General features: G+C 39.8%; 2 protein-coding genes across 3 annotated transcripts; both read left to right on the top strand.

The window, feature by feature from the left end:
• The first annotated feature begins 17,598 nt into the window (after positions 1-17,598).
• LOC137274637 (TBC1 domain family member 19-like) lies at positions 17,599-47,404 on the top strand. Of its 2 annotated transcripts, none has more exons than XM_067807943.1 (18): positions 17,599-17,685; positions 18,451-18,598; positions 19,062-19,134; positions 21,286-21,407; positions 21,932-22,006; positions 22,712-22,775; positions 26,343-26,439; positions 28,181-28,241; positions 34,748-34,859; positions 35,164-35,276; positions 37,075-37,149; positions 38,778-38,840; positions 40,749-40,911; positions 41,530-41,639; positions 42,471-42,562; positions 43,132-43,247; positions 44,689-44,759; positions 45,880-47,404. In XM_067807943.1, exons 2-18 carry the CDS (start codon positions 18,506-18,508, stop codon positions 45,946-45,948), a joined length of 1,569 nt encoding a protein of 522 aa, XP_067664044.1. In that variant the 5' UTR covers positions 17,599-17,685; positions 18,451-18,505; the 3' UTR covers positions 45,949-47,404. The 2 variants fall into 2 exon arrangements, with proteins under 2 accessions (XP_067664044.1, XP_067664043.1); XM_067807942.1 differs by having other exon boundaries at positions 17,612-17,685; positions 22,712-22,784; positions 45,880-47,398.
• An 11,730-nt stretch (positions 47,405-59,134) lies between these two features.
• Positions 59,135-60,193, top strand: LOC137272124 (uncharacterized). The gene has a single exon (XM_067804480.1). The coding sequence runs from the start codon at positions 59,135-59,137 to the stop codon at positions 60,191-60,193; it is 1,059 nt and encodes a 352-aa protein (XP_067660581.1).
• The last annotated feature ends 11,896 nt before the right edge of the window (positions 60,194-72,089 follow it).

Below are 72,089 nucleotides of genomic sequence, written 5' to 3'. Positions count from 1 at the left end.
TCGAGACTCGACCTCTGCAGCTGAGGAAGGGCGTGTACCCCTACGAATACGAATGATTGGATTCGATTCAGGGAAAGAAAATGACTTTCTATCGACTGCTTCTATAGTCGCTTAACTGACTCCAACATCTCCCAGGACTTGTACGAGCATGCCCTCAATGTGTGAGAAACTCAGATGTCAACATTTAAGCGATTATCACCATCTCTACTTGAAAACGGACGTGTTCATGCTCGCCGATGACTTAGAATTTTTTTAGAAATTCATGTTTGAAACAGTATCAACTCGACCCTGCCTGGTACTACACCAGCATTGGTCTTTCTTGGGATCCTCTGCTTAAGAAAACGGATAAACCTAGAACTCCTAACGGATTATGACATGAAACTGTTCGTCGAAAAAGATATGTGCTGCCGGATTTCCATGATCTCCAAATAGTATGCAAAGGCCAACATCAAATACCGGGAAGTCCATAATCCGAATCACCCCTCCAACCACATCCCCTCTCTCCATGCCAACAATCGCTATGGTTGGGCTGTGAGTGAGTATCTACCAACAGGAAGTTTCAAATGGTTTGAAGATGAGATCGATATTGTGGCGGATATGAACATCGGCTGCATACGTGAAGTCGACTTGGCAGAACTCCACGCTGCCCTCAACAGGTATCCGATAGCCGTGGAACGGTCGATGGTCGATCGGGAATGGTTGTTGAACTATCAGCGGGAATTGTTCGGAAACAAGCAAATTAATAGCGTCCGTGGTAAAACTCGTACCCAACTTGATGGATAACGACTCTACACATGAACAAGAGAGCTTGAAGTTCCATCGACCGGTCTGTATGGGGATGTTCATCCTGGAGTTGTCCAAACACCCCATGTATGACTTCTACTACAAGGAATTATAACAACAGTATGGTGACAATCCGAAGTGCTGAGCATGGATTCGCTGCTGATGAAAATCTGTACCGAAGACATGTACAAGGACATAGCTCATAATAGCCATTTGTACGACACCAGTGACAACCCAAAACACCGTCTTTTTTCGCAGTCAAATTAACTAACATGAAGGACGAATGTGCGGACACTCCGATTGCAGAATACACCGTATTATTTGATTGAAAAAGCTCACAACGACGAAATTAAAAACGTCAACGGGGTTTAAGGAATACGTCGTGAAACCACCACAAACAAGTTCCCTTGAAGAATAAAACGCTCAGTCATCAAATGTGTCATAATGATTATATCCATGGCATCACCGTCACCAACACCTCCTAGTCACCCATGGACAGCAAACGATGGTCGCCACTTACGGTGCCACGACGGAGTCCTCTCACTGTCCAAACAGGTCTCTCACATAGCCAGGCAGGGTTTTGACTGACTGGGCTCAGTGTTTTGATAACACTTAGTCCGGTTGAGCCATCGTCTGTTTCAGTAAATGCTAAATGAGTGAGACTGACGACATTTGAAAAATGATTTAGTTTATAAATGTATACAGCTATTATCATCTGAAAATATTAATACTCGACGCTCTTTAAGGAGGTATAGTCTGGTTCATAATTATTGAGAATTTTTCTTCTTACTTTGAGCTATCCTAACACCTCAACTGATTCACTGATACTTAAAACTAAGTAATGGTATACGGGAGGTAACTCATCTTGGCCTACTGAGTATAGTACAATTAGAGTTACCTCCCCTGAATTTGTAGCAGACGTCATTTTCCTCAGCACTGTCAACATTGTCTGCTAAAGATAAAAGAAGGTTGATTTTTGAGTTGTGTAATCAAGGAATTGATGATGTAAATACGTTGGCAGAGAGAACAGGAACTCCTCTTTCTACTGTGTATAGGATTAGGAAGAATTTTAAAGAGGGAAAGGATTTTGGGCACCAGAAAGGAGCAGGGAGACCCAGAAAATTGGACTTCTCAGATCGCGTCCGGCTGGGAATTTTAGCGTCTAAAAAGCAAAGGGCAAGCATCTCCAACATCAGGTATGAAATGATAGAAAGGGCATCAACAGTTGTATCAAAATGTACAGTTAGAAGAAATTTGATTGATCTTGGATGGGAGAAAAAGACTGGAATTCCTTCTCCTCTCATGAAACAAGAACATAAAGACAGGTGTGTTGAGTGGTGTTTGGCACATGAAAACTTTGACTGGGAAAATGTGATTTTTACTGATGAAAGCTCAATATGGGTATATCCCAATAATGTGAAAATATGGACAAAGTCTGCGTCAGCACCGTTGTATCGACGACCTAAATACAGCCCAAAGTTTCATGTATGGGGAGGGATATCCTTATTAGGAACGACCCCGCTGTGTGTGTTTGAGGGAAATCTGACAAGTCAACGCTACACTAACATATTAGATAATTTTCTCCTTCCAAGTGCACATGTGTTTTATGGAAATGACTGGATTTTGCAGCAAGATAATGATCCTAAACACATCGCAAAACATGCCAAGCAGTGGTTTCAGGAGAAAAATGTGACTGCATTACCATTTCCTGCATATAGTCCTGACTTAATCCCATTGAGAACATTTGGGGGATGACGAAGGAATGTGTGAATCAAAAGGGGTTGACAGAAATTGAAGACATGAAGAGAGAAGTGGTCCGATACTGTGACAGCATAACTCACGAAACACTAACCTCTCTGATAGGAAGTATGCCTACCCGTCTTAGACTGTGCCGTGAAGCTCAAGGAGACTTGATAAAATATTAAATTGTTACCTACACAACATGAAAAGGTCAGTTCACTTTCACAATACATTCAATTTTATCTGATTTGTTCTCGTTTAATAATATGAAATGCTTTAGCTATTCTCAATAATTTTGAACCATACTGTATGTGTATGAAGCATTCCTTATAAGAAACAACCATTAACTTAATAAAAATGTTATCATCACCATCCAACATAAATATTATCTACATTGTATAGTATGTATGTCCAGAGGCCCGTGGGGCTTGCGTAAATAAAACCTGTCTGTCTTGTTAAATTATAAAACCATATTATGTCATCGCCATGTGAAGACTCAACGAGAAACGTTTGGTCTATTATAGCCTTCAAATACGAGAACGCACTGCGATGCACACAACCTGCTCCTTGTAGATGAGTTTATGGCCGACTCCATAGATGACATTTTCGCTCAGTGTCCCCAAGGTATACCCGATATTCCTACCCCCACCTCCACCACAAACATATACATATCCCCAAATGTAGACAGCCATACACTGACCCCGACACAGACAGACACACACACAAACCCAAACAAAGACAGACAGACACACACCACCCAAGTACAGACAGAGTGACAGCCATAGACATTCCAACAGGCATACACATACCCAACACAGACATATGGACAGACAGACACATACCCAAACACAGACATATGGACAGACATACACATACCCAAAGACAGACATATGGACAGATATACACATACCCAAACACAGACATATGGACGGACACACGCATACTCAAACACAGACATATGGACAGATATAGTCATACCCAAACACAGACATATGGACAGACATACACATACTCAAACACAGATGTATGGTCAGACAGACGCATATCAAGATACAGACATATGGACAGACACACACATACCCAAAAACAGCCATATGGACAGACATACACATACCAAAATACAAACATATGGACAGACATACACATACCCAAACACAGACATATGGACAGACATACACATACAGAAACACAGACATATGGACAGACATACACATACCCAAACACAGACATATGGGCAGACAGACGCATACCAAAATACAGACATATGGACAAACATAGTCTTACCCAAACAAAAACATATGGACAGACAGACACACACAGAAACACAGACATATGGACAGACAAACACATACCCAAACACAGATATATGGACAGACACACGCATACTCAAACACAGATATATGGACAGACATAGTCATACCCAAACACAGACATATGGACAGACATACACATACCCAAACACAGACATATCGACAGACATACACATACCCAAACACAGATATAAGGACAGACATACACATACAGAAACACAAACATTTGGACAGACATGCACATACAGAAACACAGACATATGGACAGACACACACATACCCAAACACAGACATATGGACAGACATACACATACCTAACACAGTCATATGGACAGAGAGACGCATTCCAAAATACAGACATATGGACAGACATACACATACTCAAACACAGACATATGGACATATATACACATACAGAAACACAGACATATGGACAGACATACACATACTCAAACACAGACATATGGACAGACATACACATATTCAAACACAGATATATGGGCAGACAGACGTATGCCAAAATACAGACATATGGACAGACACACACACACACTCAAACGCAGACATGTGGACAGACATACACATACCCAAACACAGACATATGGACAGACATACACATACCCAAACACAGACATATGGTCAGACAGACGCATACCAAAATAAAGACATATGGACAGACAGACACATACCAAAATGCAGACACAGTTACAGACACAAAAATACCCAAACACAGACATAGGCATAGCCATTTCAATACCCAGTTATGAAAGCATAATAGTGCCACAGTCTATTAAGCGTCATAGAAGATATTTTTATTCACGTTGACGGTACTTTGAGGTGTTGGAACATTCTTTCTTCAACTTATGAAGAATAAATTTATCATAGTTTTATGTACTAGATATCATCTACGTAAAAGTAAGGTATCATCTTCGCACAAATGGGTTTCTATGCATGATTATGAGGGGGAAGCTAAGAAGCCCTTGGGTAATAAATGAATTACGGCATTTACGATATTTATCATACTGATTTAAAAAAAATCGTGGAGAAGATCTTCCTCTAAACATCCTTTGTAAAATCAGCATAAACACATGCTCGGAAATAAAATTGTTCATTTCTTAACACAGATAATACCATCGAGTCCGGTAGTTCCGTGCGTCCGGTAATATCACCGTTAAGATGAATCTGTTGCTTTCAGTTTCTAGATGAATAAACAAACCTACCTGACAACAACAGGAGAAGCAGCACGAGGGACCGCATCTGAAAATTGTAGTGAAGGAACGAGATGTTTACACAGTGTTTATACTTACTATGATATACATATCTTAACATGCAAACAACAGGCCCCGATTTCTCGAAACAAACTAAAGTCTGAATTTTGACCTAAGTTCAAGTTTTTGCTCAATTTTGAGATAACACAGAACATCATTTTCCAGAATGAACGGAAATCAGTATTAAACTCAAACGTAGTAGACAATCTAAGTTTGGTGGACATATTTCTTAGGTGTTTGAACTTTCTTGAGTCTTGCAGTTGAGTTAAAAATTCAGCTGTTTCAAATTGCCAAACTCACTTTGAGATTTGAGTGAAAGCTGAAGCTTGTTTCGAGAAATCAGGGCCTGGTGTACATCGCACGCGCCTTTCACGTTGATGAAGCGTCTGTAAATGACATATTAGTTGTAATCTGTTATAATTGTTGAGGCATAGCTTACTTTGGTCAGGACCTTGCATCCTGCCGTCTGGGCAATGGTATAGACATGCATATGTATTTAAGGACGGACTTATAAAATATGTCAGAAACTTGCTTCGCTCTTTTTTTAACACAGTCTCTGATGATAAGTCAGATTAGTAAATTTATTTTTATGTATTTCCTATAATTTACATTTGGTAAATACATACACATTTACCCAAAAGATGTTCGTAAACAGGTATGTTTTTTTTAATTTTGAATAAATTAATTAACAAATATAATCAAATTTACAGAATTATTGATTCTCTCAGAAATAATAACTCCACACTGATTGTTATGACATATGAATGGACATATAAAATGGTAATTTTACATTACTTGATAATTATAATCCACCAATGTACCATATTTATACCTTTATGGCATGGAGAATATGTCATATTGGCCTAGTTTCAAGTGATGGAGAACATTTACATGAATCAATAAAAAATACGTATGATACAAAAGTACCATACCAATAAGAAATTAAATATTCTTCAAACAAACATTAGGTCAAAAGCTCTGTCCACTGACAATTCCTAATTACCTATTAACAACTCGATGATAAGGAACTGGCCATATGTCTCCCATTTATGCCCTCACCTTGACAGTAACCTGCTGTGGGACAGCTGAGCACGTTACGTCCTGCTCTTGCATGTAAGTACCTCTTGCCTCTCTTGCATGACTAGAATGAACAAGTCGATGCAGCATACAGCTTGCCTATGATTTCTGAAAGCCTGTCAGAATCACATTAAAATTGTTTATCCCGTTCACTCACAACAATCAGGTCAGTAGGACTGACCAATGAGTTCTTTATGTGTACCCATCATCCGTCGAAGACGCCCCACCCCTTCTCGTGATTAGACTACAGGACCACCCACTACTGTAGTTGACATTTAAGAGAATCGAATAAGCAAGTGAGATATACTACCGATATCTAATAATGGCTATGGACGCCATACTTCAGTTTTGTTAAGCTTGCATTCACTTTAAAACCTTACACTATACCATTTGTCAGACTTGTATCGAAGGCAGCAGCGACTGGGTGGGTAAGATACATGACATATGCATGCTGTATGTTAGATCGTCAGTACTTTAGGTGCCTCAGTCTATGTGGTTCTCACCGTGAGTGGTAAGAACACAATTTCTACCTGCCAAGGCCAGAACTGTGACAAAGTGCGCATTTGAACTCTAGCATAAGAAACTTGATTCATGACAATGTGGATAAAGCATTTCAATGAAAACTTTCGTAGGGCGATGATTCTCATTTGGTACTTGAACTAAATCGACCAATGGTTTAACTGAATGCCAATGCATCTATTTAGTTCCGCCAATAACCCATCAGAAATGTTTGAAATATGCGAATATCATCAGACTTTTTTGTCACTAACTGGTACAGTCTGGAAGAGATTAGTACAACTTTCGGAAAAATTAAGTAGATAAAAACGGCAAAACCTTTTATACACACCAGCGTTCTCCACTCAGATCTTCGTTCGATTCCGAGGTCGATGGGGTAGCCGAGTGGTTTAAGCGTTCATTCGTCACGCCGAAGATCCGGGTTCCCCACACGAGTACAATGTGTGAAGTCCACTTCTGGTTTCGCGATGATAATGCAATATTGATAAAGGAGGTGCAAAACGCAACTCACTCACTCGTAAAATTAGTCGGTTATGTCTTGAACTTGTGAGCATACATTTTTGATGTCTGATAGAAAACACTGTCCTTATGTGTGATGTATAGTCTGGTTCATAATTATTGAGAATTTTTCTTCTTACTTTGAGCTATCCTAACACCTCAACTGATTCACTGATACTTAAAACTAAGTAATGGTATAAGGGAGGTAACTCATCTTGGCCTACTGAGTATAGTACAATTAGAGTTACCTCCCCTGAATTTGTAGCAGACGTCATTTTCCTCAGCACTGTCAACAATGTCTGCTGAAGATAAAAGAAGGTTGATTTTTGAGTTGTGTAATCAAGGAATTGATGATGTAAATACATTGGCAGAGAGAACAGGAACTCCTCTTTCTACTGTGTATAGGATTAGGAAGAATTTTAAAGAGGGAAAGGATTTTGGGCACCAGAAAGGAGCAGGGAGACCCAGAAAATTGGACTTCTCAGATCGCGTCCGGCTGGGAATTTTAGCGTCTAAAAAGCAAAGGGCAAGCATCTCCAACATCAGGTATGAAATGATAGAAAGGGCATCAACAGTTGTATCAAAATGTACAGTTAGAAGAAATTTGATTGATCTTGGATGGGAGAAAAAGACTGGAATTCCTTCTCCTCTCATGAAACAAGAACATAAAGACAGGTGTGTTGAGTGGTGTTTGGCACATGAAAACTTTGACTGGGAAAATGTGATTTTTACTGATGAAAGCTCAATATGGGTATATCCCAATAATGTGAAAATATGGACAAAGTCTGCGTCAGCACCGTTGTATCGACGACCTAAATACAGCCCAAAGTTTCATGTATGGGGAGGGATATCCTTATTAGGAACGACCCCGCTGTGTGTGTTTGAGGGAAATCTGACAAGTCAACGCTACACTAACATATTAGATAATTTTCTCCTTCCAAGTGCACATGTGTTTTATGGAAATGACTGGATTTTGCAGCAAGATAATGATCCTAAACACATCGCAAAACATGCCAAGCAGTGGTTTCAGGAGAAAAATGTGACTGCATTACCATTTCCTGCATATAGTCCTGACTTAATCCCATTGAGAACATTTGGGGGATGACGAAGGAATGTGTGAATCAAAAGGGGTTGACAGAAATTGAAGACATGAAGAGAGAAGTGGTCCGATACTGTGACAGCATAACTCACGAAACACTAACCTCTCTGATAGGAAGTATGCCTACCCGTCTTAGACTGTGCCGTGAAGCTCAAGGAGACTTGATAAAATATTAAATTGTTACCTACACAACATGAAAAGGTCAGTTCACTTTCACAATACATTCAATTTTATCTGATTTGTTCTCGTTTAATAATATGAAATGCTTTAGCTATTCTCAATAATTTTGAACCATACTGTAGTATGCCGTCCTTGTGTATATTATGGCATAACCCACTGTTCTTACGCAATATACAACACATGTACAATTTGTAACTGTCTCATAACTATGTGCCATTATGTGCGGCATCACACATTGTCCTTAAGTGTGGCAAGTAACATATCTACATTTGTACATCATATGTGGGATAGCATAGTTTCCTTGTGTGTGACAAAACCTACTGTTGTAATGGACAGGTTTTCGTAGTGTCTGTATAACATATTTCCCTCGTGCGTGACAAAACCTACTGTTGTAATGGATAGGTTTACGCTACTGTGTCTGTATAGCATAGTTTCCTTGTGTGTCACAAAACCTACTGATGCAATGGATGAGTTTACGTACTGTGTCTGTAGCATAGTTTCCTTGTGTGTGCCATTTTGTGGCACTGCATATTGCTCCTATGTGTAATATCAAATAACATTCATACGTGTCTACATTTGTACATCATATGTGGGATAGCATAGTTTCCTTGTGTGTGACAAAACCTACTGTTGTAATGGATGGGTTTAGGTACTGTCTCTGTAGCATAGTTTCCTTGTGTGTGACAAAACCTACTGTTGTAATGGATGGGTTTAGGTACTGTCTCTGTAGCATAGTTTCCTTGTGTGTGTCAAAACCTACTGTTGTAATGGATGGGATTAGGTACTGTCTCTGTAGTATAGTTTCCTTGTGTGTGACAAAACCTACTGTTGTAATGGATGGGTTTAGGTACTGTCTCTGTAGCATAGTTTCCTTGTGTGTGACAAAACCTTCTGTTGTAATGGATGGGTTTAGGTACTGTCTCTGTAGCATAGTTTCCTTGTGTGTGACAAAACCTACTGTTGTAATGCATGGGTTTAGGTACTGTCTCTGTAGCATAGTTTCCTTGTGTGTGACAAAACCTACTTTTGTAATGGATGGGTTTAGGTACTGTCTCTGTAGCATAGTTTCCTTGTGTGTGACAAAACCTACTGTTGTAATGGATGGGTTTAGGTACTGTCTCTGTAGCATAGTTTCCTTGTGTGTGACAAAACCTACTTTTGTAATGGATGGCTTTAGGTACTGTCTCTGTAGCATAGTTTCCTTGTGTGTGACAAAACCTACTGTTGTAATGGATGGGTTTAGGCACTGTCTCTGTAGCATAGTTTCCTTGTGTGTGTCAAAACCTACTGTTGTAATGGATGGGTTTAGGTACTGTCTCTAGATCTGTAGCATAGTTTCCTTGTGTGTGACAAAACTTACTGTTGTGATGGATGGGTTTAGGTACTGTCTCTGTAGCATAGTTTCCTTGTGTGGGACAAAACCTTCTGTTGTAATGGATGGGTTTAGGTACTGTCTCTGTAGTATAGTTTCCTTGTGTGTGACAAAACCTACTGTTGTAATGCATGGGTTTAGGTACTGTCTCTGTAGCATAGTTTCCTTGTGTGTGACAAAACCTACTGCTGTAATGGATGGGTTTAGGTACTGTCTCTAGATCTGTAGCATAGTCTCCTTGTGTGTGACAAAACTTACTGTTGTGATGGATGGGTTTAGGTACTGTCTCTGTAGCATAGTTTCCTTGTGTGTGACAAAACCTACTGTTGTAATGGATGGGTTTAGGTACTGTCTCTGTAGCATAGTTTCCTTGTGTGTGACAAAGGCTACTGTTGTAATGGATGGGTTTAGGTACTGTCTCTGTAGCATAGTTTCCTTGTGTGTGACAAAACCTTCTGTTGTAATGGATGGGTTTAGGTACTGTCTCTGTAGCATAGTTTCATTGTGTGTGCCATTGTGTGGCACTGCATATTGTTCCTATGTGTCATATCAAATAACATTCATACGTGTCGCATACCAGTCTCTCTGGAACAATGACAAAAGATACTTGATGAGCGATATAAAATATTGCCCTTATGGATGAATTGACGTTCTGTTTATGTGACATAGCATTTTCTCCTTCTGTGTATCACGATGTCCCTATAACCTTATGGCCGTATGTGAGGCATAGTGTACTTTACATATATGTGGCATAGCATGCAATCATGTGTGTGTGTTTGTGTGTAACTTATGTGCGGCATAACCTTCAGTCCTTTTGCGTGTGTGGCAAAGCATATCTTACGTAAGGAAGGGTGACAACATATGGATGAACAACTTCTTTATTGCTATTGGTCTCATTGCAATAATGAAGTTGTTCTTCCATAAACTGTCATCCTCCCTTACTACTCCAACTTCTAATTGCCTTTCAAACAAATCATATGTTACGAGCGTGGCTTGACATGCAATCCTTTTATCTGTAGCACAGCATGCGCACACGTCCTTGTGTGTGGCATAACATGCAATCATTTTTGTTGCATAACAGACAGTCCTTAATTTGGTTTAAGTTGCCCTTGCCTTGTGTGTTGCACAGCATACATTTCCTATGTGAGGCATAAACACTGTCCTAAGACATGCTACCATTGCTAACATCCTATAACTATTCCATTAAAAACCTTGTAATTAGGAACTACGGCAAATTAAGAATGCACCTTTCAGCTGGTCGATCGATGGCACAACCACAACGACTACTACCATGACTATATGAAACTGATGGTGTCACTTCAGCCAACTGGTACATCGACTACCCGCACATGGGTAGATGTAAATCTTACAAAACATTACACAGACTACAATACGTTTGAAACGATATCCATAACATAGTGGGTGAGTAAGTGTAGTTTCACATAGCTATCCAACACTATTCCAACAATATCATGGCTGGGGACGCCAGAAATGGGCATCATGCTTTGTGACCATGTGGGGAATCGAAAGCGGGTCACAGAACACAGATACAAATAAATCCTCTTGTTATTTATTTCGCTGGTGGTGTCTTAACAACGTATGGTATGGATTTACAACACCTTTAATATTTACAACACGACATTTCCCGACTGCTTCTTAATTGCCCTTTCACAAGGTGAATGACTTCCTGTACTTAGTCTATATTTTGCTGAATCTGAAGCTATATATTTTGCGTGCAATCAGATGGTCATCTCTGTCCATCACGCTGCTCATACTCGGGTATTGTCATGCAACATACGCATCCAGCCTGAAACTGTACATGTGTTTAGATCAAGTTGTTAAACCTTTTGAGCCAAGCAAATGAGCATCACACATACGGTTTGGATTTGTGAAATCTCCAGGTAACATGAGATGACATGTTATCCTTGATGTGTAATGAACAGGATGTGTATTTCATGAATAATCTAAGATGCAGTTACAGGAAAGCCAGCTACTAGGGAATGACACTGACACTGAGTCACAGGGGTATATCAGATGACAATACCATGCACATAGATTACAAAGCATCACGGAAATCAGCATAGTCATAAGATACCGTCAGTTGCAATGGAGTGAGACCAGCAATATGTTTTGCGTGATATCAATACCTTATTATTTTGATCGTGCAAAACGCCAAACAGTTCCACACATTGTGTTTGTCGGTACACTTTAAAATTAAACTGAAATATGAAGTTGTGAAAATAATACACATCATTATCCAAGCCTGATAAATTACTGAACCGCAAGGACACAGCATTTTGTTCAAACAAGTACAATTGAAAAAGGGTCGGTCTGAAATGAATTTGCTCCCACTGATACCAAGACAAAAATGGGAACAGAGGCGATCGTGTGCAGCTGAATGCATTGTAACGATAATTTACACGATGTTCTGAGAACAGCAATCTAGTTCCAGTAATGGCAAATGTTAGGTAAGGCTAGGCAATACTACTTGTAAGCACAGAAGTCTGGTCGCTTCTGGTCGATCAATTAAAACTCAAATCTTTGGTCTTTTTTTCACATATTATTCATAAACAGACATGTGTTTGGAAAGGAAGTTGATTTCGATTCCCGTGGTAATGCCATGTTCGACGGGTGTCCCAAACTCCATGCTCATTGTGAGGATCAGCCGAAAGACAACATGCGGATATTGCTATATTGTTGGTTGTTTGTCGCACTATAATATACCAACTATATGATGGTAGTCTTTAAATAATCGACTCTCGGCCAAACAGACCAGTCACTGACTTAATGAGCATTGATGTATGCAATTGTGATACGATGACGTGGGCCAATCAAACCAGTGAACCTGACTATCCAATCCTGTTAGTCGATTCTTGCGAGCATAGATTGCCCTTTCGTATGTACAAGAATTACAATACTAAAATAAAATATCTGTATAATATGTTCACGGGCCGAAAATACATAATTTTTGTCAACTGGAATAGTAATATCCTCAAATATAGTTCTTTGGAAATCACATGTCTTTGTTTCATTTTAACATTGAACTCTCTTCTGTATGGTACAGGATGGTGCATGAAAGCTGCTCACTTTTGAGAGAAACTGCTGGACTGAAATTTCCTCACCCTTGTACCCTGCCCACAACACAACACAGCCATTGAATGTTGTTGAAATTTCTGCTTGTTTTCAACACAAACACAACAACAGTGACGCTTTCCATGTTGTATTCAAAATCATCCGCACACGTCTCGCCCGGGTAAGTGTATAATCTGACATTATAAGAAAGTGGTATCACCATGTGAGTGAGGAATGTGGGAGGCGAAATATGATTTGAATTACAGATTACAACATCCCTTTCTCCTTAAACTTGAAACCTAACAACATGGAATGTGACAACGCGAAATAATGCGACAACGCGAAACAATGCGACAATGCGAAATATGTATCAGTCAGGTTCCAGGCCAGGTGATTACACATGGTCTTTAAAATACCCTGGACTCTTCCTGGTTAGGGTTGATCAGCGAAAACCTGGAGCAGGTTTCATACCCTTAGTCTCCCATAATGAAGCATCATTGTCACCAAAGTTTGGGTTGTTTTCCGCTGGAACTGACAGCGACGTTTGAACCAAACCATCGAGCGGCTCAAATGTTTCCTTTTGAACAGCAACAGGAGTTCCCGGAGTAACTTGATCCTTACTCGTGCCTGGCAAGTCCTGTAAATTCCCTTCATTTGGAAAGTTCTCAACAGCCTGGGGTTCATCACTATTGAAAGAAACAGATCTCATGACGATGTGGTCAATATGTCGTCGAGCAAGCTTATATCCATCCATGCAAATCACATAAGACAGGGATCCACTACACTAGGTACCTACTTTGGACCTGGTTCAAAATTTCAGACATAAACTAGATCACCTTCTGTAAATGAGTGAACTGCGATTCGGTGTCTCTTGCCTCTGTGCTTTACCCATTCGAGCCTTGAATTTTCATCGCGGTATCCTTGGTGCGGCAAGCTGGAGATCCGCTTGTTTTGCATTGTCCTTGTGATACACCGTGGTGGGTGGGGAGCTCGGATGATGAATCTTTTGGAAAGCAACTATGGCTTACGAAACCCCCATAAAGAATGCAAAACGTAAACTAGACATTGATGAAGATGATAATGAACTCACACCGACCCAATCAATTGACTACTGGTCACGCTTTATGTTGATCGAGACTCATGATAAGACACCACTAAAGTTGAACCCGTTTGCAGTATCGAAAGCTATTCAAGCCATTGCGGGTGATGTAAAAAATGTTAGGTGATTGCGTTCAGGAGCTCTTCTCAATGAATGTAGTAAACGACAGCAAGCTACAAACCTGATGACAACCGAATTGTTGCTAGGAATTCCTGTGTCAGTGTCAGCTCACAGAACGCTAAACACAAGCAAAGGCATAATTCGAGATCGTGATCAGTTGTTTGCGGACATGACGGAATTAGATATTGTGACCGAGATGAAAGATCAAGGTGTCATGTATGTCAAAAGGTTTACAACCCGAAAAAGTAAAGAAACTGTTCCAACAAACACATATTTGTTTTCTATTTCATCCCCAACTGCTCCAAAATCAGTGAAAGTTGGATAGTGTAACATCACTGTTGATACCTAACTTCCTAACCATTAAGGTGCTTCAAGTACCAAAAATTTGGACATGGGGTGAATAGTTGTACATTGTCTGTCACATGTGCTCACTGCTGTGAGCAGACACATACAACAGAAGATTGTACCAACAACTTTAAAAATTGCGTTAACTGCGCCGGGAGTCACTCGTCTTTCTCAAAAGAATGTCCAGTTTGGAAACGGAACATGGAAGTCAACAAAATTAAATATACTCAAAACATTAGTTTTGCAGATGCAAAAAAAACCAACACTGTCCAAACATCAGACTTAACAGAAACTTATGCTTCCGTTACTAGTACATCGCCTTTGCCAACCCTGAATGTCATGAAATCTTCTGCATGCTGTCATACTGACACTCCTCAGACTTTGCAACCCGAATCATCCACTCAAACTGCTGAAGTACTTCCGGAGGGAATATGTGTTTAGGATGCACCTTAGAGGATATGGATGTATCCGAAAACATCCAAACCAGGGCACATAGTCTGTCGCCCACAAGAAAAAGTCCGGGGTAGGTCCCCTATCATTCCACCAAAAAGATAATGCATTCTACAAATATAGTTCAGTGGAACTGTAGAGGTTTAAGGACTAATCTAAATGAGTTGCGGTTATTAGTCCAGGATCTAGCACCATCAGCTTTCTGTCTGCAGGAAACTTATCTTAAACAGACAGATATACTCTTAATCTATACCTACAACATGTATAGTCTCCCTGATACAATATTGACGGAAGGGGTCTTGCTGTGATACGCACTGGTTCCTTTGATGTTTAATGTCACTGTCTGTCCACAACACGTTTGTATGAGCCCCTTTCATGACCAGTACAATGCCGTGTCTTGTCGCGGTGCACTGATGCGGAGCGAATAATGTTTCTCGCCAGCGGTCTAATTATGAAACCAAACTGCAAATTGGTCAGCGCCCGCTCCCTCGACCGTGACGGACAAAGGGACTGGGCCCCGGTTCACATTAGCAGAATTTCTTCACCTGAACAGTCAGGAGGCCGGATGCCCATCATATGCCATTATTTAAAAATATCCATGGTATACCTTGTCTCATTGTAACAAAATATCCCAGCAGTGTAGTTTTGTTTTTCGGATGCTTGGATGGTATAGTGACAGATCCAATTTGATCCTATTTCTGTGGTTTTTACCTCGATATTTAATCATGTTACGTGAAAATATGATGTCTACAGCCACGTAGCAAGCCATTTGTTTCAGTCCGAAAGATTGAAAAGCTTTATATTTAGATAGTTTTGAGTGTTGGCCCAGCTGTGGTAGAAAATATCATACGTAAATTTTGGTAGCTATGGTAGCTACCCTGGTTTATTATCTATGATAATAAAAACACTCAGTTGATTTATTTGAATTCGTAAACTAAAAACGACGACATTGCCATTGGTAGAGAAATCTGAAAATTTCCTTACGTAAAAAGGACTGATTACACCTATTTACCAAAGTACACAGCAAATGCCTGTATGTATTCCTTATGTAACGAAGTTCCGTTCGTATCCTCAAAACAGTTTCGGCCCATAAATATAAGTGTTTTCAGGCTGCATGCGACACAGAGATTACATCTTCCTTGCTGTAACTTGCGTTTGACGGTGTAAACCTACACGTGTTATTCGTCATCATTCTCTTGACGGTCAGTTAATGAATTTATAACAGGTATAATTAGTGGTAACACCACTCAGGTTACTCAACAAAGGTTCCCATTTCGCATTTTTCCTGTCTAGGGTAAATACTCAACAATATAAATTAAGGTCTGTAAGGGCAAATGTATTGTATGTTATGTAATATGTGCATGTAAGTTATGCAAGAGGGTTTCTCAGCTGAGTTACAAAAACAAACATCGATCAAAGGATTAATCGATAACACACTGATTAATTAATTACTTTTATCTTCTACAGAGGATTTGTCAAAAGGCAGTGTGTGCAGATGTACTAATCTATACTGACTACACCCTGTGCGAGTGCGAGTGTAAAAACAACATCCTCCCTTCAAAGAGTTAACCATCATTGCGTTGATTGATTGCTCATTATTGGTTAACTAAATTACTTAGAATGGCGGACATCATGCAATTACGAATTCTGGGATATCATCCGGGTACTCACGGGATAAAAACAATAACAAAAGTTTAAACCAGTCCACGGAAATTGCTCCGGATCAGTGCCCTTTTAAGGGACAGCGTGTGACTATGGACACTGCTCTAGTTTTGTTTGTGTGTTTGTTTGTCAACGATTTACTCATCAATATATTTCAGGTTCATGGCTGAGATGTGCGGATAGTATGGAGTGTGGATCAGATAAATCAATGATTATAAGTCCTTGAATGGAATTTATAAGTGACATTAATATTCCTGTTAATCCGATGAATGACACCATAACATTCTTTATCACATTGTTGGGTAATGACAATACATATATTATTAACGAAATCAAATTTTAAGATGCATAACACTCGAATGCATGTTGTCACCTCTTACGACAAACATAGATCTATATAAATTCTTCAAAGGCATTTAGAAGTTGATGAGGTAATACAAGACACTATTATGGATGACAACTTCTTTAATTCTTTTAAACACGACGTTTCACGCCTTGAAACGTCGTGTTTAAAAGAATTAAAGAAGTTGTCATCCATAATCGTGTCTTGTATTAGATCTATATATATGCATGTTGTCACGTCTTACGACAAACATAGATCTATATAGTTTATTAAAGAACATGCTACGATGATCTTTGTGCACAATCTATTTCTCTAGAATGTTGTACTCAAGATAAACGATGAGAGGTTTTTAGCCAAAACTGTACATTAGGAATATAATAGGTCATACTATGCAACTGGAAAAAAATGGTCTGTTCGTCTAGCTGTTTCAGGACTCTTTGTATTTTACGCTGAAACGGAGCCATTCAAAGGGGAGCTGCCATTGTATATTATTATGATTTACTTATGAAAATATTATGACTATTCACAATGTCTAGCCCTTCCTCTTTGAATGAAACCATTACATTAAAATCAATGTTATTAGAACTGATTGATAATAACATTATTTGTATAACTGTTCTCTGGTGGATTGAAAATTTGAAGAAAGGAAAACTAATGCTCCCTCGCACCTACCGGAAGTTCGCCATTGCCAAGGAGATTGTACACAAGCTCATCGCTACGCATCTTTTTGTCATTTTGATTCAATACATTGGTATGATTTCTTGATATTTTGAAATTACGACATCTTCGTTTTCTGAAGTGCAGATATGTGAATTTGAATACGAATGCTTAATGACCGCTACCTTTGATCATAGGAGTATTCATATATGCATTAATTTTCTCACACGTCTTGGCAGTCCGTCTATCGGGCATATGTACATATTCAAGATATTGATTCATTAGGGTGATCAATTTCGGTGTCTGTATCGATGTGTATTTTTCGTTGACAACAATTTGAGTAACCTCGCGTAATCAATATTCGCGCACATAACACGTTTCGGCACGGTATATTGATATGTGTCACATTGTGTGCTTGAATGGAGAACGGAATTTCGTTTTCCAGCAAAACATGTCTTTTGGCATTTTGAATTAGAACAAATTGCCTGAAACATTAATTTCATTTTCATTAATTTCATCAGAGACCATATAACAGAGAACCTCTAGTTCTATCTCCAATGAAAATCTAAAACAAGAATTCTGAAATAGTTCCATGAAAGGGAGATAATCTTGATGATGTTACTTGGAAGGTTATTGGGGACCTTGTAATGAAAACAAACAGAAAAGCAAGATTTATGGATTTATGGATTCTTTATTGTGAACAACACAATGTTTCATCAGGTGAATGAAGGAGCAAGCTTCCATAAATCTTGCTTTTCGTTTGCATTCCACTTCTAAATGCGCTTCAAAGATTTGAAAGCAAACAGGTAAGCAGGAAGGCCTAGCTTTGTTTTTATGCTATGACTTGTTTTTGTTACAGCCAGTGTATCAGTGCCCACTGTAAGATGACATGACCATGAAGCAGCAGTGCCATCATGGTTGAACAATATCAAGAGCAATACATGCTGGATCTACTGCAGCACTTGAGGACCTCCAAACTCTACACAGATCTGCACAATGCAGCACAGGTTGGCAGTCTTACTTGTGTCAACAATAACTGTAACATATCTGATTATGCTTGTTGTGAGATGAAACAGAAATGCTTTTTTGAGTTTCCATGACCTGTTAATGCAGGTTAAGAAAATTATTCATTTTGATTTCTCTTGAATACATATGCTCAATGTAACATTTGTATAGTGCTTGTATACAGCTCAGCTACTCAAAGATGCTTTATTTCTTCTTGATTACTGGATGTCAGTCTCAACAGTACATCGTTTTATCAATCTCAACCCCCTGGGGATTATACCACTCTTGCTGCCACAAGGTGCACTGAGTTCATGTGGCTTTCTCTTCCTACCAAGGTAATCATTCACAACTGAGTGGACTGGGACACATAGTCACAGTACTTTGTCCATGTTCACTGCATGTTGCTGTACCCTCAACTAGGTGTTTTCACATATAGGTTTAGCAATATATTTATTCTTTTCACAGATAGAAGCAGCCAAGGCAAGTCTCCGTATCTCAGACTTGAAAAAGGGTGTGCAAACTGGACTTATACAGTCAGGTACTGAAAGGTTGTCCTCAGCTAGAGTATTTAGGACATTGCAGTTCTCTGGTAATGATACTGTATCAGTCAGTTATTATGCCAGAAAGTAGTGAGTAGTGATACAAATCTGAGAAAGCAGACTCATGTAAAACTGTGATAAAAGGTACAAGAAATCCCCCTTTAACCAGCAAAACATAACACAGACAAGTCTAACATATTCCATAATATACTGGACAAGTTACAATGAATCACAATACAGATTTCTAGTACATTGCACGAGTCACACTTCCAAGGTAATGGGTCACAAATATCGAATATTAACTCATCAGAATCTTGGCATCATACTGTGAGATCAACACAGCGTGTCAATCTTCTAGGTCAGAGGATTCAGATGATATTGGTGACAGTCGATGATAGCCAGAGGCACACACATGGCTTCAGTATTTCCGAGTGTAAGTCTGCATGTGTGTGTCTTAACTCAACAACCGGACCTTATATACACTGACAAACTGTCCAGAACCTTTGAGCACAGCGCGGCCACAACACCATTCACTTAAAACTTTCTCAAACAGAAAGTAAACAATAGATTGCCAAGGGCAGGCAACTGGGGTGCTATCAAGAAGGCCTGCTGCTAATATTACTATTGCCATTGACCATATATCATATAAAAAGTGACCCACAATTTTCACACACAAAACTCTAAACATTGTGACCCAAGGACAACTGTCACTAAACAATGATAATATCATTATATATCGATATAATTACAGTAAACACACTCTTGTAACTTAAGTCAATCAATGCTTGTCAGTAGGGCTGCAATGGTTCACCCAGATCTTCATTCGATTTTTGATATTGGTACCCACGATTCTATCATATTCAATTTGATTCTCCATACAAATGAAAATCTCAGATTGCATTTAACTCCCTGAGTTGGCCTTTGTAGTGTGAAGTCCTTTATCAACTTGGCAGTGTCTGGTGTCAACAATTCTCAATGCATTTTTAGCCCTGCGTCAACCAATCATCTTTCACCTTATTCCAGCGCTCAAAACTGCTCATGTTGGAATCTAAATTAAATACATCCTGGCTGCATGTAAATAATCTAAATTGGTATTTAAATATCAAATCGAAATATATGATAATGGTTATCGAAAATCAAAACTTAGGTGTCAGATTCAATTTCAAACTGAATCGTTTCAGTCCTACACATCAGAACTGTCAGCATTTGAAATCTCCTATGTCCGTATGTCGTAAGTGTATTTGAAGTAAGACCATGTGATATCACTATGGAAACATCTTTGTTTAGAGAAATCTGTTGCTCTTCATTAGCATTTATTGTACATGTTCTGCTGAACCATAGACATGTTTTTCAGAAACTTCTTTGAGAGGCATTTACAAGTTGGAGTAGTAAGGAAGGACGACAATTTATGGATGAACAACTTCTTTACTGCTATGAGAGCGATGTTTCAGTGTAGGTTCTAACACCGTTATCAAACAAGTGATGATTATCATCACCAAGTTGTTCATCCATATATTGTCATCTTCCATGTTTATCAGAATGTGTGTGATTCCTGATGGAATCATATTATAACAAGAGCAGGTAGGAGGGCAGACAAATGTATGTTCATCTGCTGACTAACCAAGAAACATGACCAGAGAGTAACATAATCTAGGATTCGTACACACGGTCAGGGTTACTCAATACCAAATGTTACTTCTATAGTAATGTTCCACACCAAATGTGATTTACTTGAAAATATCCGTGGACACATTTAAACATAAGTCATGGTGATAAATATAACAGCACTAAATACTCATAATGATGGTAATAATAGTTGCTGTACACATAAAAAATGTGTTTTTAAGAAAACATAAAAATCTTACTATTTCCTACAATCACAGCTGTCACGTGTCTTTTTCTCTTCACATGTTTACATTTGCTGCTTGCTCATGGAGTTTCTGATACTGATTTAGAGTTATGTAACCTCGTAGGTGGCTGGCTAAACCCATGGGAAACAACTCTGCACAGTTATTAGTCAGTTAGCTATACTTTTTTTGGAAAAGATAGTCTCAGAACTTTGTCTCATCCTACAGTCCTGAAAACAGTTTTCGCCAGTTTAATTAAAGTTGGAAAGAAATGAATCATTCTGTGTTTTTTGTTGCTCCCAGGCTGGGACAGACGACTGCGCAATGCTGTGTGTAAGTACATACAGACCCACCCCAAGGCCTCCCAGCCACACACACCCCCAGAACAGACCAAGGAACCCCTGGCTCACCTCAGGAAGGCACAGGTAGTTATCACAACTCAAAGTACTTAGAGATATTTGTATCAGGTTCTGTTATTGTATCAGGTCTTGTGTACCTGTGAAGATAATGGTTAGAATTTGTCTTCAGCAAAACATGGTTGTTGTGAAAGCGGATTAACAGGACTAGGTGGTCAGGCTTGCTGACTTCTTTGACACATGTCATTGTATCCCAATTGCTTAGTTCGATGCTGGTGCTGTTAATCATTGGATTGTCTAGTCCAGATTCTACTATTTGTAGGCAGCTGGAATATTGCTGAGTGCCTCATTCAACAACAAACCAACCATCCATCTAGATTTTTTGTGTTGCAATCTCTAGCTTCAAGTATTTTATCAGCAGGCACACATCATTGACACATCAAGCCCAATAGGATTTGTGGCATGTTACTTGGTTATTGTAACCATGTAATACACTGAAGCCAGACTCAAGATTTTCAGGTTTAGTCCTAGTGTAGGATGCAGTAAGATGTGACAGGAGAGGTGTTAACATGTGACTGTTATTTTCATAACAGCAAGGATGGGAGAAGAAGATTCTAAAGAGTCTGAACAGTATGTGCACAGAGCTGAATATTCCTCTTGCTAGAAGGGTAAGTGTGACTGCTGTTTATGATGACGATCATGATGACGACAACAATGATGATGATGATGATGTGTGCATAAATTTCTTGAATGAATAGTCATTCACAATGTTCATAGATGTGTACCCCCATATTTGAGTAATGCTAACAGTGATGCATAAAAAGACAACTAAATCACTGGTGACATGTTTTAATAACAAGAAAGCAATTAAGTGATTGATATGGGGCAAATGTAAATTGTGCTTTGTGCCATTATTAGTATATTTAAAGACAACTGCCCTTTGCAAAATTGTATCCTGCTTCACAAATTTGGGCATCCCACTTGTAAACACTAATGTACACTAAATCCCAACACCCTTCTACAAAATACTGTAATTGCACTGGGTTGGTATTTCTGCTCAAGCCACACCGCTTCTTGTATGCAGTCTCAAACTGATATCTAAGAAAACACCTTTTGAAGCTATTTATTTTTTCAATTTCTGTCATATTGTTAAAGTATACTGAACAATAAAAGGAGCGCAACTCTTTTTTTCTTTTTTCTCAAATTTTTGAATAGAAGACATAAACATGAATGCTTACTTTTATGAGATTTCATTTAATCGAATCTTGTGTTTGTTTTGCCGTTCAGTATATATTGTAACCCCAAATTAGAAAAATATTAAGGTTTCACTTGAGGAGTTGTAATTAGAATTGCTGATGTGTATTTTTGATTAGCGCCCAGAGCGAGAGCAGCGTGAGATGTCATCTCGCTGGACCGAACTTGGCACTGATGGTCCAGGTAATTACTGTGAGTAGACATCTTGGATCTCAGCATGCTGGTTGCTGTGACTGTGTGCCACAGGTTGAAGTGAAGCAGGTGTATGGATTGCCAAAGATAGACATAGTCAACTAGAGCTGAGTTGATGATGCGTATGGTGCATTTGGTAGTGAGTCAAGTATAGACCTAGGAGTGTGTAGCTACAGCATGTACAGATAGACACAGTAACTAGAGCTCAGTTGATGAAGCGTATGGTGCATCTGATAGTGAATCTAGTACAGACTTAGGGCTGTGTAGCTACACTATGGATAGTTTGTTTACTGCCCCAGCCCCCTACCTGCCAGAGGTAAATTCCCTACCATGCATGTGCAATTAGTCAGAAACACCCCTGTCTCAAGTCTGTATTGCTGTCACTCCTTCTGACACTCCTGTCTTGTTAAATCCTACCTGATACCCATCCATCAAGAGTATCTGATGTGCCTTTGCGGTGAGATAAACAGCTTTTGAGGTGAGGGTCTTATTTTTCTCTCACATACAGAAAGCTTTGGCAAGTCATTGGGTTCTTTCAGACCTTGAGAAGGTACTTGTTGTCCTAGAGTGATTAGTTCCTCCTCTTAGGGTGGACAGATAGTAATCACAACTCTGACTCAAACAGAATGTATCTTCAATAGCTGAACAGAAGTCCTGCAGCAGTTGCAGACACAATCATGGCCTTAAGGCCCCTGATATGACAGATTGTTCAGTGTGAGGATAGGTGGTCCCACTGTGTCTGCTTGTATACACACAGAGTGACTTCATATTCCTTTTCTGCGCAGTTCAGGTATAGTAGTGGTATTTCTTCAGTTCCATTTGGAAAAGGGTGTAGTGACCTTGACCATTTGGGGGGAAATCATTCAGTGGCACTATTCTCTGGCAACAGCCTATAGGGCTGCATTTCTTTTCTGGTACAGACAGCGTTCGACTTGCCCATACTCACATTGGTTCACCTTGGGAATTGGCTGATTTTTCTTGATTGGCTGTTTGGTCCTGCCTTTTCAAGTCTATCGGCTCTCTTACTTCAGTTGTTGACACTCTTTGTTGGCAGTAGCTTGCAGCAATAGGGCTAGGAACATTCATGTGATGTATACCTATTCTGGCACTGACAGTGTCAGTATTCACCACCCGGATATCATGGGAAAATCCAGCCTATCAAACTTCCTACCCATAGCTTGCCTTTCACAGTCCTTTGAGTGTTTACCTGTTGGATGTCTGCATTACCCTAAAAGTTTCTACCAAACAAACCAATGGGAAAGGCAAGTGTTCCCAATTATTTTGTGAGTTATGAACACTATATGATCACTGACAGATCTTGAGATGGAAATTCCTACAAATCCCCTATGGAGCACCGCCCTTCATACGTCTCTTCAAGCAGCTTGACGCTCTTTGTTTTGAGTTTGTTTTGTACTGTTTGCTGACAAATTTCCTCCTCCAGCAAGCTTGGTCTTAGTATTAATTTATATGTGTGCCTCATGGAAGACCTCATGTGGAAAACTTGAAGATCTTTTCAGTAATAATTCTTCTTTGGGGTACCTGCTATTCTGATGAGAATGAGGATTGATGATTGAGGCAGGGGTGCTTCTGGCATGCATGGTAGGGGAGGTAACTCTGGGTGGTGAGAGAATTTAGAACATGAAAAACAAGGTTTTAGTTGGACAGTATTTTTATGAAAACACTATTACAACTGTCAGAGGATATTTTCAATAAGTGAAAATGCATATTTGTAACACAGGACTGATACAAAAGAGTGAAGCCTTTTTAAGAACACTTTGGATTTCGCTGTTTGACAAATAGGAAACTGGTTTTGCTACGAAGATTTATAGTACAAAATGTATCGTTTTGCTACAAAGATTTATAGTACAAAATGTATCGTAATTCCGTTGTTGCAGATATTTTATACATTGTGCTGTTTCAGAGCTGCATAGTATCAGCAACTGAATGGGTGCTCTGATTTGGTTATATTTGTGTTAAACAGTTTTCCTTTCACTTCGATAAGACTTTCCAAACAGAAATGGGAAACTATTTGCAGTGGATTTCATTTTAGATCTGAACCCAGTTGATCAGCACAAGAATGTGCTATCATGTATTTAGATTGGATGGTCAGTGTTCACCCAGGCATTAGGTGAAGTGACAATCTCAGTTATTTTCTTAGATCTCATGGGGTGGCGGCATAGCTTAGTGGTGAAAGTGTTGTCTTGCCTGAGACTCGGGTTTACTTTCCCCAAATGGTTACAATGTGTGAAGTCCATCTCTGGTGTCCCCAGTCATGATATTGCTGGAATATTGCAAGAAATAGAATGAAACTAAAATATACTCACTCACTCACTCAGACCTTATGGAGACATCATCATGATATGTCTGAGATATTGACCATGTAATGCTAGATATTAGCTCACTCACTCTTATGCTGAGAGGTATCACATCAGAGCATCTGATCCACATAAGGTAGGATCAACCCAGGTCAGATAATCCATGGGTTTAGTTGCTTAGTTAATCTCATGTGTACAGTGACCACTTGACCATTGTGATCATAGTGACCAATACTGTTACTTGTGATAAAACTAGGGACGGCAGTCATTGCTGCACCAAGACTTGTTATGTAACTCTTGTAATGGTGGTTGTGTTCACTGTAAATTGCTGTGAAACAATTGGGTGGAGTTGATTGTATTGTGCACCTATTGCTAAACTAACTGAAGAAAATCACATCCTGATGCATGAACATATCCATCTATACAATGCTTAAAAACAGCATTGGGAGGGTTTGCTCATGGATGCATGGATCCAAATCCAGGTTTAGCATGAACTCCACACTGTCATGCTCTACCTCACGCCCCATTCACTTCAAATGGATGCCTTCATTTTGTTCCAAAATTTGTTCTTTCAGTTCCATTCTTCGTTTATTTAGCAGTAATTCTCTCGATGATATCTGATATAAATATAGCATGTGTTATGATTTAAATGTGTGCTAATGACATTTCACTATTTGCACCAATTGTTGTTGAATATTGCACAGTTCTGTTTGATGAAAATGTTGCAGTATCTCCAAGGCATTTTCAACCCCTGACATTTTGACAGCTTGGACCCAAACTATTGTTACTTTTCTGTGAGTGTCTTAGTGTAGATTGGGCCTTCTGTCACAAGTCCAAACACAAAGGTGATTGTAAGTCACTAAGCTAACCTTTGTGTAGTGTTAAAGAATGGGAGTTCAGGTTAATCTTAGCAAAGAGTGCTTCATGAACGGCGACCCTTGTCGACAGAAAATGCCAGTATATATTCCAAAAGTAGTGTAATCCCTTCCCCTGTTGCAGTAGTTATGACTGACGTTAAGGCTTCGGAAAGATGACTTGTATTTACCGACAAAACATGCATGTTGATGAAAAAGTGTTACATGGGTTTCATGCTTACATTTACTTCACTGCATTGATTAGGGGGTTAAATTGCAGTGTAGGATTACTTCTGAATGTCAAGACTAAATTGTATAATGCTAAACAAATTTGTCTAAATATGGTTGGTAGATATGTCGTGTTTACTGTTTCTTTTGACACTGTATAGATCTGAGTCAGATTCGTCCAGTGTATGCACCCAAAGACTTCCTGGAGGTTGTCATCAGTCTCCAGAACCCCAACTATCAGTCAAGTCCGGCACCAAGGTAGGAGGAACTCACAGGATGTTTTCATGGTCCTCTATGAGGGAGCAGAGTTCATCATTGCAAACATAATGAAAATACAGCCAAATGCCTTAAATGTATTTGTTAATTGATTTAGGAACAAAATAGTCACATTTTTTTACCACCAGAATGACATTCTGAAAAACTAATATCAGTTTGTATTCTAATACTAACTATGCAATCAATTATTGTTTGGCATCTTAATAGAAGTTAGATTTTCATTTAGATTACCAATGTTACATTTTCTGCTTAGACTTCGCAAATGGCCTAAAAGAAATTACAAATCTCATATGTTTGAACATTTATATTTTGGGGGTTGTGTTCCGATGTAATGTTTATCATATCAACTTTCCCTTATATCAGCTATGGTACTATTTTAGTCATTGTTTTGATTGTGCACATTTTCAACAGATAACGGCAATGATTTTCTATGGCAAGCAGGTTTTACATTTTGTTAAGAAATTACAGATATCTTCAGTTGTTTTAAAGATATTATATTTGAAAATATCTATAATGCTTTAAAGGTATCTGTAAATAATTGAAGATATCTGTTATTAATTTCACATGTCTAAAATAGAATTATTTACATCTCAAAATGTCAAGGAGATATCAATATCATATTCGTGATAGGAGTGAAACAGTACACTCTCGCCATAGTATGGTATGTTTTGTGATATAAGGCCTATGGTTTAGTCTGTTTTCGTTTGGTACGTGAGATGGTATGTATTTTGGTACAATTTGAATGAACAAAACAGTCCTTTTATAAATTATATTAAATAAATTAACTAAACTAACAACACATAAGAAATGGATAACAAATGGCAGGTGATCCTCACAAATATGTCAAGAATTACTGCAGATTTGGCAAATCACCAGGGATGTTCGTGTGGTTTTTCCAGAACACAAGTCTCTCTGTTCATAGTTTCACTGGACAAACTTGCCTTTTGATGGCTAACAACATCTTCAGCTGTTATCTTTGTACATACTGCAAACAAAAAGTATGGGAACACCCTAAAATTTGATAGCCACATATATACTGGAATGTGGTGAGGTTATTTCCACTCTTAGGTAAATGCAATGTTTTGTGTGCGTAATGGGCACTTTGAATGACATGTTAGAACTTGCATCGATGTAACTGATTCAATATTCATTGAGTTTGAGTGAAATGAAACAGTGCCAAAAGCAGTGAAAAATGAGAGTGCTAAAACACACCCAGCGCCATGTTTGAGTCAAACGCCCAAACACAACTCACTAGTACATGTGGAAGACAGACTTCCCATTATTTTTTTATGTCTGAGATCATTCATTGCATTTAGTCTATAGTCTTACATACTCTACCAGTCATACTTGGAGATATCAGTAATTATCTCGAGATATCATCTTCAGTTCAATTCAACATGTCTGTTCAGTTCAAAATTTGTTCAGTTCAGTTGAATATATTTTTAAACCAACTGAAAATATCTGTAATTTCTTAATAAAAGTTAAAAGGGCCTACCATAATCTTTATCTTTTGCCCTTCATTCCATACAGGATCACATCTCTCTGTCTGAAACATGCAGCACAACCCTCAGTACATGCACATTGTTAATACACATGCAGAGCTTTGATGACCAGAAACACCATGAACATCTTGTTGTATACACCTGCTTACAATTTACTGTTTAAACAACCAGACACATTCATGCTGAAACATTCTACTGTCACCATCTGTCTTTTCTTTCAGTTTCTGCAACTTTTGGGGCATTATTCAAATTCCATTGAAAGTGAAAGAAATAAATGAACTGGTGAGTGAAGGTTTGACTTTGAAAATCCAAATAATTTTATGCTAAATACTCATCTCTATTTAAGTAATAGTCTTGTTGACTGCTTTACAGGCAGAAAAGACCAATAGAATAAGTGTAATGGATAACAACTTCTTTAATACAAGAACACGACATTTCGATACAGTTTCTTGTATGTTTTTCAAGTGCAAATGATGCAGGGAGAGAACAGGGGATATATATTCAACGGAAAACTAATTAACAAGTGATGATAACAAAAATGGTCATGACAATGGATACAAGGATAAACATAGAAGCCAGTGGTACACAGAGTCTAGTATGAATACAAGTTAACAATGTGATGATAACTAAGTAAGCCAGTGAGGTACACAGAGTGGATTGTTATTACAGGAGGCTAGAGTTGTTTGGTGAGCTCATCGTAAGCCGTGGGCATGGGGTTACCTTGGTTTTTGTTAATCAGGGGTCGGTATTGTTTTAATGTTGATAGCTTCAGTTATTTTTCTTTTGGTAAAGTCTGATTTGTTCTTTGAGAGGATGGTGTAGTCCAGTTGATTTGGTGATCGGGATGGCCCACTATATGATCTGAAATGGCTGAATTCTGGTCCGATAGTAGTAAAGATGGTGTCTGTTCCTGCTTGTTGCTTAAGAAGGTTTATTTCTTTACTGCAGCCGATTCAGTATGAGGAGGCTTGGTAGCAGGTGACAATAAAGTTGCTGCATTTGTCCTGTTCACTAACCGGGATGGGTAATGGTTCATTTCCTCATGCAGCCTTATAGAACATATGTTCTTAGCTCTTCTTGTAAGCATGGAGAAATACCTGACTTCACTCGTGGAGGGTGGTTGGACTGGATGGGTTTCCAGTATACTGTTGTCTGAAGCTGGTTAGAATGGGTGCGGGATACAAGGATGTCCGGGAAAGGGATCTGGTTGTTGGTTTCTGCCTCCCTGGTGAATTTGACTCTTGGATGTTAAAGAAAAAACTACATATCTAAGGGTCATTGTACATCACCACATCATAATTGGTCACATGCTGTCCCAGACTCAATACCTTCTGGCTTTTCTTCATGTTGTTTACATTCACAGAATATCCCATCAGGAATATTTTCTTTCATATAGTGTAGGTAATTATCAGTTTCATGGCCAGGAAGGATGAATGGACACCATTCATTTGACTGTTATAGTGATGAGCATGGCATTTATTTGGAGTGTGAAAAAATCAGTTTGATTATTGTATAAAATTTCTAATCTTTCCTTATCCTGACTCATGCTTCTGTATGCTTATCTCCTCCTATGCTTATTTGAAGTTCCCTTCTTGAAGCGGACATACAATCACACTCACCCACTAGCAGCCTCAGTTTGCTCATGGTGCCACTATTGGTCATAGCACCTGCCATGCTTGTCACTCTCGCCTCCATTGCCCTGCAAGGTGCTTTTTAGTCAAAATTTAGCTGTATATGGCTTTTGGTGTTTATTATTTATCATTATGATGTGAAATAGTTGATAAAATATGCATATCTTTCATGTGAAATCCACCATGTGTAATTCGGATTTTGATGAAATTGTACCTACCGGCTGTCTGCAGATGATCCACATTCATTATGTGGTGCTTGCAGAGTTGATTTTTCATCCAGTGTTCGCTGTCAACTCTGTAAGAATTTGTCTGATACTGAATTTAATCTATATTTGTTTGCTGTTCAGAGATGTGCAAAGACCAAATTACGAAGGCACTCTCAAGTCATGTCTGGTAAATCAGTACATAATTCATCTAGTAACTGTGTGTTAACAGCTGTTGATGTACATATTTCTGGTGAATCGTCTGACGTACCCTTGGGGCAGGTCTGTGAGATCATGAAGGCTGCATCCAAGTCACAGAAGAGACCGTGTTTGAACTTCACATCCTCAGCAGTTGAAGTTGTCTACTTTGCCCTGGATGAAGCATCTAGATCTTCATTGAAACCATGGTCCAGCACTTCATCAAAGTCCTTCAATGGTGACATTGTCCCTTTCAATGAGAGCGACAGCAACATTGAGCCTGCTCTACTACTTCCTTGGGTACTGATTGTCAGCAAGACATCTCAGCATTCAACTACTACTGGACTTTCAGCAACTGTCACAGAATCAACAATTCATTCAGAGGAGAGCCTGCCTTCAACGCAGACATTTGGCACATCAATTGGGCAACCTCAACACATTGGATGCATCACGCCGCTTCGTAGAAGAAAGGAAACTTCACTCATCAGTGATGACAGTAGCTTTGCAAGCAGGATCTGCAAGGAAAAGGCACACTCGGATGAAGATGATGTGTTTGATGAACGCTTGCATGCGAGAAAGTTTTCATCATCTGCTCATCGCAGTCTGGAGGAAGCCCCCTTTGCCAACTCAGCTGTTGTCTGCGCATATTGATCGAGATACAGCCATAAGGAATCCATGCAAGCATTCCCTGGACATTAAAGACCTCGACATCATTCATCATTGCTGTCAGATTCGGAGCATGTGCGCAGACCTGGGAGAATGCACTCACAGCATGAAGACCACTCCAGAGATCCTCGCAGGCAAGAGGAGCAGTCTGATGTTCAGTGAACCCACTTGCAGCATATATATATATATACATGTGCAAATGCCAGGACAATCACAAATTAAGGTATTTGGGAGAATCTATAATTGTTGACTTGACAAGTGCACTCACTTACCAGGACATTCACAGATGAAGAAAGTGGCATGTTAGAAGATCTTCATCAGTTGTGTCTCAAGGATGACGTCGGGAAGAATGTGCGATCGTCAATGCGTCAAGTGCATTCCACAAGGGATCATTCATGCACTTACAGCACTTCAGCTGGAAGAGTTTGCCGCATGTTTCACCCAGGATACTATGGATTAAGAGATGGGTCATCATCACCATTGGAAAGGGATCTACATCCTAGGTAGGACCATGCATGCATGCATGTGTGAATGTATTGGTGGAAGGTGGATTATTCTGCTAAACCCATGCATGCGGAAGGAGCATACGGGCGTTCATCGAAGGGACAACATTTTGAGAGACTTGCCCAGAGCATTCCCTCAAAGGTCTGGTATATCCACTGAAGGCCCTTAATAAAGTCTCTGTGTAATGCCAGAAGATTCCTTCTTCACTATAGGAGGCAATTATAAAGTAGAAGATGGGTAAGATGGTCTACTTACTTCGCGAGAGGATCAGTTCTTCATCTCCAAGCATCTAGCACCTACATCAGTGGGACTTACACATTTAAGGAGTCAAGCATCATGGTCGTCATGCACAATGGGGGAAGATTTCAAAAAGTTATGTCTTAGAGCTCCTTGGTCGGTGCTGTCAGTGGTTGGTGGAGGGACTAACGAATCAAGAAAGATCATGATGACCATGACAAAGTTACCTGCATTAACAAGATAAAGTCAACAGTGCACAAAGTAGTAACCTTGTGGGTTTCAAGATTATTTTATGATGTTTCATTGAACCCAGTTACTGCAGTCAACCTGTACCAGTGTGAAGGAAGCATGGAAATTGCTTCCCAACATGTGTATAAGATGACGACTGAATGATCTTCAGTTAAAGAACACAGACACATGCTAGGAGGACAGTCTACCTACGTCAGTATTAAGCAGTGGAGAGTTTCACACGCTTCTACCCAGTCATCTGTACACATACTCACTCGTATATCCGTGGGACAGCAAAGTTACTGACAAGCCTGAGTACTAGCTAGGAAATCACCACCTGCACAGGATTTCATGAGGCTACACCACCAGTGTTGTCACATAACGGAATCTGATTGGTCCATGAGGGACAACACGTGCACCTTGTGCAGAATGTGTGTCACAGTTCACATGAGAGGAAGTCGTCCATAGAAATGAACAACCCTTCCAACAATGTGGAAAGGCTACATGTTAATGATAATTTGTTCCCATTACCTCATCTATACGACTGTCTTCATGAATGAAGTTTGACAATTTGAAACAGTTGAACTTTTAACTCTGCTGCATTTTCTTAAAATAAAAAATCCTAACAACTAAAGAAATCTGGCCACCAAACTCAGATAGTGTACTATGTTTGAGTTTGATAAAACGATTTCCGTTCATTCTGGAAAATGCTTGTTCCTGCATTTCCTCAAATTTGAGCAAAAACTTGAACTTAATTAAAAACTCAGACTTCAGTTTGTTTTGAGAAATCGGGGCCTGATCTCACATAATACTACAGCTAGCCTTTCAACTGTTTGACATCGTCGACGGGCTTGTACATAAAGGCATGCAACATTCCATGTGCATGGAATGTCATGGCAGATGCTCAAATGCATCCCCTGCATCCATCTTCAACAGAGTGGATGTTACGGAAGTGTTCAGGAAGTGTTTCAGCAAGTCAGTAAAAAAAAAAGTTTCAACAAGCAGATATCAACATTCATATCTTTGGTACCAGATCAGCTTGCATGGGCAAAAGACGCTCTAAGCATCTTCCCACGGAGAGCATCTTGTGGGAAGGACTGAGCGCTTACACGGATGCTGCTGCTGATCTTGGACATGCACTATTGGGAAGCAAGGGAATGGTTTCCAGTACTCATAGACGAACTATTAAAACCATTGCTAAAACTATGAGAATGGAGGAATCTACTGTCCATTTGCACATCACACAAGCTCATGGAATCAAATATTGCTTAAAGAAATGAGGATACACTGCAGTGAAAGCAGTAACATTGGCTCTATGCAGATCAACTAACATGTTATCTAATGGCAAATGGATGCAAATTGAGACATGTGCCAATTAGGAAAGCTTTACAGCATTGAAAGCCTCACATTCTGAAGTGGCGGATTACTTATGTTATTTACGACATGCATGAGGACTCAAGGGTTCTGGGTTGTCGACTTGGCATTTGGCTCAGTTATCACCATGGAAATAGGGATAAAGTTGACGAATGTGCCAGAATTACTTGCCCTACTGCTTTCATTCAAGTTGGAGGACAAACAATGAAATTTCAAGGCACCAACTAGGGATCTGAATGTTTTATTAGAGCATCTCATTTGTGGATTAGGAACCACTAGACTGGACATCTTTTGAACTGCTGACATTGTGAACACTGTTTCTGCTTGCCCTAGCAACTGCAGCTTGGATGTCGGAAGTACACACTCTGGATTTTGGTCAAACATGATTTGCCTCTGAACATTTTAGAGCTGAGATTTGATTTTATCGCCAAAAAATCAACTGCCTGGACAACTGGTATTATCCACAGTTCTTGGGCCAGAAGTTAAGCAGGATTTATCTTTGTGCCCTATCAGAGCTCTGAAAATATATCTCTAACGAACTAAAACACGGAGATGAAAATTTAAGCATCTATTCATCCCCTTGTCTACTGGGACACAAATATCCCGGAATACCATCTCAGTACGGATCAGAGCGATTATAGTGAGAGCCTGCAAAGCAGCAGGACTTGAACCTCTTCAAGCCTCTGATCCACATGAAGTTAGAGCCCTGGCATCTACACTCGTTCTGTACACAAACTGCTCTCTTACAACTATTATGGAGAGCTGCTTTTGGAAATCAGATACAGTGTTTGCCAACCACTAGCTCAGAGACATAGCCATGGAGGACGTCTCTTACTAAGACAAGACGCTCCACGGAGTGAAATGCGCACATCTCAAACAGGCTAGCATGACTGAAAATGACCCTGTACTAATAATGCAGATGCTTGTACGTGTGAAGAGTCAAAACTTGTCCTAATGAGAAAATCTTGACATTAAGCTGCATTAGAAACTCACTTCCCAAGAAGAGAAGTCTGACATGTTGTGGGCCACCTGAATTAATGGATGGATATTGGAAGAAAAGGACCGATATAGTGTCGTTATCTTTCCGTAGGGGGAAATACAGGACATAATTTAAGACAGCGAGATAATCCAATTGTGACCTGGCCCACCACTGATTCTCTCGGATTCTGTTAGCATAATAGCATGAGTCAGGATCAGGAACAATATGTAATTTTAATTACAGCCTGAATAAAATTGAAACTTCATACTTATCCTTACTCATGACATCAAGCCCTCCCAAGTGACCCGCCTTTGGCACGTTGGATCTCCTTGCAATTTCATATGTCGGGCATTTCAGAGTGAGTAACAAGCATGGTCTGTTATGTGACCGATGAGGGATAATGGGAGGCTACTCTTGGGTGAGTGTGATTGTATGTTCGCTTTACAAAAGGAAATTTCAAGGGATTTTATGTGTGCCACTGTCATTCCCATAGAGGGAGGAAATAAGCATAACAGCATGAGTCAGGATAAGTGTAAAATATCAATTTTATTCAGAAAATTTCATTTTTCATATTACATGATATCTACATGCTTATTTGTGCAATACCATAAGGCTTTAGTAGGTAGAAATGACAACACATCTTAATTATTGGTGTATGAATTGCACAATATGAACAAGATAATGGGCAAATGAATTCTTTTTCTGTGTTGTACATATTGTCACACTTGTTACTGTTTATGTTCACCTGGTGATTGTTGCCTCTGACAGAGACTGCAGTACAGTGACATGTCCATCAATCAGTGTCAGACTGGAGTGGACGACTATTCTGACATCCCCGTGGAACTGTTTGAGCTGGACAGAGTCAAGCTGGGCAAAACTGGTAAGGAATGTGGAACAGAGTCAAACTTGAGAAATGTGCAGAAAGAGAGTACTTCATGCACATCCTGCAGGTTAGAACTGGTCATCAGAGCCCTGTGGCAAAGTCAGCTATTTAAATCACTCAGCCACGCTGGCTTCCACAAAAACATATGCCAGACAAGTGGTAGTCCAGGTCATGTACTTTGTGAGCAAGTGACGAGGTGCCTCACTCTCAGAGTGTAAGTTGGACTCTCAGAATCTACTACCTACTCCATGTTTTATTTTCTTAGATATTTGATGATGTGACTATTTCTGCCTGTGTACAGTTATCAAAGCAAACCATGGACCCATAGCCCAGGAGTATGCAAAGAAGGGCTGTCCTGTCAGTTTGCGAGGCGAGCTGTGGTGTCAGATGTTGGTGGTCGAGGTAGATGATGTGGTGAGTTGTGATGGATTATAGCAGCAGCAAAAATGATGCATCATTGGTATTGTTAAATTGAAGGGAAATTTGAGGCAGATTTACATAGGCTACAGGATGTGATAACATTGATTTTCATGAATGTATTGACAATGTTATTCTTATATTGCCAAGATTCTACTTGTAAATGAAGTCACACTCTTTCAAATAACTTTTCTCATACTGATTGTCAGATTCAGTGATACTTAAGATGCACGTTATTTCGGATTTTGGTGATATCATAAAGTGTTTCAGCTTAAGAGCATGAACCAAAATTAAACACAGAAATATTTTCAAAAGTGGTTTGTGTTGTGTCAGCTAGGGATGAAACTGTACACTCTCACCACGGCATGGTACATATTGTGGTACAAAGCCCGTTTCGGTTCAGAATACGAGATTTGATCATGATGCTGAGAATCGACAAGAGCCAAACTAAACCTTACATTGTTTAATAACATGATAAAACTTATTCAATTTTTTTATCATTTTGATTGAACAAAACTGCCATTATATTAATAAAATAAATTAACACAAATATAAGAACTCGATAGCAAAAGGGCAAGTGATCCTCACAAACACATCAAGAATTGCTGAATTACCTGATGATCACCACAGATGTTCATGGACATGGACACAAGTCTGTTCAAGGATTTACTGGACAAACTTGCCCCTTGATGGCTAACAACATCTCCAGCTGTTATCTTTATAATAATACTACAAACAAAAAGTATGGGAACACCCTTTGATAGCCACATATATACTGGAATGTGGTGAGGTTATTTCCACTCTTAGGTAAATGCAATGTTTTGTGTGCGTAATGGGCACATTGAATGACATGTTAGAACTTGCATTGATGTATCTGATTTGATATTCGTTGAGTTTGAGTGAAATGAAACAGTGTCAAAATCAGAGAAATACGAGGGTGCTAAAACACACTTAGTGCCATTCTTAAGTCAAACACCCAAACACAACACACTAGTACATGTGGAAGACACATTGTATTTTTATGTATCAGATCATTTTTTGCGTTTATTCAAAAGTATTCTACCAGTCGTACTTGGATAAACCCAATGGGAATTTTATGTAACAACTTGTCTTAAATACAGGTGATATGTTTACATAATGTACGCTGTTACAGAAGGTGCAGCACCATTGGAGAAATATTTTTTAGTTGAAATAATTGAAAAAGGAACCCAGGTACTGATGTCTGGTTGACTTGTATATCTAAGTAGACGATGTTCAAGGCAATTCTGAACTTACTTCCAGGAAAGTTGTGGCCATCTAGGAATACATGGATTTGAACAACATGATTTGTAGACATTTTAGAACAGCTATAAAAAGTTTTTTAAAAACTGAAAGTACCAATTTTTTTTGTTCCATTACCGTATATGGAACCGAAGGTCAAATACCATGCTTCTGCTAATACTGCAGTGTACCATTTCACCCCTAGTGTCAACTGCTTCCCAAATCTATAATATTCGAATAATTAACCAGTCTCTTTATAGTTATTTTGACTACATTTAGGGCAGGCATGTCAAGTATGAATACCTGAAATCACACCTTTAATTGTTAAAGGGTCAGTTTTTATTTCACCAAGAGATAAATTGTGGACCCTGAATTATTCCGAAATAGGCCTTTGTGATACAAATCCATAGCTGCATTGTAAAGCTCTTTTGAAAGAAATGTAAATGTTTGATCAAGTATCAGAAATGTAATCTTAATTGCTCATAAAAGTGTTGTTTGTATTATGGAGTGTGATTTCATGATTCTCCCATTGTAGGATGTGCTGTACTATGATCAACTGAAGGCCAATGTGCTGCAGCATGACCTGTTAGTGGACAACTTGTTATATAAGGTAAGTCTGACGTATAGGTCAGTCTGACCTGTTGGTGAACAACTCTGTTTATACAGTAAGTCTTGTAGGTAGGTCAGTTTGACCTGTTTGTGGACAGCTTGTTCTATAAGGAAAATTTGGTGTATTGGTCAGTCTGACCTTTTAGTGGACAACTTGTCCTACAAGGTAAGTCTGATGTGTGGGTCAGTCTGTCTTGTTAGTGGACAACTTGTTTTTTGCTCATTGAATGAACACTGAATGAACAGCCAGGGCTAAGATGTGTGAAGAAGGCAGGTCCTTAATGTAACATAGTCATCTGCCATGCATATGTGATAATTTCCATGCCTATGTTTGAATTTTTTCTGAATTTAGCAAGTTTAATTTTAGGTTAAATGCAAACTAAAGTCACTAGACTAAGAGATATTAAAAAAATAGGATGAAAAGGGATAGATTTGGCATTTGCAGTAGGGTGAAAATGGCCCTATTTCTTCATCACTGTGAGTGTACAGATATTTTTGCAATATGATCTGTTGTGTTCCTAAGTGTGCCATTATCTCTGTGCTGTTTTATTACAGGCCCTGTCACCCTTTATCACATCCTAGTTACTTTTGAGTTGCACTTTGATGTTTCTTTTGTATGCACATTATGCACCTCATATGCATCTCAATCATGTTTATTTGCACCATCATGCCACAGTATGGCTCATTGGCCTGATAATTCCCAGCATCCAGCACTACACTGTTTATGCTGTTATGCAGATCTGAAGTTATAAATGCTTAGTGCAAGCACAGTAAGAGTATGCTATGTGTTTATTGCAGACAAGTGGTTCATACGCAGTAGTATGCTGTCCTGTCATGGGCTACAAACCATATATTTTGGACATATGCATAGTGCACTTGCACAGATGCAAGACACACTGAACAAACTCATAACAAATGCCGACATATTGCATGAATTAGTACTGTTTGTCTTGTGATTGGGCCTAGCTTTGTACTTATTTGTAACTTGTATGGATAGCGTACAGGCTGGCTGAACATTTAGGGTGCAACTGAGATATAAGCATGATGCATATAGTCGGTGATCCACATTTGGATGCCCCATGTTGACAAAGCTTGATGTTCACACTATGCAATCTGCACTGGTAATGAAAACACTAGGAGGCAGTTACCGTAATATTAAATTAAGAATATGCTTGTTATTCATCAGAAGTGTGTCAGGCATGGGGCTGGCATAGATTTGGTACATCTAGAATATGCTCAGCATACAGACTGTATGTGCAGCTATTTGCAGCGAGAACAATAATGTTATGCAAATCTTATAGACATCATACATGTGCTGCAATACCACTAGACACACGATCCTATGTGGTTTTACCTCTGTCACAGTGGAAGTAGCCCCTGATTGACTTGCGAAAAACTGACATTCATCACATTGAAGGCAATTTTTATCAATTTATTTTTGAAAGTAATTAACAGAATACTAAACTCAGTCCTGTGAAATACCATTTTATCAAACTCATTAAAGATTTAGTATCAAACTCATGTTTGCTCGCTTAATTCTAACTCATTAACTCATTTAATAAAAGTGGTATTACACAAAACGTAGTTTAGTATTCTCTATGTACTGATTTATTACGCTCTGTGTTTCAGGATGTGAAACTTACAGCTACAAATGATGACCAATATTTTGTTTTTGAAGATTTCCTATACCAGGTATGTAGCACACAGTTACTTGAGAACATTTTACACTTTCGAAGTGAACCGCTAACTGTAGAAACAGCATGGATGTTTGCTCTCACTGTATGTTCCATGGCACATTGTTGTATGAAAAAACTTTGAAATTCTTAACAAAATTAGTATATTATTGTTTGATGCAAAATGTAAGACAACAGGAGGAAACTATACACATGAGCATTAATTAAGCACCACCGAAAATAATTGTCGATTGTAACAAAAAGGGATCAAAACAGAGAAGTCAACCAGTTATATCGAAATACACATGCACTTAGCATGAAATTCATGTGTTGACTCAAATGCATGCTTTTCATGCTAAAGTTCTGTCATGGTACAAGCGACTGAGGGGTATAAGAAGGAGAAACAAAGTATTCTCATTGCTTTCTTACCAACGCATCAATAAGTGAACAGTGCTGAAATTGAACACTTTTGGACATGCTGAGGTGTTGGCTTTCTGAAAATTCCTGATGGCAGATTATTGGTATGCATGAATCTGGTTTGTCCTGCCGCAGCATTGGGTCCTGATTGAATATCAATCACAGTCATTAGTCACCGTGTGAGGAAACTTGCGGCCACTGGTTATGTCAAAGATTATCCTCGATCCAAAAGGCCGAGAAAGATCACTCCCCGTGATGACCATGCCCAAGTTTGCCTAGTGAGACGCAGGCCAATGACCAATGCCAAAGATCTCAGGGAACGATGGAGAGTGGGTGTTTGTCTCTCAACCAGCACCATCTGAAGGAAGCTCAGGTCCTCTGGACTCTGTGCACATCATCCAATCAGACGTCCCTTACTCTGCCACAAGGCTCAACGTTTGGCGTGGTGTAATCAATGGCAAAATCACAATCTGTGGACATGGCGCAGGATCTATTGGCCTGACGAAAGCCGTTTTCTTCTTCGCCATTGGCGAGTTTGGAGATGGAGTATAAGCTGCGGATGATCCATGCAGCTGAACCCTTTGGCGGTGGCTCTGTAATGGTGTGGGGGTGTATCTCCTATGACTGTCAGCTGAATCTTATCACCATTCAAAGGACACTCAATGGTCTGAGATACCAACAGGAAGTACTGGAAGCTGCTGTTGTCTCGCATTTTGATAACCACCCCGTCACTAGTCAGTCAGTATTTATGGATGGTAATGCGAGGCCCCATCGTTCCAGAGCTGTTATTGCATACTTGCAGAACAATGCAGTTGACAGATTACCTTGACCTGCGAGAAGCCTGATCTCAACCCAAATGAGCATTTATTGGATTATCTGGGGCGTAATGTTCAAGCAAGAGATCCACCTGTTCAAAATCTACAGGAATTAGCCCAGGCTCTTCATGAGGAATGGCAGAGGATTCCCATGATGTGCATTCGGCATTTGATTTCCAGCATGAGGAGGTGGGTTGCAGCAGTTATCCGTGCAAGGGGAGGATACACTAAATACTGATGTCACCATTACTTTTGGATTAGAATTGAACAGTGAACGTTTTTTGAGAAGTTTGTGTACTTCGACACTTTAGATGGTTCAGTTAATGAAATTATAACCATGTGTTTGGTTTCTATGTCATGAATGACCAGTGTGTTGTGTTAAGCACAATCATCTAGCATGAAAATGGGTGGTGCTTAATTAATGCTCATGTGTATACTTTGCAGTGAGTTGATAAGTGAGGTAATACTCAAGATTTTGCTGGCCAGATTACTGCTTTCTGACTGCTTCCTGTGTCAACCAAATTTTTAGGGCATGTTATATCTGACTTATCATCCACATAGGCAACATTTGATGTTTTGATGGAATAATCATTGAACTTGACACTGTTTATGAAATGAATCCCTCGCAAAACTTCAACATGCCAAAACTTCTCCATCCCAAAACTGCTTGTTAATTTTCTTGTTGCTTCCTCCAGGTGCTGTTGCCATTTTCCCGAGATACTCATGTTCTGAAGCACTTCCAGCAGAGCAGTGCTACTCCCCCAAAGTCGTATATCCGGGGAAAGCTAGGGATTGAGGAATTTGCTGTCTTCTACCCTCCTAATGGAGTCATCCCCTTCCATGGCTTTGCCATGTATGGTATGAGGTTTTGTTAACACTACTACTGTGATTACACGATGCCATTTTAGAAAGTGGTCAAATGCAACATATGTCATATTTGGGATTTCACTTTCTTAGTAAAGTACAAATTCTAGTACTTTTTTCCAGTCGCGGTGGCTGAGCGGGCTAGGCGGCTGACTTTGTGTGCTGGCGATTAGGTGCCTGACTCTGAGGGTGCGGGTTCGAATCCCGGATGGGACTCAACCGAAAAAGAGTACTAGAATTTGTACTATACTAAGAAAGTGAAATCCCAAATATGACATATGTTGCACTACTACTGTGCTTGCTGTGCTTGCATTTTCTGCTCTGTTTCATTGTCTTAGTAATCAGTGATTGTGATATCATGCAGTACTTCTTCTGTTTTCACAGTGTCTCCTCCATGTTTAGTGTCTCCTCCATGTTTCAGTTTCTCTTCCTGTTTCAGTCTCTCCTATAATTGTTTCAGTCTCCCATTCCTGTTTCTGTCTCTGTTCCATGTTTCAGCGTTTCCTCCATGTTTCAGTCTCTCTTCCTGTTTCTGTCAGTCCTCCATGTTTCAGTGTCGCCTCCATGTTTCAGTGTCTCCTCCATGTTTCAGTGTCTCCTCTTGTGTTTCAGTGTCTCCTCTGTGTTTCTTGTACAAGGAGCCAGTCAAGTTATATTATGTCTTCCGGGAGCTCTACATGCAGTATTTCTTCCGTTTGCACAGTGTCTCCTCTCATCCAGAGGTAAGACCTCTACTACAGTTTGTCAGTATTGAGTTGTGGTTGTGATTAGACCTCATACACCAGTGTGATTCTACATTGTATGTCACCTCCAGCTCTTTAAGCATTGCAACCCCATACACCAGTGTGATTCTGCATTGTATCTCACCTCCTTCACTTTAAGCATTGCGACCCCATACACCAGTGTGATTCTGCATTGTATCTCACCTCCTACTCTTTAAGCATTGCGACCCCATACACCAGTGTGATTCTACATTGTATCTCACCTCCATCTCTTTAAGCATTGCGACCCGATACACCAGTGTGACTCTACATTGTATCTCACCCCAGTTCTTGAAGCATTGCAACCCCATACACCAGTGTGATTCTACATTGTATCTCACCTCCAGCTCTTTAAGCATTGCAACCCGATACACCAGTCTGATCTAAATTGTATCTCACCCCCAGCTCTTTAAGCATTGCAACCCCATACACCAGTGTGATCTACATTGTATCTCACCCCCAGCTCTGATAGCACTGCTGCTTTGTATTGGCATTGAAAGGCTCACTATAGAACTAGACAGATAGGTGCTATTTTGAATATTATATTTCAGTATGTATACATGTATAGGTTTGCTCTCGCTGGATTCAAAGTTAGGATTCAGTTTCTTATGTGAACAATCTTGACCTTGTTGGGGTTTAGTCCCTAGAACAATATTGCACCAGTTTAGATTAGGCAGGTGATCAGGCTAAGAAAGTAAATAATTGTGTGCCTTCACATCAAGTTTGTTTCATTTGAAACAGCAATAAAACAAATCTTTGAAGCAATCAGACAGATTTTGACTTTGTGGATAGGGTATTGTGGGACTCAGTCAGCTGTTTGAGAAGCTGTTACAAGAACAAGAACCTCAACTCTTCTACCACCTCAAGTCTGTTGGCTGTCAGCCGTAAGTACATACCTGCTTTTACAAATTGTATGTTTAACCAGAATAGCCAGAATGAAGTCTGTTTATCATTTGTCGCTGTTGTATCTGAACGTAGTATGTAGATCACTGAGAGTTCTGTACATTCAACCTGAGATGCCATGGACATGGTCAATCCTTGAGGATCTTGCCCACTGTATTATTCACCCACACTTACACCTATTTGCACTAGTTATTCTTCAACTCACTATAGATGTCTGCAGAAAAAGCTAAGTATACAGAAGTGTCACAATTGTATTATGAAAGTATTTTGAGTGTTGTGGCTGTACTCTCCTAGTGTGGTTATATTGAAGTGTAGTGGAGTATCACTCTGCTGTACCTACATTCAATTTTTGACCAAATAAACCATGTGTCTTATTTACTTTTTGTGCACTTATCCCTATTTCGAGTTATTTAATCATTCATGGTTCTCATTTGAACCTAAATGGACTGTAGTGACTGCAGTCATCAACTGAAGTGTATTGGGGATTTGGGACTATGCCCACAATACCTGATTAAGAAACTTTCATAAATGTTTTCATAAACATTTTCAGGCTGAAAATATCATTCAAGTGGATGATGAGAGCTTTTTCTGGTTTCCTGGCCAGTGAGCAGGTCTTGCTGCTTTGGGACAGAATCTTGGCATACCGGTCCTTGGAAATACTGCCTGGTAATGGGGACTTATTTTCACATTTTTGTCTTTTTTTTTCAGGGTTTTTCATTCTTCCTGTAATTATGATATTTTGCTTCTTTAGTTGTGTGTTCACTTCTTCTTAATGTTATCTTGAAGCAATTTACTGATACGAAGGGAGACAACTTCCCCAGTTATACTTCAGCCTGGATACTACAATAGGCAGTGTGGCTCAATGTAACATTGCCATAAAATGGGGTAATGTTGTTTATTTAGTTTCATTTTTGTATGAATTTGGCTTTTTACAATTGCTTTTTTCATATGAGTCGTCAATGCATCATGGATTTTTTATACAACAAGACATGTTTGAGTATCATGAAAAAAACTGGCAGAAACATGGCATATATTGGATTGAAAAAATGCTTGTAAAATCAAACTCATCCCTCACTTTAATATCCCAGACTGCATTGATTCTTGCAATACAACACCAGGTTGTTTTTTTTGTCTTTTTGTCATTCCTAGTTGTTTTAGTTTTTTTTTATAGAGAGATCTTTGATAGTGGGATATTCCATAACTTTAATGAATACTTCATGTTCTTTAAGTTAAAACCATACTTCTGAATGTATGCTTGGCATGGCGAGAGTAAATTCAAGGGAAGCTCACAAAACATTTGCACCAAACATTAAGATGTTTCATGTGACCCAGCAATGCTAATATATGTTCCTGGGCACATGGCTAACCAGATAACCTGAATCACTCAACATCAGTGGACACAGCTGTCTGAATCATAACTCTTCATTCTTTACTAGTGTCTTTTTACTGTTGGCGATTCTGGTTCAAAAGTAATTTGAGTGCAGATGTTTGGTTTGAATTGAAACTTGTGCATATTTTTGGTTAGAATTGATGCCATTGACGATTTTTGGTTATAACTAGTGCTGATGCACATATTTAATGCCAGAGCTGATGTTTGGTTCAAATAAATGCTGGTGCCAATTTTTGGTTAGAATCAATGCCAGGATCAGTTTTTGTTTAAAATAAATGTCCATGTTGAAAATTGGGTAGAATTAATGCCAGTGCTGATTTTTAGTTAGAATGAATGATAGTGCTAATTCTTAGTTTGAATTCATATATGTGGAGATTCTTGGTCAAAATTATTACATGTGCAGATTGTTAGTTAGAAGTGATACCTATATGGGTCCTTGTTTAGAATCAGTCCCTAGCGATCTGTGTTAGCCTTTGGATCCTTGGTCTAGGCTACAAGCAGGAAAAGTGTAGTTGCAATATTGCTCAGAACTATGTAGAGGAGTCACTCAACAAACCAGTGTTAACTCAGTATTCCCTGGAATTCACTGTTTCAAAACCCAAAAGCATAATTGAGGAACATAAGTATTGGGATGAAAATTGATACTGTCAGGTAATGATTCAATGAGTGAACCAGTGACCTTACATCTATCTTGTGAATATTGGAAATCTGTTTCAGTGCTATCTGTAGCCATCTTCTCATTCCGTAAGACGAACCTGATGAAGGTGCAGACATTTAATGCTGCTGAGGTAGGTGTTGCTTGTAGATATCTGAATTGACCTTTATCACTGGGAGACAGTATTGTTTCCTTTGTCCAAGTATATCCTGCAACATTTTGTTTAAGGCCCTGTTGAGGTGTAAGTGTCAGCGTATGAGATCTGCTAACTGACTGAGATGGGGAATGGTTTTGGCTGTAAATTCACCTTGCTATCATTAACAAATAACATCCTCAAATAAAAGATGTGTATGCGTATCATGTTGGATATGAAGCCCTGCTACAGAGAAAGTCATAGTGCAAATGGAATGGTCTCAGTCCTGTTGGGTAAGTATTATATGGAAAATGAAAGCCCTACAATGGAGATACTCTTGGTGAGTGAGTTAGGGAGTGAGTTAGTGAGGGAGATTGGTTTTACTCTGATTTTAGGAATATTCCAGCAATATCATGGTGGGGGACACTGGACACTCATCATAATTGAGTGTATGTCATATACTATGGAGATTTCCTGAGTGTGGCGTAAAACTGAACTCACTCAATCACTTGCTCACTCACTCACTCAGGAGAGGTACAAGTGGTACTGTCTCAGTCCAAAATGGCTTTCATAATCCAGATTGATTAAAAGATGTCCTGTAAAAGTTTGGTTGGTTTGGGTAAGCTAACGTCTCGGAATATGTTTGGCAATTTGACAAGTGCCAATTGTGCATATACTGTATGGGATATTTTATCACCACATGAAATATGTTCCTTTTAAGAGCTGCAGGATCAATGGCACTCCGTCACATGGAGTTCTTATGAGCCGTTTATCCATAATAAAAATCTATGTGAGAAGAAAGGTTGTTATGGCAGGTGAGCTACAGAACTACATTTGTGGAAGGATGAGGGACTTGGTTGTGATCTGTGCTCGGGCTGATCATAGAACGTGGCAATGTGAAGGGTTGTTTGAAAATAGTATAATGCAGGCAGTCATAAACCTGATCAAAAGATAGACCGCATCATCAACTTTAGAAAAAGCCACTTCAAACTTCTTGTTCAGAGCTTGTCATCAATAGCAAGTCTCTTGTTTGGTGGCCAGAATCTGTGCCAGTCTTTTGGTAGAAGATGATTTTGATAAGTGATATGAAGTATTTCTGCTATATTTATCTATATTTCAGGCTGTTCTGGCAGATCTGACGACATTGCAAGTTGTTCCACTCATCCAGCTTAGCCTTTTCTCTCAGTGATCAGCAGACAATCCCAGCTTGGCTTGCTCCGACTTTTAGGAAATGACTACCAGCCAGCCAGGTCTGTCTCAACACAAGATAGGCATATCGCAATGGAAATCAACCCTCAAGATAGGAGGTATCTCAGATTAACTGTCACAGAGTAGCAAACTGACAAGAATACAATAAGTAAGCCTCATGGCCTTTTTGATGTGTTACAGTATTGACATTTGATCAATCTCTGTACCCTATATGTACAGAGATATGTATGTATATAGCCCGTTGGTATAGACAGAATGAGGAAATACAGATGAAATATCAACCCAGAGCGAAACCTAAATGCACTTGACACTTGACAGCTGATCACATGGATTCAAGTGTCCAGTCATCATTGTGATTTGTCAGAGTTCACGTGTGCAGATATATTTGAAGGCTATCAAACAGGGCTTCTCTGTTTTAATGTTACTTTCGGTGAAGGACATTCAAAGTTCTGCTGGTTGGAAGACGCAAGTGGCCACATTCATACAGTTTATTTCTGTGTAATTTTGACATCTCATCAAACACATTGATGAAAACTCTTCACTTGTTGCTGCTACTGCCAGTGTGAAAGAAGGAATCATGTAGAGACTCATATCAGGGTCATTAATCATTATGTGGTGACAATTACAATGACATGACGTGCTTTAGGCAGTTGAATGAATTGAATGAATGAAACAAACGAATGAATGATGGATAGACATCTAAAAAAATCTGTTAAAAAGGTCATAATATTTTATGTATATATCCATACTTTGTTGAACAGAAGAAAAGTATGTAAAGGTTGAAATTTGAAAAAAATGTATATTCCCAGAGTTCAATGTGTCGACCTAACTGTATTCATTATTTGAGATTCACACACAACTGCAGGTAACATACAGTCTTTGACATCTGCCTTTTGAGAGGCAGGTTGTTGATTTGATCTTGTGGATATCATGACAAAAGATGGTAATTCTTGTCATCCTACCTAGCATTCAGTGTTAGTGGGATAAAACAAATGCTATGACTGCTTGGTGCAGTGGATCCACGTTGGAACTATGTCACAGTATCATAGTGGGCCATCATTCTTTGGTCCAGAGTCTTTCTTACTGCTCCACAAAACATGAGGTGGCAGGTCTGTTCGACAGTGAACAATTTTGAAAGCAATAATGTCCCTGTATTGACATCAGGATGCAGTTTTCAAAAAGGGATGAGAAAAACATGCACTCAGGAAGACCACTGTATTAAGTTGTACAAACCTTGGTAATTGGAAATACTTTGATATCCAAATACCAAATGATTATAGTTGTATATTTGTGTATTTGTATTGTTGGTTGTGTTGAGAAATTGTCACATTATGCTGAAGATGAAGATGTGAATATATTATGTAGATATTTATTGTTGCTGTTGATATTTCTTTTTGTCAATACTGAATAAAGTAACAAATGTCATATAATTCCAAGGATGCTTCATTCCAGTTGGTTTCAAGTACCTTACAAATTTGACATTCACATGGAACCAGCAGGATTCTCTTCTTCCCTCATCTTCCATTTTATGTTGATACTTACATTATATCCTGCAAGATCTACTTTGCAAATTCCAAACTTCTGCTTGGACAGATATGATGCCGGAAGAAAACAGGTTCACATTCGTCTGCTCTTCCATAGATCTCATGGCATTTTGATATGTTTGAATGTTTCCTGTTAATCAAACGAAAGTAACAGTACGCAGGAGTACAAAGTCGTATTTTCCTGCATTTCTTCTTTCTAGGCATTGCCAGAATAGGTTTAAGAGTTTCTTCGTAAGTGCACACAGCGCTTTATCAATAAGGGGCGGTGGGTTAGTCTAGTGGTTAAAGCGTTCATACAGTTTTATGCAATACAAAAGCAACCCCCAAAAGCAAAGCTAATTACTTGTGTAAAACTGACACCAACTTGAACCCCATTTTGCTACTGACTACAATGATCTTTTGATTGTAACTTTTGATTGTAACTTTTGATTGTAACTTACAATGGTCTTAGCCTGCAATCGCTTTGTGCAAGTGGATGACGATTGTAGCCGAAGCCTAAGATCGCGATCGTAAGGATTTACAGTAATTGTAGTGGTAAGATTGTTTTGTGCAAGTTGGCCCTAGTTTCGATTCCCTACATGAGTACTTTTTGTGAAGCCCATTTATGGTGTCCCCCGTCGTGATATTCCTTGATGAATGCTAAAAGCAGCGTACAACCAAATTCACTCACTCACCCTTTAACAATGGACAAATACAGTAACGCGTTCTACAGGGAATGAAAACAGGTGCGTACAAGGACCTCTAAAATGCCGATGACCTGTTCTTGTTGCCCATAGCGACAGGATTGGCACACGATTCCCGAAACGGTTGAAACGGCCGTATTGATTTCAGAAACTATCAGAGTTGACATAGATTGTAGACAAAGATTTACTTGTCAAGTCGCTCTCGTCAAAAATGTTCAATTTGTATGTGATCATAATGCCATTCCCAAACTAAATATTTCCAGGAAATTAAATCGTGCAGAATGTACCTTTGAAGCTGATACAGTAGCTATAAAAACTAATCCAAAGTTGTAATCCAAAAATGCAAATCACCTGATGAAGGAGTAAGCATTAACTCCGAAACGTTGTGTTCTCTCATAAAGAAGTTGATATCCATAAAAATCTTCATTCTTATGTATTTTCACTTCTAAATGACATTCAAAGACCTGCAGGAACGTGGTTGCTCCAAGCGTCATTTCCATGGCATTTCATGAGAATAAACAAGTTTCAATATGGTGGCGGTGTAAACTGTCATCAACGTAACCGATATCGATGGGTCTCAAGTTTGCAGTGGAAGTCAAACTCGATAATGCATCCGATGGCACTGAGTGCTGTACAACACCCATGACGACACTGACTGACGTTGCTCATTGAAGAGTTTTCCGGACCCCAAGCACAATCATGTTCCCTAGTAGCTTCCCCCATTGTGCCAAGTTTCAAGAAGCCAGCATCAAACAACTAGTCCGTATAAATCAGCTCTCGGGTATTGTACAATATTAATATCATTTACAAATCGGTTGATGTTTTGTGTGAAGATCTATTGAAGATTAGGATATCGTATCGACTCACTTGAGGCGTTACGTTTTATGACAGCTCAAAAACAGGACACTGGACATTCTCGCGTCTTCGAGTTTTGAATATGAGAACGCGAGATTTCGGCTAAAGCAGAGCGAATCATTGAATACTGTGAGGGACCTTTTCGTGCGTTCTTGTTCTCGCACCTTTGACTTAATTTTCTGGTTTCCCAATGTCATCATCACAAAAGTACCACCAATGTGGTACTTTTGAACTGGAAGCGGCATTGTTACACTACCCCTTGCGTCAAGGCAGCTTTGAAATATTAGTCTTAGAATATTTACCAAATAAACCAATGACTGACAACATAACAACAAGCTATACCACACAACCATCATCTCATTTCTGTTCAATTAAGTTAATTTAGCAATATGAGTTCTGGTCCTCCTAAGGTTCTCATGCTGGTTACAGCCGGGGATCAGGTGGTCAGGCTCATTGAGGCTAAGTACCTGGTCTCGCTTGAAGATCCAAGGTAGATCCTGCTCTTCAGCAACCCATGCATGTCGTAAGAGGCGACAACAGCATCGGATTGTCAAGTTCACTGATATGTTTGCATGACTTGATGTGAGTGAATACGGTTTTACGTCGCTTATAGCGATATTCCAGCAATACCACCACACTACTAGGCTTGACCCAACCCCAACGCCCCCTCGATTCTTGACAGGTGATAGTCAAAGACCTAGAGTGTTGGAGCATATGCTCCAAGGATCTTTCAGTTTGTCAGAGACTCTGATTTGGACGTCACATTGCCAATGCGGGGTCGAATGCAGTTCAGTAATGCCTGCAGTCCCTTGCGCAGATCCTCTGGACAAAAGGAAGTCATCACTATTTTCTCTCCAAAAGGGTATCTGCTTCCTTGCCATTGAACCAAATTTAAAGCCCTGAGGGAATCAAATCAGCAGAATAAGGAACTGTCAGTAGCTAGCTAGCTAGCTTAACTTTTCATTAAACTGGACAACAGAATTTGATTGAGTGCTTCCTTGACAACTGAAGGACTCCAAAGCACTACATCTTAACAAGAAACATACAGTCGATTAAATGACAGGAAGTCATTTACAAGTTCTTACAACAACTTTACGTGCATAGTTTGAAATTCTACGATCAACCATTTCGATTTATATCCTACTTTTGTTTAGAGTACCATTAGGCAAACGTGTTTGTTTTCTTCTGTTTCTGTTTAGCGGTCGATCTCTTGATGAAAGTCTCAGCAGCACTGTCATTCTGACCATTTCCATGATGACATGTTTACTGACAGAAACCCACTCACTGATTACCATTAATGTAAAGTATTTTGTAATAGTCTCCCGTTTCATACAGCAAAATGCTTTAATATCACATAATCGTGTGGTTGATTCTTGATGATCTTTTACTGAAATAGGGATAATTACATTTTTTACAAGTGTACAATAAATTATTCCAATGAAATAAAAGTATTCATATTTGAAGGACTATCATTTATGACAGAATTCGATCGTTCGCACGTGAATATTTTCTTTTTTATACAGCAATAGAGGTTGTAAATGACGGACGAGAGGCACCGATGTACATCCGTTTCATTGATCGTTCATCACATTTGATTCAAAGATGCTGTGGATTCATTCAGGAACACTGTTGTAAATAGCCACTTCCACAAAAATACTGTACACGGCTCTGTGTGTGTATGTGTGTGTGTGCGCTCCCGCGAGCATGCGTGCGTGCGTTTAGTTGATGTGGAGGGTGTAGGGTTGCGTTAAGAATGTGTGAAGTAATACCATCGTTCATGTGCTGCAGGATAAGTACTGACAAAATGTAACCTTTCTTCATGACCAGTGATGTACAGAATAACGGCATTTCTATGTAAACAACACTTACTACAATGACTCCTCAAAGGAAAGACGTTATTGATACTTTTGCAGAAACAAAAACACCTTATATGATTTGAATAGCCGGTTAGATGGTGTGTATCTAGGTTTTACCCCTCAAACCTATATGCTTGTCGGCTTGTTTGCATTGAGACATGGAGGCATATGACAAAAGTACAAGAAATACACGAACTTCAAAGTTTACTTCTCTCATGTACACGATGCGTATGAATTCTAAAGAAATAACTGTGAAGAACAGAAACAGCAAGCTCTTCTAAAACTTGATTAAAAGTATTGACTCCTGTTGAGTTTATTGTGGATGTTTCTGATATTGGAGAGAAAGCAGTGCAGATGCATGTAGTTTAGAATGCAAACTGCGACATAACTTCGGCCATAAATAGGCTCTCCGACACCAACTTTCGTTTATTACATTAGCCATCCAGCATGCATTATCAACAAAGTTCATGATAAAACATAAGGATGTGAAATTTCTGTTTAAAAACTGTTTGTTGGCATTGGGGGTCAGGTTTGCCGTAGGGGGTTTGGGAGGGGCAAAAAAAGTTATGTCTTATGTCGGTTTGAAAAGCGGTGCTGGAGACTGATTAAAACCATGAGCAAAAAATGTGTTATCTCAAACAACCCCGCTGCCTATTTCGGACGGTCTAAGTTTCTAAAGACCTTCTTTAGTCTTTCAAACGCTTCACCATCCTGTCAAATTACACTCTCGAGCGAGAGAACTGTGCGAAGTTAATTGTGAAACATGTAGTGGCGGTAACCGTATCGCATTTTGTCTTCTGTTGTAGCAACACGGAGCCACGGGCGGCCCCAGCGTCTTTTCCTGAAAAATCCTATACGAAAGCCAGCACCTTTGAATTGGTCTGCGGCAACCATAAAGGAGCAACTAATGAGATCGAGTGGCCATGCTCGCTGACTTGGAAGACGCCTGTCATCCTATTGCAACTGCGGACATAGATGTCAATCACTGGATTGTCCTGTCCAGACTTCATTTTACAGACCGCCGTTATAATGTTGGAATACTGCTGAGTGCTTTGTTAAGCAATAAGCACACAAAACGTTAATGCTACGTGCTTCAGTATTTGATGTAACAGCAGATGCTCCTTCATACATTACTCAAGACGCGTGTTTTAATACCAGTATTTATATTCTAGATACGAGTTTGAAACCTTAACCAGTAACGACGATGTCGACCATTACCTTCTGACATGGCGGCCCAAAACCTCAAAGATTCGATCGATGGATACGAAGAAAGTTACATGATCATGTACACATAAGAGCGCATATCATAACGTATTTTAGGATGTCACTCCACTTTCATGGGGATTTCTATCAGCGTTGTAACAGACTATGAGTACAGTGTATTTCGAATCGGGGATCTTAGGAAAACACTATGAAACATTGTCGAGGGTCAAAATCCTCGTATACATGGAACGCAGTTACTTGGGTAGATGGAGATGGTGATTGGCGATCTCCTCTCCAATATGTAACAGCGGGGAGAGCGAAAGGTCACGGGTTCGATACCTGGCCACGTCACACCCATAGACATTAAAATATGGTACTGGTAGTCCGTTTCACGCGCTCGGCAGTAAGGAGTACAAGAAGGACTGGTCGGATCGGGGTCAGTGCAGCGTGTCTGAGTTGGGTACTGATGCTTAACCACTGCATAGTGTGTCTCGATCAGTGAGTTAGCATTATAAAACGAAATTAAGTTTGGGCTAGTACAAGCAAGACACATACGCACACATGCACGCCAGCATGAACCCATTTCATCTCATCTCCAACACGAAGCTGTTGTAGATAGATATCTGGCCCAAACTATTGACAACTTAAGAATGGAGACATGTCATACTGATTACACCAATGTTTGTGGGTTTCCCAGTGTGGCACGCGTCTGTAATCCGTATCCATTTGAGATTTCTCTGCTTGGATTTAATTCCACACTCCGAAATACTGTAGGTGCATAACACCAATATGTAGATGTTAGGGTCAAGAGGTCAAGGCAATCCAGTTGTTGGTGAATAACGAACCAAGGGGGCCTCATAAACCGAGTGTGACCACAATATGTAACTTACCAGCAGTGAAGTAGAGTATTTCCTTTGATTTACCGTGTCTGCACTTTGCCCACCTTTGTAGACTCAGAGAAGCCAACATCCAATGTCAGTAACTAAACGTAGTTTTACTGGTTCGCCTCGCTATCCAACATCTCAGCGCAGCGTTAATCATCTAGGCTTTTTAATTAGTCACATTAGCATGATCTAAAGGTTTTAAATAGCATTTCGTACAACGTGAAAAAGTATATTCTGACCGATGAGACGTCAACTGAGAAATGCTATTTCTGAAAAACATTTTTTCCCAAAACTGACGTTTTTCAAGTAATGAACAGCTGAGCTGTTGATTGAATTAAGACACTTAACTTGATTTTAAATTTCCTTCTTAGAGATGAAATGTATGACAACAAATAGCATTCTCAGTCCTTCCTCAAATCAAAGCATGAAGCAACGGTAGAGAGAAAATATTGCGGCAGGAAGGTTAACCTCATTGAAATGTTAGATGAAATATATATCGGCAAATTTAACACTGAACTGGGAACACAATTACGTTTTTTATATTTTTGTGTCAATCTATCACACCGCCAGCGTAGTAGAATGAGGCGTGAACTCATTTCTTTCTTTTTGAAAGTATTTTTCTTTCTTCCTATTATGTAACTAGTTGTGTTTTTGTTTTTTTATACATGAAAATTATTTCATTGTTCTGATAAAACCATTCCCAGTTATCAAGCAAAGTAAGTATGGATTCTGATAAATACTACTACGACTACTTCCTTGCGGAAGTGACGCCATCGCATCCTAAATCCCTATTGTGTAGAGCACAGAAATCATCTCACTCGGAAGAGAGATTTGACAGGACGCCTAGGTCCAGCAAAATGGTTTATGAGTGAAGCCAAGCTGAAGCGGTGGTGGCGAAATCGGCGGTGGTATTTGTCACAATAGCGACGTAATACACTGGCTAGTGAAGGATGTGCCAGAACGCAAAGAGTAATACCCTCGACACACTAGCGTACACCTGCAGAAGACGGAAACTGATGCAATGAAATGATGACAAACAATAGGAACATGCTTACCCACTGAATATCAGGTGATCTTTTAAATATAAGTCTTCGTTGTTGATTTCTCATTTCAGCTACACAGCTCGAAAGTGTGCTTGAATGATCTCAGCTATCAGACTCTGATATGTGCCAAATGATTTCCGCTATGGCAGCCATGCAACATATGTCATATTTGGGATTTCACTTTCTTAGTAAAGTACAAATTCTAGTACTTTTTTCGGTTGAGTCCCATCCGGGATTCGAACCCGCACCCTCAGAGTCAGGCACCTAATCGCCAGCACACAAAGTCAGCCGCCTAGCCTGCTCAGCCACCGACATGACATATGTTGCATTTGACCACTTTCTAAATGGCATCGTGTAATCATAGCTTTCGGCCGTGGGAGCCGTGCCAATTTACACTTATCAGAGGGGTACACAAAGTACGCAATCTAGACTACCAGTTGTCCGATTTTCATTTTGTGGAAGTCGCGGTGGCTGAGCAGGCTAGGCGGCTGACTTTGTGTGCTGGCGATTAGGTGCCTGACTCTGAGGGTGCGGGTTCGAATCCCGGATGGGACTCAACCGAAAAAAGTACTAGAATTTGTACTTTACTAAGAAAGTGAAATCCCAAATATGACATATGTTGCATTTGACCACTTTCTAAATGGCATCGTGTAATCATATGGTAGCCATGTTGAAAATATTATTACGGCCGTCTACTAATACAGTTTGCGCCATGAAACTGCGTCAAGGAATCGGTGTGTAATAGAAGGTATCAAGTTTCGTCAGATATCTCTTTGACCACCAAACTTTGACCACCATTTCTAAGTAAGGGTATGGGTGCTCTTTATCTTAGCTGAGGTCACATTTTCCAAAATGTTATACATAAATATTTCGAAGTAGCATATAAATGTACCTTTGCTTGAAATATATTTTACAGACCTAAAGTGACTTAACTTGAACTACGCCCATGGACCGTTACAGTCATTAAAAAAGAGCACATTAGCAGGTTCTAAAACATATGAATTAATCATTGTTATCGGTATATACATTCAATAATTCGTATTAATCAAAACAATAGTGTATGTAATATAATGTATGGTTAAGAAGCTTCACGATTCGGTATTAACGGCATTAGGTGATTTACGTTGTCATAAATCACATTTAGTTACCGTATTATTGCTTCCAATAAATCGGTCAGTCGACAGGAATGTATAAATCTGGGATAAACGTTTGAGATGACAGCAGTGGCCCAGTGTTATTACTCCATCGTGTTACTGCAGTAATCAACACAAATGTTAACTATCGGGTATCACTCATTATATCATTCCTCGCGGGCGTCGGTTCTCTTTGATGTTTTTGTTTAATCAACAGTCGTAATTTACCACTAATTCCTAATAGCCAAAAGCTTAAAGGCCAATGATTGTATCGTTAATAACCTAACAGATCAATAAAGCTGTAATTGGGTAAACATGTTTTGTTGAGATCTATAATTGTAACGGAAGACACAAACAAATATTTTCGTTTGAAGCTCGCAGGGAGTAATAGCATGGCGTTCGATTATGTTATATCAGTTGTATGTCGTGTTTAAAGAAGCATATTAACAATTGCAACCTTTTGTTGAATTTAGTTGTAACCTAATAAATTTATACTTTCTTGATTATAGAAATGATACTAAAACTCCGAGAAAACACAAAAATGTATCGAATACCCATAAGTCGTTGGTAACCACTTAATAAAAGTTCAATATATATCTGTTATTGCAATCACATTGTCAATAAAATTAACTGAAGTGACAGTTTTAAGTTGATAATGTTTGCGACTACTAAAATCGTGAAAGGGGACATTTTTTAATGTGATATTTACTCTATAAAACAAGGACTTGCTACTATACTGGTTTGGCCTTAGTTTCAGTGACGCAGTGTTTGATTTTTGTGATGTATATGAAGTGGATATAATGTCTGAACTTCTGCCATATGTTTGTTTTGACATTCATTACAATTTTCGCGCTCTATTTGCCATTTGTAATGAAAAATCACAAAATCCATTAATATTAAGTATGTACATAACGTTTGCCTCTTCCAGTCAAATTTGAATATCAATTATTTGTTGCATGCAAATTTCGATTTGATCGTATATTTGTTCAGTACTGAATGATGTCGGTTATAACTATTGATGTCATAGCATGCTGGTTTTGCCACTTTAAAATATGAGCTACAAAAATTAGATGAGAGAGCACCGCGTTTTGCGGTAGCCGGTGCTCTGAGTGAAACAGTCGACATTGCTACGCTATCCCTGCTTGAGGTACAGTTCTACACTTTTCAAAAAAGTATTACATGGGCGAGGTTGAGAGCTTTTGGCTTATGTAGCTGCGGCAAAACAATAAAAATATACTATTTCTTTCCAAAATGTTAGTGTGATTGTAAACAGTTTCTGCGCCAAAACGGGGGAATGATAACATTTCCGTTGCTTTGGAAGCGTTTAAAGAAATAGTCGCCAAGAAAGCGTGCAAAGCAAATGCACGTGCAAATAAGTTTAAGCGTTTAATCTTGCCATTGTTTTTGGGCCAGAAAAGAGATCATCATGCCGCCAATCGAAGGCTCGCTACAGGCCGCCTTGAAGATGGGGAGTCTAAGTTTGCAGTAGCCCGACATCTCTGTCAGAAATCTGCAGTAGCCCGACCTAACTGTCAGGAATCAGTTGCGTGAAGTGGGGATTCGAACAAGAAGGCCAGCTGTCGCTTGTTTTGAGAGACGTCCATCGTTGCTATTGCTTGTACTTCTGTCGTGGAGTCATTAACTGGAACCTTACAAACTGGAGGCGAGTCTGCTTCAGCGAGGAATCTTCACCGGCGATATGGAAGACAACGTGTTAACTGTCGGAGAAATGAACCTTTTGCCCCGAATTGCACTCAACAGTTCGACAGATTCGGGGGGATAGTGCCATGGCGTAGGGTGCGATACCCAGCAATTAGTCCTAGGCTAAATGTTAGAAACGTCCCTATCTTTTAGGATCTTTCAGCAGCAGAAAACATGTCAGTCAGTAATTGCATGTAGTATGACTCGTCCCGCGCTCTAAAAATTCTTGTTGATGTTGAACTAGCTACATGAGGTATCAGGTTACTAAAAACTAGTTGAGTTCAGTCCACTGTTGAAACAGTGTCCGCATGTTCATAGACAATTTACTTGGGAATTGATCGCATTGTCTAGTGGGTGGCGACAAGCACTGGTGTTCATCATGGTCAAGATATGCAGTATGCGTGATAAGGCTGGGAGTGTCATAGTACCTGATTTTGATGATATCTCTACATTTGGCCTAAGAGTACAATAAATCTGATCTAGTGGTGATTACGAGGAATTTGACAGCACATTGCATGCTTCCGATTATGGACCGATAGAAGAGTTGTTCAAGCATGAAAACGCTACTTTACGTATAGTAGGTATCACAGTCCGCTTCCTTGCCATTTCTAACGTTGGTGTCTTCCCATGGACTTCCCGATCACCAGAAGCGTGTTCAGAACCGCGAGCGGCCGCGCTGTGCTCCCATCGGTCCTGAACGGAAGCGAGCGTTTGGTCATTCGTCACCAACTCGTGTTGGACGTTACGGAAATGGTCGAGTGGTGACGAATGACATTATAGCACCTGATGAAGGAGCACGCATATGCTCCGAAAGGTCGTGTTATTCACAATAAAGAAGGTGAAATCCATAAATCTTGTTGATATTAGTTCGTCTTCTTTCTTCGAATGACATTATGCATGGTCGCCATCATGGTTCGTTTTCGAGGCATAGGAAAAAAATGAATTTAGGAAAACATTTGACACAAACCAACCCATGCAGAATCCAAACATGTGGGGAATGGTTGCCGACGACGAAACTCTTGAATAAAACGTTGAAAATAAACATCACTTTACACTCACGTCTGCAGTAAGTCCCTAAAAGGCATTCTACATACATCATGACATTGTGTGTCATCTGTAACAAGGTTCCTGTAACAAAAATTACTTGGATTATCAGTTAAGAGGTTTTCTGTTGTTGTTTTTCTTGTGTGTGTGAGTGTGTGTGTGCTCGCGTGTGCTCGCGTGTGCTCGCGTGTGCGTGCTGTGTTCAACATGATCATTATTCACCGGAAAAAGGGGTAAGAACAGAACCGGATACGCTATATCAAATCCATTACACCCCACCCGCGTTGCTCCGGAACCCCCTCTTATACACACGTATAACGCACACGGCTTCACATAGCCGAGACACACAACTGACTGGTCGTCCAAGTCTTCTATTGATACACCTAAATCCGCTTCGGTGGAGACATTCAGTTCTCTTTAGATCCTTTTGTAAATAACCGCCCCAGTACGTTTTTCAGTCAAACAGCGATTTGATATGAATGCGAGTGTCGTGTCTGTAAAGGGTAGTATATCCATATTGAATACGACACTCAGTCACTTACCACAGCCTTGCATACATGTATACGCAACGTGTTTCCACCTGGAGAACACTGACGTCAACAAGCACTGACGACTGTTCAGTATTCGAAGGTATTATTTACATATAATTTCGCGTTTATGCATCGAGTTTAACTTTAAAATGTAGTTTAAGTTAGTCGTCCAACGTACTAATCAGTTACCATATGATCCGTTCTCTCGTCACGCCGATTACCCGGGTTCGATTCCACACATGGGTACAATGTGTGAAGCCCATTTCTCGTGTCCCCTGCCGTGATATTTGCTAAACGTGTTGTAAACTAAACTCACCACCCCGTATGGTCCCAAGTAGTAGTAGTAGTAGTAGTAGTAGTAGTAGCTGTAGTAGTCGTAGTAGTAGTTGTTGTTGTAGGCCCCGCAAATCAACCGTGTCCGTATTCATAAAGAACTGACAATGACTTGAATGCAGCTGAATTATTAGATTCTCTAGAGACATGTTAAAGTTGTTGAATATATAAGACAAGTATCCATGTGTGAAGGGCAATGCCTTCTTTATTGAATGTCACGACGTTTCCGTTTACTTATTGTCCCTTCTGTAGGAGACTGACCAGAAGAAGGGACAAGAACTTGACTTCCATATACCCGTCTTACAACTGTATTATCACAAATGATTAAACACAATCCTGCATTATTTTCAGAGCAATATGAACCGACAGGCCCTCAAATCGTTCATGTGGCTATGTTGCTGTGGCCTTACACTGTCGTCCATCGTCTGTTATATTGTTTACACCTACCATGCTTCACTGACGACATGGAAAAGCGTTCTTTTGGGGGAACCCCACCACACGCATATTCAGTTTGACCTCAACGCTAGCAGAGCCAAATCAATGTACAAATTGGCAGGCATTGCCCTCCGAGTCGACAACAGTAACTGGGAATCCGCCACTGACGTTTGTTCTAACGGTATCGTCTTTCCATCGGGTATTATCAAGTCCCTGGCAGGGGAGGTAAGCGTGTTTTTCCACGACGAGAAGGAACGTCGATCTGTAATACGCAACGTTAAAAAGAACGGGACCTGGGTTCGGAGGAACCTGAATACGCTCTCCGAGATCATGGAATACCACAGAGACGCTCACTTCTTTGATATATATGCGGGTGTTGGTTTATATACTCTACCTATAGTAAAACTTGGCAGAAAGGTTGCGGCCGTTGAATACAGATATTCCTACGCCGAGAGGCTCTGTCGGGGTATAATTGCCGGTGATTTTCAACATAAGGCATTTATAGTGAATAACTTCCTCTCCCATGTGTACAAAACTGTACCACTCAAAAGTGAACACATGAGTCAAAGATCAAAGGTTGGAGGTGACATGTCGGGTCAGGAATTCAGTAAAGTTTCATCGATAGAGATGAACTCTTTGCTTGAGAGATTCAGCGTGGAGTCGGTTGTCATGAGAATCGACATGACCCCAGAAGACATCCCAGCTGTTCTAAATGCGGATGACTTTTTTGAATTAGGAAATGTTCTGTATGTTCTAATGGAATGGACACCTATATCAAGTTCACTTGAAACGCCGAAGCTGCTTACATTCATGGACAAATACGATTTGGTGCCGTGTTTAAATATTGCATGCAAAAAACCCTTAGCATCAACCCAGTCCGCCCAGTGGCCAGCCTATGTTCTGTGGAAGAAGAGAGAGTTGAGAATGAAACCCCGTTCCTCAGCGGCTGTAAAGCGTTTACCCCATGTTCGTATCGGTTAGAACTGATCTTCAGTATATACGACAAAATGTTATGGATGTCGACTTCTTCTTTATTGTTTTCACGCCGTTTCTGGGTAATTCCTTGCCCCTTCGTCAGGCGTCATCCATCCAAGAAGTTGACATCCATATCATTTTGTCGTATATTAGAATACCGACCTCTGAATGCCTCTTGAGAACCTGATCTTCAGTAACCCAATATTGGAGTATTGCTGAGTGTGCGTAAAACTAAACTCACTCACTCATGTTCGTACCACGCCATCTTTACTTTCATCGCTTGTCACAGCAGCCTCACTATTGGTACATTTCTGGTTGTTCATTCGGATAACTTACAGGCAACGTTCCCTCTATTCGTCTTCACCAACACGTGCTGCTGGCTCTCCCTAACGTCAATTTCATCAATCAGAGACAGTAGGACGTGACATACTATTCATCTCGGTGAGGATTTACCTTGAAGATAGTGCCTATCACATGGTGTTTTGTCTATCAAAATGGTATTTGATATGCATACAATAAAATTATAAACAAGACAAATATTAATGACATAATGCCTGACTATGTATTCGGAAAGGAACTGAAGCGGACCATTAAATACACGCCACGCATGTCATTTAATAACCCTACGCACGAGTTGTAAAGACAGACTTAGTAATTCGGTAAGCAAACATCTCAAGTGATCTTTTTTTCAGAAACGAACTAATTGTATCTAGTACTAGTTCTATCACGTAGGAATGAAATCTACACAAAAATGACACCATTGTCTCAATTGATAATTAATATATGTTACATGATATGAATGTTTTTGTATCGAAGCTATCATGATTGTACATAGCTTTATAAAGGCCGTTGACTCTTTTGTGTTACGTCTGAAACTCAATGTATAATCCGAATAATTATGAGCAGAAAGCATTAGTGAGATAATTTCATCTCATTCGTGACCTTGCAATATATAAGTCAGCGGTCTAATTTATCTGTAAATACAATACACCTATCAGATCGCTGACTGTGCTGTATGAAAGTATTAGCTTGAAAGTATTAAGCTTGGAATCAACTACAAAGTTAATTAGCTGTGTACTTAATTTGTATTGTGTTACCGCCTAATGCCAGAGACACGCATTTGATTTACAGTGATTGTCCAGCCAATCCACATTTTAGACTACACTGTCGACAAGCATGAATTGACAGGAGGCTGGTCGTCACAGTGATATGAACCTCGTGAAACAGGTGCAAGATACTGGTTATTACTGGTCATCAGCAGCCCATATGCTACTAGTAAGAGGCAGTGAACGGGATCGGGTGGTCAGACTTGCGCAGATCGATGCTCACGCTGTTGATCAGTGTACTGTGTGGTCCAGACGTGATTATTTACTGACCGTCGTCATAAAGTTAGAACACTGATGAGTGCGACTTGCAACAATAAGCAACCAACCAACATCACTGAAAAAGAAAACTAACTGTAACAATCACAGTGAGAAAACACTCCCCGAACCTGGTGCCTGTGGTGCAGTTCTAGTGGAGACAGCAAGGGGATGTAAACAAATAGGAAGTCTGAATTTATTGGACATTTTTATATCAAGCACATGATATTTCGTCAAGCTGAAATCCATTATATCAGTAAAGACGATTGAATACATTGCCAGGACATTACAACATCTGCACCAAGTTCGACATCCACTTTAAGTACTACAGGTACCTAAACAATACTGTGTAATACCACAGGCTTTAAGCTAACGAACAAATTCGTATTGCACGTTATGATCCACAGGACATAAATACTTTAGAATAAGTTCAAACAATCAAATGCTCAAAGCGGCTCCATCCAAACAGTGTATTAATTAATTCTCACACCCGACGCATTTCTCCGGAAAGTTTCTGTATGTTTTGAAAGAAATAAATAGCCACACGAATACTCTTCAGACGTTGACTTTTCTTATTAGACCAGTGACCTGTTTACCCAGCCCACGCGTTAAACTGGTCGCCAGATTTAGCTGAATGCCCGGTGGCGGAAGGCGATCGTATTTATAAAAAAAAACAAATATGATATTTCTATTCCGGCTGACAGTGCGACCCTTTGAGTCCGCTCCTATTCAGATCCCACTCACAGTATTCATTACTCCAACAGCTATTCTGGGATACGGATTCATATTTTCCAAACGAGGTTCTATTTCAATTCCGATCAACCCATCCCTTTTAATTTCGTAGAGGAGTATTTAACAGTCCAATGATGATTAGAGTTTTTACCATTTTCAAGTGATTAAACAAAATTTGAACAGTGTTGAGTTAATGTTGAAATGCTAGGATGATATTGATTGTGGATTCGTTGTGAGTTGGTGTCAGTGAGTGAGTGAGTAAGGTTTTACGCCACTTTTAGCAATAGTCCAGTAATATCACGGCTGGGGACCACAGAAATTGGCTTGGAACACGGGTCTTCGGTCTGAAGAGCGAACGTTTTAACCATCAGGAAATAGTCAACGCCCCTGGTGTCTGTAAATAGTACTGACCTCACTAATACATATAAAGCATATGCTTCATATTATGAAATACCAGTTTCAAACTGCCACTTTGCATGTTTACCTTGACCAGAAGCAATTCATTAGTTTTGGTTTTTAAGTGGTGCCTCGGCTGCAAGACGTTGTAGTTATACATGCCGACAGAATTAGAAATAAGCATAACAATCACATAACTCATTACAGATTTAACATTTTGACATTAACTCAACGCGTACAATACACACCTGATAGATGAAAATGAACATTTTGTAATTCAGGTAGATGGTTTAAATTGTTTGTTTATGCCGGAATATTCCAGCTATAGGGAGACAGGCTGTAAATATTCGAGTCAGGACTAGACAATCTAGTGACAGTAGACTGGGCGTTGGTCTACTGTGTCAGCTGGGATACAGTGACATGTCAGGCAAGTCATCAAGCCTGACTACCCGATCCAGCAAATTTATTAGAAAATAATCATACTTGTCTGTTTGGAAAATAGTGTCACGATTGGATGGCGAGACTGTAAAATCATACGATTATGTTACACGTCGTAGTGCCTACACTGTATGAACCCCATGTCCGTTCACGCACTGACGATTTTGGAACCGTGCTTTACTTTTGCGAAATCTTCACACACTCAGCACAGTTTCTTGAGACGATACTATGAAGTATCATGGAATGGTGGGTGCTAGGAAGCGACCTTAATGTCGTATTCTTTGTTCTATTAAAAAACCCACAGACTTACCCTGCCGCTTACAAAGCCTGAAGGGCTGTTTGTATTGTCACTTTGTTTTACATCGGTTTGGTGTGGTCCAACGTGGGTTAAATATATGGAATTAAGCCCAACTAAGAAGGAAATAAACATTTTCCTCAAGGCACAGGGCACACGAAACACAACGTTATTTTGAACATGTATGTCCATTATGTTCTCACACCCATGTTCTGCCTTGCAAAGTTCTTTGATTTTGTATGAGATTAAGGGAATCATCTTTCCAATCCCAAGTTGTTCCTCCCTGCTTCTCCAGTCTTTTTGCTAAAAAATGCTAGCATTTATCTTTATCTCACAGTTCAGCAAGTTTAAACTCCCTTCATGAGACGGCCGATGTCCTGGTGTTTTTACAATGGGTAATGAATTTCTTTTATCAGTTAGCATGATGACTGCATGAAAATTTGCTGTCACGCAGTGTGACTGGGTGGAATCACGGCATACCTTCTTTAAGGTCTTAGCGGACGCTGTGGAACATAGGTTACATTGATCGAGTCATCAAATCACCATGTTTTTCTCAGAAGCTGAATATCTCGAACTGCGTGGTCTTACTTCCGGTGACTCCACAGAGAATGTTCATTCATTCCGCAAAAACCGGAAGCACTGGAACTGTGCCGCGTGTAACCTTTCGTGAGAAAATGTCGTTCTACAAGTTGCACACTTGGCTTGGTTACATAATGAGAATATCTGCTGCCGACCTCGTGATTAACGCAAGACAGGTAAGTATCATGTCTAAATTAACGACGCAAGTCCCTGATATAATAAAAAACACCATGTTGACAAAGTGACCCACATAAAGTATTCATTGTAAAACTTGCAAAGTTTGCCCAAACTTATATTTCAATCCAAACGAGTGCTTGCTGTTTAATAGATTCTCATCTACAGTATAACTGAAGAAAACAGCAAGCAAGCAAAGGAAGGTTGCTAAATTACAGTTTGACTGCACACTTGCACATCAGCCGGACGTCTCTTATATGTTTCGTTCGAAGTATGCCTTGGGCGACTGTTATTAAAAGTGGCTTTGGTACTACAACCCTTGATAAAGCTTTAACTACCACGGTACGGAAATAGACCGAAATAAATCTAACAACAGAACATGCATTTTGGGGCTATCAGTTGATTTTTAGTCATTGTCTGTATGAGGGCAGGGGTAGTTCAGTGTTTCAGGACAACCAATATCACTGCCCTTAGTTGTTTCTAGTTAGGATCAAATTATCGTGGAATAAATGGTGCCGGTTTTGAGTCTTGTTTCATTTAACACCACACCAGCGGTCACAAGGTGACAGTTAAAGTTTCCTAGATGAATAACATTTACAAAAGATGGTTCTATTTGGAGGACGATGACGAGGGTCTTTTCATCGAAAGCTAAAGAAATCAAAACAGACCTTTGAAGACAATATCTGGTTTGCAGCATTCAAGAAATAAAATGCATGGATGCGATAAAGGTTCCATACAATCCAGTTTCATAGCGGTTTAAGTTTAAGGTTTAACTATCACGTCCATTGTCATGAGGGATTTGAATGATAATCATGAAGTGGTTCCAGTGAATTGGTAATTGTTAGGTGACCTGAAACTATGCATAATGAAGAAGTTTCAAAATCTATAATCCATCCGTGTTGTATTATTGTCAGCAGGACCTTACAATCATCCAACTATGAAGTAGTATTGGGGAACCTGCAAACCATCAATAAAGTGGTTGGAGTCTAGTGTCAGAAGAACGGGACCTGCAATCAATCTATGAAGTGGTTGGGGTGTAGTGTCTGCAGAGTGGGAATGTGCAATCCATCCGTGAAGCGGTTGGAGTCTAGTGTCAGTAGAGGGGAACCTGGAATCCATCCACGAAGCGGTTGGAGTCTAGTGTCAGCAGAGTGGGAATGTGCAATCCATCTATGATGTGGTTGGAGTCTAGTGTCTGCAGAGTGGGAACGTGCAATCCATCTATGATGTGGTTGGAGTCTAGTGTCTGCAGAGTGGGAATGTGTAATCCATCTATGATGTGGTTGGAGTCTAGTGTCTGCAGAGTGGGAATGTGCAATCCATCTATGAAGCGGTTTGAGTCAAGTGTCAGCAGAGTGGGAATGTGCAATCCATCTATGATGTGGTTGGAGTCTAGTGTCTGCAGAGTGGGAACGTGCAATCCATCTATGATGTGGTTGGAGTCTAGTGTCTGCAGAGTGGGAATGTGCAATCCATCTATGATGTGGTTGGAGTCTAGTGTCTGCAGAGTGGGAACGTGCAATCCATCTATGATGTGGTTGGAGTCTAGTGTCTGCAGAGTGGGAATGTTCAATCCATCTATGATGTGGTTGGAGTCTAGTGTCTGCAGAGTGGGAATGTGCAATCCATCTATGATGTGGTTGGAGTCTAGTGTCTGCAGAGTGGGAATGTGCAATCCATCTATGATGTGGTTGGAGTCTAGTGTCAGAAGAACGGGAATGTGCAATCCATCTATGAAGCGGTTTGAGTCAAGTGTCAGCAGAGTGGGAATGTGCAATCCAGCTGTGAAGTGGTTGAGGTCAAGTGTCTGCAGAGTGGGAACGTGCAATCCAGCTATGAGCTCAAGTGTCAGCAGAGTGGGAATGTGCAATCTATCTATGATGTGGTTTGAGTCTAGTGTCAGCAAAGTGGGAATGTGTAATCCAGCTGTGAAGTGGTTGAGGTCAAGTGTCTGCAGAGTGGGAACGTGCAATCCAGCTATGAGCTCAAGTGTCTGCAGAGTGGGAATGTGCAATCCATCTATGATGTGGTTGGAGTCTAGTGTCTGCAGAGTGGGAATGTGCAATCCATCTATGAAGCGGTTTGAGTCAAGTGTCAGCAGAGTGGGAATGTGCAATCCATCTATGATGTGGTTGGAGTCTGGTGTCTGCAGAGTGGGAACGTGCAATCCATCTATGATGTGGTTGGAGTCTAGTGTCTGCAGAGTGGGAATGTGCAATCCATTTATGATTTGGTTGGAGTCTAGTGTCTGCAGAGTGGGAATGTGCAATCCATCTATGATGTGGTTGGAGTCTAGTGTCTGCAGAGTGGGAATGTGCAATCCATCTATGATGTGGTTGGAGTCTAGTGTCTGCAGAGTGGGAATGTTCAATCCATCTATGATGTGGTTGGAGTCTAGTGTCTGCAGAGTGAGAATGTGCAATCCATCTATGATGTGGTTGGAGTCTAGTGTCAGAAGAACGGGAATGTGCAATCCATCTATGAAGCGGTTTGAGTCAAGTGTCAGCAGAGTGGGAATGTGTAATCCAGCTGTGAAGTGGTTGAGGTCAAGTGTCTGCAGAGTGGGAACGTGCAATCCAGCTATGAGCTCAAGTGTCTGCAGAGTGGGAATGTGCAATCCATCTATGATGTGGTTGGAGTCAAGTGTCAGCAGAGTGGGAATGTGTAATCCAGCTGTGAAGTGGTTGAGGTCAAGCGTCTGCAGAGTGGGAACGTGCAATCCAGCTATGAGCTCAAGTGTCAGCAGAGTGGGGATGTGCAATCCATCTATGATGTGGTTTGAGTCTAGTGTCAGCAGAGTGGGAATGTGTAATCCAGCTGTGAAGTGGTTGAGGTCAAGTGTCTGCAGAGTGGGAACGTGCAATCCAGCTATGAGCTCAAGTGTCAGCAGAGTGGGAATGTGCAATCCATCTATGATGTGGTTGGAGTCTAGTGTCAGCAGAGTGGGAACCTGCAATCTAACTAGGAACTCAATTGTTTTAACACAGCAACCTTTTAAAACACAAGGGGATGATGTATGAATAGTTCGATTGTGTGCTTGCGTGCCTTGATGAGGATTGATCTGTATTCGGTGCTGGCAAGATACAAAAAATGCATGTAGAAATGTTGTGGCTGACATCTGTCATCTCTAGATCCATGCTGAGCACTGCAATAAGCGAAAATCACCATGTATCCACTTGTACTTCAAGACCTTTTCTGCAAACTCAGATTACAGATATTTATATTCTTTGGTTCTACAAATGTTACGTTCATTTTTTACACAATGAGACAAAACGAAGTAACTCACAAATTCATTAGCAACAGTGCTTTGAGCTTTATTGGTTGCACATTATCTGAAACACATTGTACGAACGAGATTTAATACGATGCCATTAAACATCTGTAGCCATCATTTCATGACTGGCTCCATCGCGTTTGTGCTCCAGCGTCACAGGAGATATGAAAGAAATATTGATATTTTATCAGTCCTGTGGTACTCGAGGCGTACAATTTTCCATCACTACTTCATTATTCAGTCGCTCTGAGGTCTGTTTGATGTATTCAACGGTATTATTGACAGTACGATATGCGTTTTGTTATGGCAATAGTGGTTGTATCTCACAACACCGACAAATAGTAATTGGAAGCAAAACTACTCTTGGTGAGTGAATGATATACACACCATTAGTGATCGTGGTAAATACATGATGTATAAACTACTAGTGTTTAGGGGAGAAAACACTATACACTGTGTGACTTGTGTTCTTGGTAAACACATGAAATACACATCACTAGTGTACTTGGTAAACACATGAAATACACATCACTAGTGTACTTGGTAAACACATGATACACACATCACTAGTGTTCTTGGTAAACACGTGATATACAAATCACTAGTGTTCTTGCTAAACACATGATATATAGATCACTATTGTCAGGAGATGAATGATATACACCTCACGACTGTTGCTTTAGCGATACAGCGCGGCCACAATCACCACAAATGATATTTTATGTATTTATTTAATAAACAATATTTTTTTTTAAAAATTACCATTTCAGTATTGTTTGCGTATCACATGTGTATCAACCAGTAGCTGTGACTTTGTCGATATATCCTATTGTATGAAAACTAGATTAATCGTATTTGCTATGAGCGAAAGCACATTTATCACTTATCTGTTTCCTATAAGTTGTTTCAAAGGCATTTAGAAGTTGGAGGAATCACCATAGAGCATTTTTAGTTTAACTGTTTCCTATGTTCTGTTAGGTGGCATCGCCAGCAGTTAGAAAGTGGAATCCCCAATATAACATGTGTTAATATATTTGTCCGATTTCAAAATGTCATATTGTCTCCATCACTTTCGACGTTCAAGAGCCTTGTCAATTTACACTTGTCAGATGAGTTTACAAAATGCTTAGTCTTGATTACCAGTTGTCAGACTTCCATGTTTGTGAGAACCAGTGTGTCTAAGTGACTCAGATTGCTGATTATTTGCCTTCTGACCCTGATATTTTCGGTTCGAATCCTTAATGATACACAAATCTGCACTGAAATCCACAAATCGCGAATAGATCATCGTAACTTAAATAGTCTCTTCCTAAATGGCAGTGTGCATGTGTTACGCTACTCATGAAACAAAGTCATGTGTGTGTGTGTGTTGTATGACCAGTTTACATCAGCTCTGGTAACCTGTTCTTCACTGCTATCCACTGACACACTGATCGATCTCATGTGACGATAAAGCATAGAGATTTAATCATGTTTGAGGCAGGAATATTCGACCATGCGATAGCGTGAAGATAATTTTATTAGCTCAGCAGTTTAAATGTGACCCATTCACGTCTTCTGTGATTTATAAGAAATTCAGAAGGAAATTAGCTTACTCATATCCACAAGCAAAGTGCAGTGCATTACTACATATAAAGTGTGTTTGTGTCAATGTATATGGCTTACTATACGCGTCGTTTGAATTCATCGTTATGCACTGAATATCATCTTACTATTCTAATTTGTATAGAGTCTGAACGCAACCATAAACAGGGCTGATCGTATGGGAGAACGTTCGGGCTCTATCAGACCTTCATGACCACTCATTCATGCATATCGTCTTCGCGTCTGACCTCACAGTGCATGTATGCTGATCCACACAGGTTTCATGGCAGAGCCGCGTCAAGATGCTACTATCGCCATTTTTAAATGAAACTCGTAAAAAATACGAAAAGCTTTCTGTCATCTCAAAGCATCTGTGCTTCCTGTTGTGTAGGTGTGCAAGAATACTGGTCTTAGATATGCATCACTTAAGCACTGACATGATCATGACTGAAATCATGGGATAATTTCAAGCATAAAACATTTGGGTGTACAAGGCCCCGACGAAAATTAAAACTAAAACAGACAACAGTCCTTTAAGAACATACTTAACTGAGGTCTCTTGTTCTGGTGGTGTCATCAGTTCGTGACGCCATGAATAACTTATATGTCATGATACTTTACTCATATCAATATAATGTCTTCACATTTCAAGTGATCTACGTTTTGTTGGATTGGTTGTTGGTACAAATATGGGGGAGGTGAATACGACGGATCTTGGAAAGTTTGTGAATATTGTCTAGGTATGAACAATTTCGAGACCAGATTTTTTATTCCCTTCAAACACAGTCAGTTACATTCATTAAGTGACAGATGGTAATCTTGTGAGTCGGGAACAGGAATTTTCCCGAAGAACAGTGAAAAGATAACAGTGGCAGTGTGCAGTGTGAAACTTAAAGAAAAACTAAAGTGCATTACTAAAGTAATACAAGCAAACCAATCCTCCAGGACAGCCCAAACCTTGCGTGGGCATTGTATCTGTTTTAAGAGAACACCCACTCTTCTTCCGTCGCTTGCAAAACTGGTAAACTTTTGAAGACACACGTGCAGTCTGTTTTAGGTGCCCCTTAAAACAGGCAGCGTTTAGTTCGTTAATCAGCTAAACGTTAGTATCAAGCAGTTGCCAAAGTCCTTAAGCCAATCCCTAAGTCGGTTTATGGAAATTCTTCAACAGAACTGATCAAATAGCTATCAATTTCAGTTTGTTTTCAGTGTGTATAAATGCCTGTGCATTTCAAATGGTGTCGATGACAGGGGAATCAATTTGCCTTTATTTCCAGCCTTTATTTCCATCATCAAACACGCCTCTGATCCGATGACATAAAATTCCAATGGCACACGCAATATTCCTACCTTTCTTGTGGATTGTGGAAAGTGCAAAATTAATTATAACGGAAATACAAAGCTTGATATTTCATTACCACCTCACCGTGGAGACACTAGCATGGCCAGCCTGCCAATCATCACGCACGGTACTGTGTCTACAGCACTGTACAAATCTGATTAACGCGGATTTGAAAGAAGGACGGATTCAGGGATATTGAAAAGAAAACAATGTGCACTGAAAAAAAGATCTGTTTGTGGGACTATTAATGTTTCTCTCATATTTCCTTTAGAGTTCGCCTTTAAAGGAAACGTGTTCCAGAAAACACAACCTCCGGTACTGGTTAACCAAAGTATATGAGGTCAAACTTCAGGGAAAAGGAACGAAAACACCAATGTTGATAGTACTTATACGAAACACCTTGTCGAGTGTCTCACAATTTATGTAGCGTTTATTCCGTATCAGGAATAAACCGTTAACACGTCTATGTGTCATTTGACTAATTCGATGAGGCAAGAAGATAAAAGGAAGGGAATTCTCACAACAAAGCCGATGAACGAAACAATATCAAGGTCAGGGTTCAATAGTTATCAGGAAATGACTGAATCAGATATTGAAGTACTAAACGAGATTTATGTTGTTCCAAACTTTCTCATGTTTTCATCGCCCCAATACTAAATGTAATACGAACCACAGGGTGGAAAAGTCAGTTTGATTTATCAATTCACTTTACTGCAGGTCAGATTTACAAATGAGAGAACTGTGGGAAAATGGTCACTTCAGGGATCGACCATTCAAATTCATTATAGATGTTTGGATCTGTGAGTGAGTGAGTGAGTTCTAGCTTTACGCTACACTCAGCAATATTCCAGCTGTGTGGCGGCGGTTTTTAAATAATCGAGTCTGCTAAGACAATAACATGATCAACAGGATTAGCATCGATCGAACTGGGAATCAATGGCATGTGTCAACCAAGCCCACGAGCCCGACCTCACGATTTCGTCAGTCGCCTCTCACGACAAGCATAGTCGCCTTTTGAGGCAAGTATCGGTTGCTGAGGACCTATTCTACCCCGGATCTTCACAGGTCGGATCTGAGAGTGAGAATACGTTCCCGAACAAGAATGTCATAAGTGAATATGCATAAATAATTATTTGGAAGATTTGCTGTTCTCTCTGGCGTTGGTATGAGCACTTCCCATGGAAGGTTATGTCCATTTAGATCACTCATGATGACATATGGTTTAGGGAACTGGTCAAAGAAGTTCTGAAGATCGGACTGGTGGAGGGGATACGATGGCAGACATATGTAGAAGGAGCAGCGGTCAACGAGTGAAAGTTATGTGTAAAGAAAGACTGACTACATCAGCCTCAAGGTTGCATTTAAGAGAGATGACACTGTTCGCAGAAGCGCCACATTGGGCTCTATATCTTGGTGGTGGATTAGGAATGATGAATATGAAATGTCATCCTCGTATTAAACTACATTTCTCTTGTTAACTTAAAGCCAGTGGTTGAAATCTTCTGTAGGTCACTACAATCGTTCCTATGGCCCTAGCAATTCCAATGTATTAAGTTTATGAACCTCATTATGGAGGTGGAGAGAGTGTGTACACGTGAAAACGCTACTCTTCCACGCCTTGTGTGTGGAGTACTGTACATGTTAAGTGGTTCATACGGATTTTGAACCACCAGCGAGAGTTGCCAAATAAGGCTCGCAACAATGTTGAAGACCACTCTCTGGAGCTT

This window comes from Haliotis asinina, chromosome 2 (genome assembly GCF_037392515.1).
Source record: "Haliotis asinina isolate JCU_RB_2024 chromosome 2, JCU_Hal_asi_v2, whole genome shotgun sequence".
Lineage (NCBI taxonomy): Eukaryota > Metazoa > Mollusca > Gastropoda > Lepetellida > Haliotidae > Haliotis > Haliotis asinina.
This window is presented reverse-complemented; position numbering and strand designations above follow the sequence as displayed.

Coding starts and splice junctions, on each gene's coding strand:
- LOC137272124 (XM_067804480.1), top strand. CDS start 59,135: ATGAACCGACAGGCCCTCAAATCGTTCATGTGGCTATGTTGCTGTGGC.
- LOC137274637 (XM_067807942.1), top strand. CDS start 18,506: ATGGTTGAACAATATCAAGAGCAATACATGCTGGATCTACTGCAGCAC. Junction 38,841..40,748: donor TTGAAGATTTCCTATACCAG/GTATGTAGCACA, acceptor TGCTTCCTCCAG/GTGCTGTTGCCATTTTCCCG. Junction 42,563..43,131: donor AAGTCTGTTGGCTGTCAGCC/GTAAGTACATAC, acceptor AAACATTTTCAG/GCTGAAAATATCATTCAAGT.